The 72,089-nt window shown below is 44.8% G+C and overlaps 3 protein-coding genes across 3 annotated transcripts; 2 read left to right on the forward strand and 1 right to left on the reverse strand.

Annotated features, from left to right (window-relative positions):
• Nucleotides 1-3,227: 3,227 nt before the first annotated feature.
• LOC139833797 (uncharacterized) lies at nt 3,228-4,869 on the forward strand. Its single transcript, XM_071824145.1, has 6 exons — nt 3,228-3,385; nt 3,482-3,546; nt 3,862-3,944; nt 4,044-4,218; nt 4,519-4,636; nt 4,731-4,869. Exons 1-6 carry the CDS (start codon nt 3,228-3,230, stop codon nt 4,867-4,869), a joined length of 738 nt encoding a protein of 245 aa, XP_071680246.1.
• A 19,750-nt stretch (nt 4,870-24,619) lies between these two features.
• On the reverse strand, nt 24,620-39,467 carry LOC127314679 (uncharacterized). Its single transcript, XM_051345187.2, has 12 exons — nt 39,352-39,467; nt 39,201-39,266; nt 38,924-39,100; nt 37,345-37,479; nt 34,304-34,443; nt 33,886-33,972; nt 33,685-33,807; nt 32,518-32,661; nt 31,612-31,713; nt 25,514-25,684; nt 25,342-25,421; nt 24,620-24,960 (listed from the first exon to the last, which is right to left on the reverse strand). Exons 1-12 carry the CDS (start codon nt 39,371-39,373, stop codon nt 24,909-24,911), a joined length of 1,299 nt encoding a protein of 432 aa, XP_051201147.1. The 5' UTR covers nt 39,374-39,467; the 3' UTR covers nt 24,620-24,908.
• A 6,890-nt stretch (nt 39,468-46,357) lies between these two features.
• On the forward strand, nt 46,358-48,422 carry LOC127312506 (uncharacterized). Its single transcript, XM_051343021.2, has 5 exons — nt 46,358-46,668; nt 46,825-46,916; nt 47,026-47,132; nt 47,248-47,329; nt 47,921-48,422. The coding sequence occupies exons 1-5, from the start codon at nt 46,601-46,603 to the stop codon at nt 48,172-48,174; spliced, it is 603 nt and encodes a 200-aa protein (XP_051198981.1). The 5' UTR covers nt 46,358-46,600; the 3' UTR covers nt 48,175-48,422.
• The last annotated feature ends 23,667 nt before the right edge of the window (nt 48,423-72,089 follow it).

Below are 72,089 nucleotides of genomic sequence, written 5' to 3' on the forward strand. Positions count from 1 at the left end.
TTTACGAGTTTCCTACAGAGAGATCAACTCAAATTCGTGACAGCTAAAAATCTGTCACTGCGCAGAAATCCAAATCTAGCATCAACTTTCTATTAGAGACTTTACTTGGCACAACAATGCAATAAAATAAAGATACAAAGGCATTGCTACAGAAGTAAGAAGCACCTTGACTCAAAAATAAAAGAAAAATTGCAGGAATAAAATAATGGGTTGTCTCCCATAAGCGCTTTTCTTTAACGCCTTTCAGCTAGGCGCAGAAGATTTTAATGATGCTCACATGAAAATAGAAAATGAAGCAAAAGGAGCATCAAGAAGCAAATTCAAAACACATTTAAGCCTAACCCACTTCCTATGCATAGGAATCTTGTACACAAATAAATTCATGAAGAACAAAGTGACAAGCATAGGAAGATAAAACACAAGTAACTTCAAAATTTTCAGCATGTAGAGAGGTGTTTTAGTACCATGAAAATTTCTACAACCATATTTTCCTCTCTCATAATAATTTCCAGAAGCATCATGAACAAACTCAACAATATCACTATCACATACAGCATGCTTTTCATGATCTACAAACACATAATTTTTATCAAGCTCAAAAATAGTGGGATCAAAACTTTCAAACCCACTTTTTAATAATCTATAACAAGATGATTTATCATTCTCAAGAGATATGGGACTCCTAGATAGAGTCAAGACCTCTCCAATCCCATTTTCATTAGTAGTACAATTAATATTATCAAGTAACATAGGACCATCATCTAGAGCTTTATCATAAAACATTTGCTAAGCAAAACTCTTTAGTACCATGCATTTCGATATCAGGCACAAACAAAGCATTATCATAAAATTTATCAAAATAGCATGGATTATCATAGATAACAGTAGTATAATTATTCTCATAAGTTTTACTCATAGGGAATATTTCAAGAGAATCCACAGGAACATAACATTCATCCTCCTTTGGTAAGCATGGAGGACAATCAAATAGTGTAAGAGATAAAGAGTTACTCTCATTAGAAGGTTGGCATGGGTAGCTAATCCATTCTTCCTCCTTTTGTTCATCACTCTCCTCCTCTTTTTCATCCAATGAGCTTTCAGGTTCATCAATTTCTTCTTCCACAGGTTCCTGCAAATTGTGACTGCATTCTTGTGCATGAATGAGTCTTTCTTTATAATCAATGATATAAGGATCATTGCTGTAATGTTCTATGCAATAATCAAGGATAGAAGAGACATAATCTTTAAGATCATTACAAGCAACACAGGTTTCATAATTTTTAGCCATGAAGGATTCTATTTCAGAAGCTCCCATAAATAAAACAAATTGTTCTACTTCTTCGAACCCAAGATGAATATAGTTATTCCAATGATAGTTCGCAATTAAAACTTCTTTACTAAAGCCACATTGGAATTTAAGATGTTTAGTATCCTGTTTAGAGCAACAGTTTATATCATGGCGTTTAAGCAAGATTTTAGCAATTGTATTCAATTTTTCTAACACGGCACTCATGACTTTACCCTTTCTTGATTCTCTATAATTCATATATAATTCTATAAGCTCCATACAGGTTGTGGGTTCTTCCATAACAACAGTTTTTAATTTTTCGGTTTTTCAAATTTTTATGGATTTTCGGGTATATAAGAAAAATAAAACAAGACAAAAACAAACTAGACAAAAGTAACCTAAGCAAAACAATACTAGATAGAAATAAACTAAGCACAAATAAACTAGACAAAAGTAAACTAAGCAAAACAAAATAAAATAAAAACATAGAGAGAGAGGTAGAGTGTACTCCCCAGGTGAACTTATGAGTAGAGCTATGTGATGTCTACGGGTGCTTCTATTCTTGTAGACAGTGTTGGGCCTCCAAGAGCAGAGGTTTATAGAACATCATCAAGTTTCCCTTAAGTGGATCACCCAAGGTTTATCGAACTCAGGGAGGAAGAGGTCAAAGATATCCCTCTGAAGCAACCCTGCAATCATGATACAAGAAGTCTCTTGTGTCCCCAACAGGGACGGAGGCAGGGGCGAGCAGGGGTCAGACCCCCCCCCCCCAATGCTTCGCCCCCCCTATGAACGTAGTACTAGTAATATCCTACTATAAATCGTTCAAATTGGCCGGAAGTAATGATGTAATTAGCCCAGTAATATTTAATCGTCCGCTGCACACCCTGAAGGCTGAAGCCCATGTACAAAACAGCCCATAGTGTAGGCTATCGTGGTGGAGCATCCAGTCCTGGACGTGGTGTTTCTAGCGATCGATCGATTACCATTGATCTAATCACCATCTGCCCTGCCGCCTCTATCTCCCATCTCGCTGCGACGCTGCCGCCTAGGGCTCTTGCCGTTGCGGCGCTGCCGTCTGTCTCCGCGACTCCGCCCCTGCAACTCTGGCAGCGTACGGCCGGCCGAGCAAGATATACGTCTACAGTCCGCTGCACTCTGAAAGAACCTGACGGTTTGTGCTGAACTGTTGATAACTTGGGTTACTTTTTTGGTGAATTAGAAGTTCAAACAGTAGTCAAGTAGGCTGTAGGCAAATACTCACTTGGTACGGTTCACTAATTAGTATAATGTATACCAATACCATCATATTTTATTGGTTGGATTAGTTTATTAATTTTTGTTCTTCCTAATTTTGTAGTTTTACCGAAAGATGAAGAGAAAGGGACCATCAAAAATCAGGCGGGTAGATCATTTTTTCAAGCCAATTGCTTCCGGTTCAAACACCAACATTGCTAGCGCTGAAAATGCAAATCCATCCGACGAACAACAACCTGTAGTAGATGGCAGTTCCAGTCCAGTAGATATGGACAGTGATAATCAGAATATTATGGAGAGAGAAGAAATTTTAGAACAAGTTAGAATTGGAAGCACGCCATTTCAAAGGGATCTAGGTACGCGCCAGCAGATTTGGGAACTTCCTCTCGATAAGCAAGAAGAAGCACGACGATTCTATATTAGAGAGGGTCCTTATCAGCCATATATGCGAGAGTATCCATTTAATGGAACATCAAAAAATCGCCGTCGCTTCCAGTTTAGCTATTTCACAAATTTTCCTTGGCTCGAGTATTCACCTACCACCTATCGTGCATATTGTTTGCCTTGTTTTGTGTTTACGAAAAAACCAAGTGGCAAGTGCGGGTCAGATGCATTCACAGTTAAGGGGTTCATAAATTGGAAGAAGGTGAATGATGGAAAAGAGTGTGCTTTATTAACCCACATGGGCAAAGATTCCAACTCGGCTCATAATTTTTCAGTTCGTTGTTTTGACAACCTGAAAGATACTGTGACCCACATCGACACGGCGATAGTACGAGCATCTGAAAAAATGGTTATGGATGCCAGGCTAAGGCTTAAAGTTACTATTGATTCCATCAAGTAAGTAATATTGTTTTATCCTAGTAATTATAATATTACATACTGTACTAAGAAGGCTAGTAACAACTAACAACTTTTCCTTGTTGATTTCACCAGGTGGTTAACATTTCAAGCTTGTGCTTATAGAGGCCATGATGAATCAGCAGGATCCTTAAATCAAGGTAATTTTCTTGAGTTGGTAAAGTTGTTGGCTGCTTATAATAAGGAGGTGGATGCGGTTGTGTTGGATAACGCTCCACGGAATGCAAAGTACACCTCCCATCCCGTTCAGCAAGAAATTCTTCAGTTACTTTCTCGAAAAGTTTAGACGCAAATTAGAGAAGAAATTGGTACTAGCAAGTTTTGCATAATGGTGGATGAAGCTCGAGATGAATCTAAGAAAGAGCAAATGGCATTGGTCCTCCGGTTTGTGAACAGTGAAGGATTCATAAAGGAGCGTTTTCTTGATGTCATTCATGTGACTGACACTGTTGCAGTGACTCTCAAACAGGCAATTTGTACTGTACTTGCAGACAATAATTTGAGTGTCCAAGATATCAGAGGACAAGGCTATGATGGGGCAAGTAACATGAGAGGTGAATGGAATGGACTAAAGGCTTTGATTCTAAATGAGTGCCCTTATGCCTATTATGTACATTGTATGGCTCATCAATTGCAGTTGGCTCTTGTTGCATCATCAAGGGAGGTACATGAGGTGCACAACTTTTTTCAAAATGCGATTCAGATTATAAATGTTGTTAGTGCATCACCTAAGCGCAATGATCAGTTACTAGCAAAACAAGCTGAAGACATTGAACGTGAAATTGAGTTGGGCGAGCTTGATACAGGAAAAGGTGCTAATCAAATTGGCTCTTTACAGAGACCAGGGGATACTAGATGGAGTTCTCACTTCAAGTCGATTCAGAGCTTACATAAGATGTTTGGTGCTACAGTGGCAATCCTACAGAGTGTCTCTACTGACCGTTCAGTCAATCCATATTCCAGAGGAGATGCTGTAGGCGCTCTAACAAAAATTAAATCCTTTGATTTTGTGTTCATTATGCATCTAATGGAAAAAATTATGAAGATCACGGATGTCTTATGTCAAACACTCCAAAAGAAGTCCATTGACATTTTAAATGCATTGGATTCAGTTTCAAACACAAAAGTGTTGCTTGGTAAGCTAAGGGAAGATGGCTGGGAACCTCTTCTCAAGGAGGTTCAAGCTTTTTGTATGAAGCATGAGATTGAGGTGCCTGATTTGAGTCGCAGGTAATATCCGTCTCCTTGCATGTATGAAACATAATGTTATTTAACATATATAATTAATTCACTCTCATATTAATGTTTATTTCAAATTGTGTAGGTATGTTGATGTTAGAAAGTCCCGGAACAAGCATGATAACACAACAACATTACATCACTACAAGGCAGACGTGTTCTATGTTGCTATAGATCAACAGTTGGTTGAGCTGAATGACCGTTTTGGTGTTCAAAATACATAGCTCTTGAGACTCTGTGCATCTCTGGACCCAAGACATGACTCTTTTGATATGTCAAAAATATGCACGCTAGCGGAGAAATTTTATCCTGCAGATTTTTCTAGTCAAGAAAGGGTTCAACTGGAGTCTCAACTTCCGCATTTTCAGTTGGATGTTTGCAACAATCAAGAGCTAGTATGCTTGCCTTCACTTGCTGATCTGACTGTTGGACTAGCTAAAACAGGTAAAGCTTCTACATACTCAATGGTGGATAGACTACTGCGTTTAGTCATAACTCTTCCAGTATCTACTGCAACCACTGAGCGAGCTTTTTCGGCTATGAAACTAATCAAGACACGTCTTCGAAATAGAATGGGAGATGATTTTCTTCGGCACTATATGATTGTCTACATTGGAAAAGAAATAGCTGCCAAGATTAGTTGTGACGAAATTATCAACTTATTTGACACCGGTGGTCGGAGAGCACAGTTTAAGATAATAGACATGTAATTTTTCTTTTCATAGTGCTAAACATATATTTTCTGAGACTTAATATATCGTGAGATTTTTTCTCTTTTGTGTTCATTGAAATTTCGCCCCCCTCATCTTCAATTCCTGGCTCCGCCCCTGGTCCCCAACACACCTAATACACTTGTCAGATGTATAGGTGCACTAGTTCGGCGAAGAGATAGTGAAATACAATTAGTATGGATGTATATGAGTGGTAATAGCAATCTGAAATAAAGATGGCAGCGAGTAAACATGCAACAGAACAGTAAACAAACGAGATTCGATGTTTGGAAACAAGGCCTAGGGATCATACTTTCACTAGTGGACACTCTCAACATTGATCACATAATAAAACCACTCTACACTCTCTTGTTGGATGACAAACACCATTAATTGTGTAGGGCTACAAGAGCACCTCAATGCGGAGTTAACAAGCTCCACAACATTCGATGTTCATATTTAAATAACCTTAGAGTGCATAATAGATCATTGCAATTATACCAAGTACTAACATAGCATTCAAACTGTCACCATCACACTATGAAAGGAGGAATAGATCACATCAATACTATCATAGTAATAGTTAACTCCATAATCTACAAGAGATTACAATCATAACCTACGCCAAGAACTACATGATGCACACACTGTCACCATTACATCATGAAGGAGGAATAGAGTACTTTAATAACATCACTAGAGTAACACATAGATGAATAGTGATACAAAGCTCATATGAATCTCAATCATGTAAGGCAGCTCATGAGATCATTGTATTGAAGTACATAGGAGAGAGATTAACCACATAGCTACCGGTACAGCCCTTAGCCTCGAGGGAGAACTACTCCCTCCTCATGGGAGACAGCAGCGTTGATGAAGATGGCGGTGGTGTCGATGGAGAAGCCTTCCGGGGGCACTTCCCCGTCTCGGCGGCGTGCCGGAACAGAGACTCCTGTCCCCCAGATCTTGGCTTCGCAATGGCGGCGGCTCTGGAAGGTTTCTCGTACCGTGGCTTTTCCGTATCGATGTTTTAGGTCAGGGAGCTTTAAATAGGGGAAGAGGCGGAGTCGGAAGGGTTACGGGGCAGCCACACAACAGGGGGCGCGCCCCCCCTGGGCCGCGCCGGCCACCTGTGTGGGCCCCATGTGGCTCTCCTCTGGTCCCTCTCGGGTGTTCTGGAAGCTTCGTGGAATTATAAGATGCTGGGCGTTGATTTCGTCCAATTCTGAGAATATTTCCTTACTAGGATTTCTGAAACCAAAAACAGCAGAAAACAGGAACTGGCACTTCGGCATCTCGTTAATAGGTTAGTTCCGGAAAATGCATAAAATCATCATAAAGTGTGAACAAAACATGTAGGTAATGTCATAAAACTAGCATGGAACATAAGAAATTATAGATACGTTTGAGACGTATCAAGCATCCCCAAGCTTAGTTCCTACTCGCCCTCAAGTAGGTAAACGATAACAAAGATAATTTCTTAAGTGACATGCTATCATAATCTTGATCATACTATTGTAAGCATATGAGATGAATGAAGTGATTCAAAGCAATGGTAAAGACAATGAGTAAACAACTGAATCATATAGCAAAGACTTTTCATGAATAGTACTTTCAAGACAAGCATCAATAAGACTTGCATAACAGTTAACTCATAAGCAATAAGTTCTTAGTAGAAAGCTTTGAAACAACACAAAGGAAGATACAAGTTTCAGCGGTTGCTTTCAACTTTAACATGTTTATGAGTTTATCTCATGGATAATTGTCAACACAAAGTAATATAACAAGTGCAATAGGTAAACATGTAAGAATCAATGCACACAGTTGACACTAGTGTTTGCTTCTAAGATAGAAAGAAGTAGGCAAACTGACTCAACATAAAGTAGAAGAATGGCCCTTCGCGGAGGGAAGCAGCGATTAAATCATGTGCTAGAGCTTTTTAAGTTTTGAAATCATATAGAGAGCATAAAAGTAAAGTTTTGAGAGGTGTTTGTTGTTGTCAACGAATGGTAGCGGGTACTCTAACTACCTTATCAACCAGACTTTCAAGAGCGGCTCCCATGAAGGACGTTATCTCTACCAGCAAGGTAGATCATCCCTCTTCTCTTTTGTTTACACATGTACTTTAGTTTCATTATTTATGGATGACACTCCTCCCAACCTTTTGCTTACACAAGCCATGGCTAACCGAATCCTCGGGTGCCTTCCAACATTCACATACCATGGAGGAGTGTCTTATTTGCAAAATTAAGTTGCTTACTGATAGATCAGGGCAAAGCATGTGAAGAGAATTATTAATGCAAGTTAATTAATTGGGGCTGGGCACCCCATTGCCAGCTCTTTTTGCAAAATTATTGGATAAGCGGATATGCCACTAGTCCATTGGTGAAAGTCTGTCCGAAGTAAATGACAAGATCGAAAGATAAACACCACATACTTCCTCATGAGCTATAAAACATTGACACAAATAAGAGATAATAGCTTTTGAATTGTTTAAAGGTAGCACATGAAGTATTTGCTTGGAATGACAGAGAAATACCATGTAGTAGGTAGGTATGGTGGACACAAATGGCATAGTTTTTGGCTCAAGGATTTGGATGCACGAGAAGAATTCCTCTCAATACAAGGCTAGGCTAGCAAGGTTGTTTGAAGCAAACTCAAGTATAAAACGGTGCAGCAAGACTCACATATGAACATATTGTAAGCATTATAAGACTTTACATCGTCTTCCTTGTTGTTCAAACACCTTAACCAGAAAATATCTAGACTCTAGAGACCAATCATGCAAACCAAATTTTAACAAGCTCTATGTAGTTCTTCATTAATAGGTGCAAAGTACATGATGCAAGAGCTTAAACATGATCTATATGAGCACAACAATTGCCAAGTATCAAATTATTCAAGACATTATACCAATTACCACATGCAGCATTTTCTGTTTCCAACCATATAGCAATTAACGAAGCGGTTTTCAACTCCGCCATGAACATTAAAGATAGAACTAAGAACACCAGTGTTCATATGAAAAAGCGGAGCGTGTCTCTCTCCCACACAAGCATGAATTTATTCAGAGAATGAAAATAACAAAACAAAAATAAAAGCACACAGACGCTCCAAGTAAAGTACATAAGATGTGACCGAATAAAAATATAGTTTCAAGAGAAGAAACCTGATAAATTGTTGATGAAGAAGGGGATGCCTTGGGCATCCCCAAGCTTAGACGCTTGAGTCCTCTTGAAATATGCAGGGATGAACCACGGGGGCATCCCCAAGCTTAGACTTTTCACTCTTCTTGATCATAGTATATCATCCTCCTCTCTTGACCCTTGAAAACTTCCTCCACACCAAACTCGAAACAACTCATTAGAGGGTTAGTGCATAATCAAAATTTCACATGTTCAGAGGTGACACAATCATTCTTAACACTTCTGGACATTGCCCAAAGCTACTGGAAGTCAATGGAACAAAGAAATCCATCCAACACAGCAAAAGAGGCAATGCGAAATAAAAGGCAGAATCTGTCAAAACAGAACAGTCCGTAAAGACGAATTTTTAAGAGGCACTGGACTTGCTCAGATGAAAATGCTCAAATTGAATGAAAGTTGCGTACATATCTGAGGATCACGCACGTAAATTGGAAGATTTTTCTGAGTTACCTACAGAGAACCCTGCCCAAATTCGTGACAGACAAAAATCTGTTTCTGCGCAGTAATCCAAATCTAGTATCAACCTTGCTATCAAAGACTTTACTTGGCACAACAATGCAATAAAATAAGATAAGGAGAGGTTGCTACAGTAGTAAACAACTTCCAAGACACAAATATAAAACAAAATTGATGTAGTAAAATAAATACATGGGTTATCTCCCAAGAAGTGCTTTCTTTATAGCCATTAAGATGGGCTCAGTAATTTCAATGATGCACTCGCAAGAAATAGGAGTTGAAGCAAAAGAGAGCATCAAAATCAAGTATGAAACAAATTTTAAGCCTAACCCACTTCCTATGAAAAGGAATCTTGTAAATAAACAAGTTCATGAAGCATAATGCAACAAGCATAGAAAAACTAGACAAGCGCAACTTCAAGATTTTCAGCATATAGAGAGGTGTTTTAGTAACATGAAAACTTCTACAACCATATTTTCCTCTCTCATAATAACTTTCAGTAGCATCATGAACAAATTCAACAATATAACTATCACATAAAGCATTCTTATCATGAGTCTCATGCATAAAATTATTACTCTCCACATAAGCATAATCAATTTTATTAGTTGTAGTGGGAGCAAATTCAACAAAGTAGCTATCATTATTATTCTCATCAAGTGTAGGAGGCATAGTATAATCATAATAAAATTTACTCTCCATAGTAGGTGGCACCAAAAGACCACTATCATTATAATCATCATATATGGGAGGCATATCATAATCAACATAAACTTTCTCCTCAATACCCGGAGGACTAAAGAGATCATTTTCATCAAAACCGACCTCCCCAAGCTTAGAATTTTCTATATCATTATCAACAATTGTGTTCAAAGCATTCATACTAATATTACTACTAGCATGCAAATAAGGTTCCATAGGTTTTTTAATTTTCGCATTAAACCATTCATGTCTTGCCTCAGGAAATAGTTTAAAAAGCTCACAGATGTTTTCCATTATGCCTTACTAGTGTTTAACAAGAAACAAAAAGATGCAATTGCAGGATCTAAAGGAAATAGCTTCGAGCACACACACAACGGCAACAGAAAAGTACTTAGTTACCTGGGACCGGAGTATGAGTGCTTTTTACCTTTCCTCCCCGGCAACGGCGCCAGAAAAGTGCTTGCTGTCCACAACTGGCGCGTGGTTGATGTGGGAGGTTTGATGGCGGTTGACGGGCTTGATGGAGTGTCTTGATTCGTCCCCGGCAACGGCGCCCGAAAAGTGCTTGATGTCTACGGGTGCTTCTATTCTTGTAGACAGTGTTGGGCCTCCAAGAGCAGAGGTTTTTAGAACAGCAGCAAGTTTCCCTTAAGTGGATCACCATCGAACTCAGGGAGGAAGAGGTCAAAGATATCCCTCTCAAGCAACCCTGCAATCATGATACAAGAAGTCTCTTGTGTCCCCAACACACCTAATACACTTGTCAGATGTATAGGTGCACTAGTTCGGCGAAGAGATAGTGAAATACAAGTAGTATGGATGTATATGAGTGGTAATAGCAATCTGAAATAAAGATGGCAGCGAGTAAACATGCAACAGAACAGTAAACAAACGAGATTCGATGTTTGGAAACAAGGCCTAGGGATCATACTTTCACTAGTGGACACTCTCAACATTGATCACATAATAAAACCACTCTACACTCTCTTGTTGGATGACAAACACCATTAATTGTGTAGGGCTACAAGAGCACCTCAATGCCGGAGTTAACAAGCTCCACAACATTCGATGTTCATATTTAAATAACCTTAGAGTGCATAATAGATCATTGCAATTATACCAAGTATTAACACAGCATGCACACTGTCACCATCACACTATGAAAGGAGGAATAGATCACATCAATACTATCATAGTAATAGTTAACTCCATAATCTACAAGAGATTACAATCATAACCTACGCCAAGAACTACATGATGCACACACTGTCACCATTACATCATGAAGGAGGAATAGAGTACTTTAATAACATCACTAGAGCAACACATAGATGAATAGTGATACAAAGCTCATATGAATCTCAATCATGTAAGGCAGCTCATGAGATCATTGTATTGAAGTACATAGGAGAGAGATTAACCACATAGCTACCGGTACAGCCCTTAGCCTCGAGGGAGAACTACTCCCTCCTCATGGGAGACAGCAGCGTTGATGAAGATGGCGGTGGTGTCGATGGAGAAGCCTTCCGGGGGCACTTCCCCGTCCCGGCGGCGTGCCGGAACTGAGACTCCTGTCCCCCAGATCTTGGCTTCGCAATGGCGGCGGCTCTGGAAGGTTTCTCGTACCGTGGCTTTTCCGTATCGATGTTTTAGGTCAGGGAGCTTTAAATAGGGGAAGAGGCGGAGTCGGAAGGGTTACGGGGCAGCCACACAACAGGGGGCGCGCCCCCCCTGGGCCGCGCCGGCCACCTGTGTGGGCCCCCTGTGGCTCTCCTCTGGTCCCTCTCGGGTGTTCTGGAAGCTTCGTGGAATTATAAGATGCTGGGCGTTGATTTCTTCCAATTCCGAGAATATTTCCTTACTAGGATTTCTGAAACCAAAAACAGCAGAAAACAGGAACTTGCACTTCGGCATCTCGTTAATAGGTTAGTTGCGGAAAATGCATAAAATCATCATAAAGTGTGAACAAAACATGTAGGTAATTTCATAAAACTAGCATGGAACATAAGAAATTATAGGTACGTTTGAGACGTATCACTATGCTCCCCGGCAACGGCGCCAGAAAATAGTCTTGATAACCCACAAGTATAGGGGATCGCAACAGTCTTCGAGGGAAGTAAAACCCAAATTTATTGATTCGACACAAGGGGAGATAAATAATACTTATAAGCCTTAACAACCGAGTTGTCAATTCAGCTGCACCTAGAAAAGCACTAGTAACAGGGGTGATGTGAAAGCAACAGTAATATGAGAGCAATTGTAACAGTAACACAACAGCAGTAGCAGTAACACAGAGGCAATGGCACCAAAAAATAGTTGATACTACTTCTAATGGCATATAGGACCGAGTGAGTATTTGATGATGAAAGATGACAGATGACAGATGGACTGGGGTTCCCAGCTATCTACACTAGTGGTAACTCTCCAATAACAAGTGTTGGGTGAACAAATTACAGTTGGGCAATTGATAGGATTGAAATAGCATTAAGACAAAACATCCAGTCTATTAATTATACGTAGGCATCTTTTCCATATATAGTCATACGTGCTCGCAATGAGAAACTTGCACAACATCTTTTGTCCTACCAGCCGGTGGCAGCCGGGCCTCAAGGAATCTACTGGTAATTAAGGTACTCCTTTTAATAGAGCACCGGAGTAAAGCATTAACACTTGGTGAAAACATGTGATCCTCATATCTAAGCCTTCCCCTCTAGTTATCCCAGTTGTTGTCACTCTGGGGCCTCGGGTTCCAGACATAGACATGTGCAAACAACTTGTAGATACAATCTAAGCAATAATTAAAGAGCTTAAATCTAAGATCATGCCACTCGTGCACTAGTGACAAGCATTAAACACAACAAGGTTGCAGCAACAATAATTTCACAAACTTATATAGATAGACTGATCATAATGTAACAATTCATCGGATCCCAACAAACACAACACCGATTACATCAGATGGATCTCAATCATGTAAGGCAGCTCATGAGATCATTGTATTGAAGTACATGGGAGAGAGAGTATGTGATGACCTAGCGTACCACTGCATGATGTAGTACACAAGTCGTTGACATAACACAAGTGAAACACCGTTCCACTCATATTACATCCCTCAGAGTGGTACAACAGAAACATATGCGAGTCCAAGGTATGTCTATAGAAGGATACACAAGCTGTTTACAGAAGATCAACACAGCCTCCTACTTTACAGTGAGGTAAAAGTTCAAATAAAGCTCCAGCAGAACGACTCGTAATCTAACTTATTGCTAACTTAAGCTTCAGAGCTACTAGGCTTGCTATAGAAATCTAGCTACTTAGGTGCTAGGATTAGGGAAAGGCTCCCTTCTATTACTAGTCTAAGTTTCCACTCTAGTTGCTGCAGTAGTTGACTTTATTGACTTCTTTGCTTGGATTCTTCATCTTATTGCAGTTGACTCCTTTGTCTTCGGGTTCCACGGTAGTTTATCCTCTGGTGCCTCCAAAGCTAAGCAGGGGATTTAAGAGTGGGATGAGTACGAGCGTACTCAGCAAGTTCATATTTGGAAATAGGTGTATCATGCACTAGCTACAGCCACAGACCAGAAAGTCATAGGCGAATGCAAGTTTTCATAAACATTTCTTTAAAAGGTTTATTTTATTCTGAAAACTATGCCCGTCAGTCTTCACAGGTTGACTAGAACTTCATGGAGTTCCTTTCCTGCCGCGTTCGCAGTTCCCTTCCCGGAACAGGGAGTGACAGTCACAATTCAGTATCCTCTGCAGAGGTGCGTTACTTTTCCCATAAGAGAACTTATCCTTGTTGCCGGCCAGGAGTATATCCCCGTCCACACTTCCTTTGGTGTGAGGCCCAATATAAGAACCAAGTCAATCACTGCCTTCTCCGCGACCCTGCAAACCCACCCTTTTGTCCATCCGTACACCCCCGGTAGACATCTCCCGATCATACGGCTTTACCCCCGGTGTACTACGGACAATCCTTCATAGACGGTAGAGCCAGTCATCCACACAGATGGGGATTTAAAAGGCCATCCCAACCTACGGCAGTGTTCTCCCAACACCCCGCCAGGCTCTATCAAGTCCGTTGGCGTACAGGAGGGAAAAGATACAGCTGACTTCCCCAGAGCCATTATAGATCTTATGGTTAACGCGATTTGTACGATGCTAGAATCACTGGACGACATTGGTACTTAGTCCTAGATGAGTTGTACCCGTGCAATGGAACCTCCACCATATCAACACATACCATGGTTCCATTGCCCACCACATAGTCATATTCATAATTGTAAAATAATATTTGCTTTTCAATGCAAGAGTGATAAGTATAGTACTTTGCATATAATTTGATAAAAATAATCAAATGACATGAGCAAGCGATGAACTTGCCTTTCTTGACTGCAAGATTATGCAGGAAAAAGCTTCGATACGTGAGAACTCCAAATGGTGAAATACCATCATCGTCCGGTAAGGACAATGTTTAAAGAACTGGCAAAGATGCTATAATGCATAGTATGAGATGAAATCGTCCCGAGCGTAACCTAATCTTGATGATTTAGGATGTATGGGTTGTAAAGATTTCTTTAGGTGTGTTGCACTTTTAGGATGGTTCTCAAACAAGGTTGTTATTAGGGTTTGGTTATAAGACTAGCACATACAAGCGATATAATGCATCATAACAATCATACATACAAAAGAATGGTGATTGCATAACAAGCAAGAGTAGTTGTCAGTTTTAAGTTCTACAGGACATGGTTGATGATTACTTATTTTATACTTCAAAAGAATAACTTTTGAAGAACAGGTTAATTAAGAAATAATAAGTATAAATAAGAACTATGGTTTCTATGGTTGGATTGACATCTGTACTTGAAAAGAATAACTTTTGAAGAACATGTCAAATTAAGAATAAAAGCTATTATAATTAAGAGCTATGGCTTCTAGGGTTTGATTAGGATTTTACTTAAAAAAATAACTTTTGAAGAACATGTTAAATAATAATAAGAACTACTTTAAACAGGAACTAAGTGCTTCTAGGGTTTACTATTGGCTTCATATAATTTTCTAATAGGTACTAATTGGGTTCTTAAATAGAATTGATCTATATGTAGCAAGTATAATTAGGTTTATTACTATGGTTGATTATTGGTATCATATCAAAGAATGATGGTCAAGGTGTTGCTATGAGTTAGGGTTTACTATGGTTTCACGTTTGCTACACTAAGTAATTACTAATGGTTTCTAAGCTAAGTGGTTTATTACTTTCTAAGTAGGGTTTAGTGGGATAGGAGCATGTGATATGAATGGCTACACAAGGTTGATGTTAGGGTTCATCATTAGGATTCTACTAGGGTTTGATGTTTGAGGTTGAATTCCATGGTGTGATACTAAGTATGAGAATCAATGGTGCTAATATGTGAATAACCAATTAGGGTTTGCTCCTAAGTGGTACTAGGGAATCATATAGGTTTTAATTAAGAATAAGGACATGAAATGATAATCTCATGTGACTTGGTTTTATGCTAGTGGATCATAAGAATGCATTCAATTGTTGCTTATTAGGGTTCTATATGTCAAGTAAATCTCACATGATCACATGTGATATACAACAAGGGTTTTTAGGTTTAAAACAATTTGGAATGATTTCATAAAATAATGGGATCCATATTCTAACTTATAATAAAACTAGGGTTTCTAAATTGTGATACAACTCCTAAAATGTTAATTGGCAATATAGTTGTGGTCACTAATCACTTTGCAACAGAAATAATTATGGTATTAGCACTTTATTTATTTTTAAGGGATTTAATAATTAAGAGAAACACTACTTAGGGTTTAATCTAGAAATCAGGGTTTCCTAATTATTGTTAGGTTTTAAAATAATAACTTGCTAATTAAAAATGTTTGAGTTCACAATATTTAAGTTCCCAAATTAATATTGGCTGTTAATATTTTCTTGATTTATTATTATTTAAGAAAATAGAAAATAGTAATTTGCAAATTAGGGTTTATGAATTACCATTAATATTTTAAGTTAATGAAAAGATGATTAAGAAAAGTAATCTTAACATTTTATTTCCTTACTGAATAGCTAATATTTAATTTTGAAACTTAACTAATTATTGAATTCAATTTGGATTTAAAACAAATGAAAAGACATAATTAATAAAGATAAAAATAAGTGAATTTTTATTTTGACACACATTTTTATTTTATATTTTATTTGAATAGAGTTTATTTTTGTGAGCATTTTTATATATTATTCATATTTTCCTGAGCTAAAATGAATTTTATCTATTTCTGCAAAGTTTCAGCTATTTACTGGTTTTTAAAATTAAACCTAAATACTAAATGTACCGTTTCGAGTTACACACACAGACGCAGACAGGTGGGGTCTGCGCCATGTCACACGCCACGTTGGCGAAGACTAGTCAAAGACTACGCGGGGTCCTACAGGCCACGTCGGCTTCGCCGGTGACTTGACGCCGACGGTCAGCGCACGACGGCGCCGCCGTTTTATGGCCCCCCGGGAAGAACTACTGATGGGTTCCGACTCCTCTTGATCTGCTGAACACGATGGTGGCGTTGGTTTCTCGAATAGTTCACCGGAGCTTTGCTGGCAATCATGCCCACGGCAGAGCTACTCCGGCCAAACGGCTAACCCGAGCTAGAGATGATGCTAGGAAGCGAGAGTAGGCTCTACAGATGCGCAAACTCACCCTGAGTACGATGGCGTGGTCGGCGACGACGATGGATGATGGAGACGGCGAGGACTTCGCCATTCCCGGCGATCTGCTACAAGGGGAAAACCCAAAATTGGCGTCGCTCCGAGCTCCCCTTGATGCGTAGCTTTGCCAGTAGAACGGCGATGTCGAGGCGCATCTCCTCGACCAAACGGTGAGCTCCGGGGTGGCCTCAATCGACGGCTAGCCGGAGAAGGACTGCCGGTGAGTTTGGTTGATTGAGAGAGATAGAGATGGGCTGAGAGGAAATGAAGGGGCGGCGAGGTTCTAGGGTTTCCTGGAGAAGCTCCTGGAATATTTATAGAGCGAGGCGAGGTCTATTTCGGTATCTCACCAGCGGCAATGGCCGGGATGCAAACGACGACCATGGTCGTATCTAGGCGTGAATCTTGGCGAGAAGTGGATGAGACGGACGCGAGGACGATAGGGTGGAATTCTAGAACCTTCTGCGGCGTCCGGGGCATCCTTATCGGCTGTGAGGACGTGGTCATCGTTCTCCTGCGCGCTGTCGCCACCGGAGAAGAGAACGAAGGCGTTGGCCTCCTTTTTATTACCGAAAGGGTATGGACCGTTTCTTTGGTGGGCTGGGCCAAGTCTTGGGCTGCTGCTGGGTTAGCTTCGGGCTGCTGCGATCCAGGTAAGCCAGGTAAGTTTCCCTCTCTTTTCCTCTTCAAATTTCTGTTTTATATTTTCTGTTTTCTATTTTGTTGTTTGAATTCAAATTTGAATTTTGTTTTGTTTTGCAGGTTCTAAATTATTTGAATATCATAACAATTTGATAATGATACTCACTGGCTTGTTTTGTTTTTAAACAACCATTTATAATTGATTAATTTTGGTTCTTAAGAGGTACAAGTTAAGATTCCAATATATATTATTTTAGGGTGCATCTCAATTGCTTGTAAATTTAGAAATCAAATCTGTTTAAATGATTTTAAAATTTAGAACATGTGCATGGTGAACATATTTTATTTTTCTATTGCTTAACCATAGTGATTACTCACATATAGTTGAATTATGGCTAGAGTTTAACAAATGGAAAAGGGTATGGAATTGGTTCATGATTTTATGTGTATGATAGTTCTTAGGGTTTAAGAAGATGGTTTGGATCAATTTTATATTCACTAATCTTACTTAGCAAACTCTTGTTTGAAGTATTTAAAATAAATCCTAAGCTCATCAAATTCAATTCACTTACTAAGGTGATTCTATTTTATAAAATACTATTTCATTTGGTTCACAAAACAAGGTATTTGGAAGGCCAAATAGAATTGGATATTGGTTCACTCTACTCACCAAATGGCATCTAGTCCTTAAGCATATATGGCTTGGTTTATACTGGTGATCCATGGTACACAAGTTAGGCATAATATTTCATGTGGAGTGAATCCTATGTGAAAGGTTTAGGGTTTTGCATAAGCTTCAATAAATTGAAGAATAACTAGGCATGAGGTATGGCAGGGTTCTACTTATAATCCAAAGTGACACTTGGATTTGAATCCAAATATGGCCTAGGGTTTTAGTAGTGATCACCCAAGTGATACACAACTAGGATTAGGTATGAGCATAAGCTTTCTTATGTTTAATTGGCTAGGGTTACTCCTCCTCACTTAGGTAGAATTCTTGTATCAAGGCAATGCTAGGGTTGTCTCAAGTATTTGGATAAACAAGGTTTAGGTACAATGCCATTACTCCCTTACACAAGGCCTGAGTATTGGTTTGGTTACTTATTATCTCATGAGAACAATGAGATCTATTGGTCACATATATAGGTTTAACTTATCATCAAATGTTAGCTAGGTCAAGTAGGGTTTAGTACTTGACTTGTACTCCTTATGCATTAATTAGTATTAATGGTTTGCCTCACATAGATAGGGTTTGAATATTAAACTAGGTTCTACCCAATTGATAATATAAGCATATGAATGGTTCTCTCCTTTTTCTAAGGTTTAATGGCATGAGTTGGAAAACAAGGTTGGAATGGTCAAGGTTTAATAAAGAACTAGTAGGAATGTCCTTGACATGGATTCAAGTCTTGTAGTTGAAAAGATATACCATGCGACTCATGGTAGGAATATTTATTTAGTAGAAGACATGGAAAAGATAAGTAAAGAATAGTTTCTCAATTAATTGTGTTCTTTTGAGTTATAGTTGAATAATTATTCATGTGTTGTTGTAAGGAATGTCATGTTGAGATCCCTTATAAGATCTTGTAGTTGACCCTTACTTAAGATGTTGTTTGTTGTTAAAACTAATTCCATTTGATCTAGCCCATAGATCAAATAATCTCTACCCAAAACAGGATTTTAGCAAAGATCACAGTGAAGTTTATAGCGCTTGACTTGATGATCTACTTCAATTCCAGCAAGTCAAGTGAAACTTCAGTTACTGTGGTAAGTTTTATTTGAACGCGCGAAAATTCCCCGGATTTTCTATGCATGAATGCAATGCACACTTTGGTGTTCTCTCATTTTATTGCCTCTAAACCTGGGATATTACAGAGTACCAACTAGCTACTGCTAGAACCCGTAGTCCATGGGGGAACTACTCACGGAGCATGATGGAGGCGGTGGCGTCGATGGAGAAGGCTTCCGGGGGTCAATCCCCGTCCCGGCAGGGTGCCGAAAAAGGAACTTTTGACCCCCGAAACTACGTTTCGCGATGGCGGCGGCGCTCCGGGAGTCTTTCTGGAGTATTATCTGTTGATGTAGGGTTTTCGCGTCGCGAAAGAATATATAGGCGAAAGGGCGGCGCGAGGGGGTGCCCGGGGGGCCCACCCCATATGGCAGCGCACCCCCCTCCTTGGCCGTGCCCCCTATGGTCTGGAGGTCGTGGGCCTCCCCCTGGCTTGCCCTTCTGGCTCCGTGTGTCCCTCAGAGAAATAGGAGGTTTGACTTTTGTTTCATCGAATTCCGAGAATATTCCCGAACAGCTTTTCTGGAACCAAAAACAGCAGAAAACATGAACTGGCACCTCGGCATCTCGTTAATAGGTTAGTCCCGGAAAATGCATAAAAACATTATAAAGTGTGAGCAAAACATGTAGGTATTGTCATAAAACTAGCATGGAACATCAGAAATTATAGATACGTTGGAGACGTATCAATGATCATTGGACGACAGTAAGAATATCCTTGAGTACTTTAGAAGAACCAATGATATATATATATATATATATATAGTTTTCTATGGAGAAATGACAAACAAATTGATGTAAGGTGTTGCACTGATATTAGTTTTGTCACATATAAAAATAAAATTTCAATCTCAATTTAGGCTAAGTGTTGTTTAAAAGGTAGCACAATGAGCTAGAAGTTGTCTATGCTAGATTTAGATGAGTTCTAAATATTATGACGGATTCTACAAACGAAGGCAGAGTATGTCATTGTTTTGACAATGACTGAGGATGTTTAAGTCGAAGAGTTCTTTGAGAACTTGGTGTAGTTCCGATAGTGTCAGAACTTTGAAGCTATATTGTGTATAACAATATTAGTGACATATTTCAGACCGCGGAATTAAGGTTCCACCAGAAGACTGAACATATGTGATTAATGCCGACTCATTTGGAAAATGAGTGATGCGTTGAGACGCAAATGAATTGCAAAATACATACGTTTCTGAGCATGTCAGATCCGTTGACTAAAACCTCTCCCGTGAGCAAAACATGATAAAGCACCAGAAGGCCAAGGTGTTATATCTTTACAAATGTAAACTAGATTATTGACTCTAGTGCAAGTGGGAGACTGTTGGAGATATGCCCAAGAGGCAATAATAAAATGGTTATTATAATATATCTTTGTGTTTATGATAAATGTTTGCATGTCATGCTATAATTGTATTAACCGAAACATTGATACATGTGTGTTATGTAAACAACAAAGAGTCCCTAGTAAGCCTCTTGTATAACTAGCTTGTTGATTAATAGATGATCATGGTTTCGTGATCATGAACATTGGACGTTATTAATAACAAGGTTATGTCATTGATGAATGATGTAATGGACACACCCAATTAAGCGTAGCATAAGATCACGTCATTAAGTTCATTTGCTATAAGCTTTCAATACATAGTTACCTAGTCCTTCGACCATGAGATCATGTAAATCACTTATGCCGGAAGGGTACTTTGATTACATCAAACGCCACTGCGTAAATGAGTGGTTATAAAGGTGGGATTAAGTATTCGGAAAGTATGAGTTGAGGCATATGGATCAAGAGCGGGATTTGTCCATCCCGATGACGGATAGATATACTCTGGACCCTCTCGGTGGAATGTCGTCTGATTAGCTTGCAAGCATGTGAATGGTTCACAAGAGATGATATGCCACGGTACGAGTAAAGAGTACTTGTCGGAGACGAGGTTGAATAAGGTATCGTGATACCGATGATCGAACCTCGGACAAGTAAAATATCGCGTGACAAAAGGAATCGGTATCGTATGTAAATGGTTCAATCGATCACTAAGTTATCGTTGAATATGTGGGAGCCATTATGGATCTCCAGATCCCGCTATTGGTTATTGGTCGGAGAGAAGTCTCAACCATGTCTGCATAGTTCACGAACCGTAGGGTGACACACTTAAGGTTTGATGCCGTTTTAAGTAGATATGGAATATGAAATGGAGTTCGAAGTTTTGTTCGGAGTCTCGGATGAGATCCAGGACATCACGAGGAGGTCCAGAATGGTCCGGAGAATAAGATTCATATATAGGAAGTCACTTTCCAAGTTTGGAAATGATCCGGTGAATTTATGGAAGGTGGTTTCTAGAATTATCCGGAATAAATCACTATGGAAGGAGGAGTCCCGGAAGGACTCCACCAACCCTAACCAGCCAACCAAGTGGGAGGGTGGAGTCCATGGTGGACTCCACCTCCTTGGCCGGCCAAAGAAAAGGAGGAAGGGGAGATTCCCTGTCCCTCTAGGTTTCGTCCATATGGCAGTTTTTGAATTGGGGTCTTATTCGAAGACTTTGGGCAAACCCTATGGATTCCACCTGTATAATGAGGGACAAGGGGAGGGGGCCGGCCACTTCTTTCCACCAAGTTGGCCGCACCCCTCAAGGCTGCCCAAGCTGGCGCCCCCTCTCCCTAAACCCTAGCCGCCCTCCTCCTCCACCTCTCCCGCATACGCTTTGGCGAAGCCCTGCCGGAGATCTCCACCACCACTGCCACCACGCCGTCGTGCTGCCGGGATTCCGAGGAGGATCTACTACTTCCGCTGCCCGCTCGAACGGGGAGAAGGAGGTCATCATCAACACCGAACGTGTGACCGAGTACGAAGGTGCTGCCCGACTGTGGCACCGTCAAGATCTTCTACGCACTTTCGAAAGCGGAAAGTGATCGACTACAACAACAACGAGATCTAATCTCGTAGGCTTTCAAAATCTTCAAGGATTAGTCTCGTGATCTTCTCGTTGCTCCCATCTTTTAGATTGCATCTTGGCTTGGTTTTCGTTCTTGCGGTAGGAAATTTTTTGTTTTCTATGCTACGAATCCCATCACGAAGTCCTCCTCCCCGACAGAAGGCTTCCATTTCCCATGCGTGCTCAGGGAGAGTTGTCTACTTCCGGGCATGTGCGACACCCTCCGATCTGGGGAGAGAAAGCAGGGAGCTTTCTTTTAGAGGTGGAAATGGATGGCGATGGGATGTTTCTTGGTCTTTGGAGGTTGACGATGGTGGGAATCCCTTAATGGTGTTTTCTTCACCAACTTCGCTTCCTACACAATCGGACTACAAGGCTGGAAAATGGACACAAAGCTCAAGTTTCTCTTCATTTCCTTCCTTTTATGCTTGTTGTTATGATTTCTTGTTAGTTGGTTTCCAGCACTCTGCATCATAAGCACCATCAGACTCAGCGGTCTTGGCTACATCCTTAGTATCCTAGGAAGCATCAGGAACAAGGACATGTTGCATGGGCGGTGTAGGAGCCACATGAGCAACAGGGGCGCGACGAACATGGGACCTCACCAGTGAGAACACTCCAGAGGCAAAGATCACACATATGAATGTGTGTGAAGCCGGCAAACTCAACATAGTTGGTGCCATCAAAAGTCACCGGACAATGAGGAATGTTGACATAGCCCGTCAAGGAGGATGCCATAGTGGACTGTTTCCTTATAATATCTTTTAGTCAACTCTCAGGCCTCATAACAGATCGAGCATGGCAAACAGGTCCTGACTGAGACGAAGAGGATCCCACGGAGCATGCCCCCGCAAGAGCGGCAGCGGCCAGATCCGCCCAGCCACGGACAGAGTCGGCCACCAGCGGTGAGGGGCAACATCGGCTTGAGCAGGGCGGGCACGGCCAAATCGGGACGGCATCCTGCCAGGACAGGGCGGGCGCGGCCAAATCGGGCGACGGCCGGCCGAAACGAGGCGGGCACAACTAGATTGGGGCGACGGCCGGAGAAGGTCGACATGAGCGGTGGCTGAACCTGATGGGAACGAGGAAGGTGGCCCGCACAACTCGAGGACGAGGACAAGAAGCAGAGCTCGATCTAAAAGCGGAACGACAAGTAGCAACACACTGTCGAAAGAATTCAGCAACGGTGGTGGTAGGAAGAGCACGGAGTTGCAGCGTGTATGAGACCCTATCTTGGGCTCTGATATCATGTTGGTAATGAGCCACTATCATTCACATGAAGAACATCCCAATAAAGGATGACCATACTTGTTCAACTTAAGAAACCCCTTATAGAATGTGGACACACAAGAAAGAAGACTACATCTCTAACACTTAAACCCCAGCTTGTCACGACTCAGTAATCCAAGTTGACTCGATAAGGTTGATAAGTTTATGAAGAAACTGTACAACATAACCAAATCATGGCGGAGTAAGAGTACAAAAATGATGGTTCATCATCTATTCATCTTCATGTAGATTTTGGCAAAGTGCTCATTCATCTTTTACATACTAGTATTTTTTTTCTTTGGTGTTGACTAAAGGATATTAACGAGTTTACCAACGTACTTGCAACTCGACTCATTGAACTGGTTTTTTAACAGGCGAAAAGTTTCAACTCAGGTCAGCTCATTAGTGTCGGAGTTGGAGCTGAGTCATATAATGTAGGGTTTGCGCGTGTGATGCCCCAAATCTCGGGTACTGAAGTGATAAAACGTATTTAGCGGCCAAGCTTCCAGCGTTCCTTATCCTACATCCTTAGTATCCTAGGAAGCAAGACGGGTTTGGGGGGAGCTCGGCTTACTTGCTGTAATTGAGCATGCAATAATGGTTGACAGATCAGGATCGGTTGTCTTGGAACATATCCTTTGCTCTCCAACTTCTAAAGTATCTTGGCTTGAAAATGTTAAAACACATGAACTGCTGGCGGTTGGTTGTTGGTACATCTGGTGGCAACGCAGGGAATTAGTTAAAGATGAGAATGTCAGCCCTCCAAAGAGTTCAGCTTTTGCTATTAACGCCTTGGCAGCAAACTTTGGTGCTGTGAAACATACAGCTGTTGAGAGAGAGGTAAAATGGTCAAAACCGCCAAGGGGTCATCAAAAATTAAATGTAGATGCTTCTTACCATGCGAATGGTTCGGGTTCTGCTGGTATTGTTTTGCGAAATGATAAGGGTGAGGCCATAGCTGGTAAAATTTGCTTGTTGAATAATCTCATGTGTTCGGCTCAGGCAGAAGCAATGGCGCTGTTAAGAGGGTTACAGTTTCTTGAGCAGATTGGGTGTTCTTCGGCGCATATTGAATCGGATTCTCTGGAATTAATTCAAGCATGCAATGGAGATACCGAAGTGTTTAGTCCCTATACGGCAGTGCTAGCTGATTGTTTCCAAATTGCCAGTAGGATGGACTTGGTGGTCTTCCAACATTGTCATCGGGAAGCAAATATGGTGGCTCATAATTTAGCAAAGCATGGATATGAAACTAGTACTAGTTTAGTTTGGGATGATAGGCCTCCTAATTTTATCAGAGCTGATGTTATTCATGATGTAACTCTGTTGGAGATTGTACCGAATATTTGAACCCAAAGCAGCAAGTTTCTTACGCACTCTTTTCCTTAACAGGGTACCGAAGGGGACTGGAAGGTTTTTAATGAGGCGGCTTGCTTGCTTAATATATTGATGTTTATTTCAAAAAAGAAAAGAAATGGCAGTCGGTCTAAGAGTAAATTGGAAGAAAAAACAGGATCATGGGTTTAAAACTAAATAGAGATTGAAGCCATGATCCACGGTTTCTAAATAATCATGTATGCAAGCAATGTTCTTTAGCTACACACAAGTGGGAGTGAGCACTTAGCAATCAATCAAATCATATCTCCGACACAAGTACGTGGATGGACACACTAGTAAAAGTACATTACGCCATATATGCCTGTGAGAGCAAGAAGTCCTGCACAGGCCAGAAGCTAAGACCCATTTTTCATCTCGAGGATGAGCTCGTGAACAGAATAAAATGTCACAACTGAATATGTCAGTCATAAAAAAGGAGGAACTCTTCAGTGGTCTTTCTTGGCACCGTCAGATATCTTCAAGGACTGTAAAGCCTCCCTGCATAACCAGATTTGGATATAATTACTGCATATACAAAGAGCATATAGTCACTGTAGAATGCATTGTGCACGCCTAATAATGCTCTTCCGGATCCAACCACTATTTGGTAAGTACGTAGGAATATCATAGTAAACGGTTCAGCTCTGTATCAGTTCTGAAATATCCACATTCCAAATGACTGGAATTAAAATCATCTACAGACTATGGGCTAGATGTTTACTTTGGCTGATTTAGTTCACCAGGTGAGTCAATGCATGTGTTTCTATCATGAAAGCTATAGATAAGATGTGTTTGTCCGTTGAATTATTGTGTGCACCAGATCTAGTGAAGTTTCTCCTTCCAAACTAAGACTTGAGCATACAGAGAAAAGTAGGCTACCTTAAGGCATCCTCAATCTCAGCGTTCCCTGGGTCTATCTTGAGGCCATCAACAAATGCATCACATGCCTTTTCATAGTCCTGAAGACAGAAGGACCAACGCATCATCAAGAAAAGGATTTTCCTGCAGAAAATACAGTCAAAGAAGGCAAATCATACAAAAAGAATTTTACCTTTAATAGCATACGAGCAGCCCCTTCCCGGAAGCAGGCCTTTGGCCAATCACGGTGCAGTGCTCTGGAAACTTGAGCATCCCGCAAAGCTTTGTCTCCTTCGCCCATCTTAAGCCAGCAAAGGCTCCTATTTGAAATCAATGTTTTATCCTCTGGAAAGTAACTCAATGCCTACACCGACAAACCAAACCAGCAATGATCAAATTAGCTAATTGACAAACTTAAACAAGAATTTGTTAGGAGCAGCTGTATGAGTAGAAGTGTAGAACTTGACTGGCAAAACCTTTAAGAAAAGGTTAAAGTGGCAACCTGGGCATGAACTATCTGATAAACCCAATTACCAATTGGACAGGATGCAGATTTTACTAGATGAAGACTTAAGACATCCAAATTACAGTATTTTTAATCATTCAGAACTAAAAATTCCAGTCCGATATATGACATGGCACTGCATAACTTGTAGGAAAGCAGGGAGAAACATCCCTGGGGCCTTATGAGGGTTCAGGGTACCTGAATAATTCACGTTCATCAAGTTCCCCCCATTCTAAAGATCGTACAAAGACACAACAACGGCTGCTAATTTTCCCTTCTTTTAAACATAAGGCTCGAGAGCCTAGCTTTAAATTAATAAAGCCATCAACCGGCTAGGATACAATGGTGCTGATTACACAAACTTGAACAAGGTAAAAGAAAGAGGCAAAGCCCTAGAGGAACTACAGAGAATTCCACTCGGCCGCGCCACCAAAGAGCCCACAAGTACAAGCTACGGAGAACTGCCGCGGACGGAAAGAGACGTGCCAAGCGAAGAGGAGAAGCACCAGCGTCAAAGAGATGAAGAGCCGGCTCCGAGACCGCCTCGCCTTGCTGCCGCCGAAGGAGGGACCCTTCCCATCTCATCGGCCAACACAGAACATAGAGGTGGTTGAGCGCCCAAAAAAGCCTTGAACTTGCTGACTGCCGCCATAGGCCTCACCAAAGACACACCCAAACCGCACCACCGTCATTGTCACCACACCGATAGCCCTCTGTCCCCTCAACCCAAAGCGGCGCCTCCAAGGAGGAGAACGACGCATTGCGCCATCGTCGCCCGGCCGTAGCCTGAGTTTTCACCCGGGAAGAAGAGGAATAGGGGAGGGTTACCTCACCAGCCCTTCAAGAAGGAGAACGGCGATAGAATCGTCGCTGCCGATGTGGCTGGCACCGAGCCAGCCAAGAGTTTCCCCCGGCAGCTCCCCACCAAACTCGCACGGACGCAGAACGGGCAGTCCGGGGACCAACCATGCCGTATCTGGCGCAGAGAGACCGGAAAGTGGAGACGCCAACGAACAGACGAAGAACGCGCCGGAGCACGACCACGCCGCACCCAGCCACCCACCGACTCCTCACCGTCCACACGGCCAAGGAGATCGGCCAGCACCCGCGAACGCCACCCGCCTTCCGGTCGACGTCGCCACCCACCGTCCAGGGCCGCCGCCCCGGCGTCCAAACTCCGCCCGCCGCAGATCCGAGGGAGCCCGGAGGACCACATAGCAAGGGATCCGCCTCCATGAGCGCTCGTCGGCCAGCAGCACCACCACGGACCTGGAAGTGGCCAGAGCAGCACCTGCAGCCCCATGGCTGCCTGTGGCACTAGATCTGGGGACTTGGTGGGTTCGGCCGGGCCCGGGGCCCCTGCCCCGGCCCGCGCGCGAGGCGGCCGCCCTGGCCGCGCTGCCCGTCCGGCTCCACTCACAGGTCGTAGCGCCGCCGCCGACCGCCAAAGCGTCGTGGACGCCCACTCTCGCGCCGCGCCGCCCGCCTCCATCAGACCGCATCGGGCCAAGCTCGCGCCGCCCGCCGTGGCGAAGCTTCCGCGGAAGCCGCCGCCGCCCGAGCACGCACAACCTGCAGAGCCGCCGCGCCGCCGTTGAACAGCCGCGCCGCCACGCCCCGCCCAGCGCCGCGCCTCCCTCACCGATGCCGCCCGCGCCGCCATCACCGCGAGGAGGAGAGAAGGCGCCCCGCCGCCGCCGACGCCGACCGAGCTTCGCCCGGTGGCGCCTCCTGGCGGCGGCGAGGCGGGGGAGAGGAGGACGGGGCTGGCGGCGGCGGCGGACTAGGGTTTCGCCCTGGGACTCGCGGGAGCCCAGGACGAAACGGTCATGAGTTCATATGCCCCGCCTCTCCCATTTTCCCTTCTTTTAAGCAAAGACAAGAGAAGGTAGAAGAAAGATGGAACGAAACCGGAGGTAGAGGCCTCTGTTTTTTCGAGAAAACGCAAAGGACCTTTGCGTTTCATTTCATTGAAAAGATAGAGTTATTTACATCCTCCTAGGAGGCAGAGTAAGGTAAAAAAACATGAACATCAGTGCACATCCCAGGTTGGTGGCAGCACGACTCGTAGGCCCTGAGCCCCTGCTCTAGCCCAAGTCCTAAGCTCATCCTTGATGTTTTGCAGCAAGAGTTGCAAGGAAGGTTGGGCTCCATCAAAGACGCAAGAGTTTCTGTGTTTCCATGTCATCCATGGGATCAGGAGAGTGGCGGATGCAAGCCCTTTGCGAAGAGGTGCAGGCGTGTCCTGTTTGGCGTGGTGCCACCAGTCCATGAGGCTGGGCTCGCCGTCAGGTGGTCTCGCCGTCATCCGCAGCCAGGCCAGGACCTCATGCCACGTCTGTCAGGTGAAGGGACACTCCAGCATCAGGTGGTGCATCGACTCCGTCGCCTGGTCGCAGAGGAGGCAACGTTGGTGGTGAGGGAGGCCATGTCGGGCCAGGCGCTCCGCTGTCCAACATCTGTCCATGTTTGCCAGCCAATGGAAGAATTTGACTTTGGGTGGCGCCCATGTCTTTCAAACCAATTTCCAGGAGCAGCAAGTCGTCGATCCGTGGAAGGTGGCTAGGTAGCATGAGTTGGCTGTGTAGATGCCGGAGGCCGTCCACTTCCAGACCAGCTGGTCAGGTTGGTCATTGAGCGCGGTGTCTTGGATCATGCGCCATAGCATGAGGTACTGTCCAATCTCGTGGATTCCAAGCAGCCCCTGTATGTCTCGAGCCCAGGCATTGCCGAGTAGACCGTCTGCGACTGATCTGGCCTTGCGACGCCTTTTTGGGACGCAATTGTACAATTGCGGCATGAGCTCTTTGATAGCCCTGCCATGGATCCACCTGTCCTCCCAGAAAAGTGCTCGTTGGCCACTCCCAATGCGCATGGTGGTCGAGGCGAAGAAGAGCGCATGCTCGTCAGCAGAGAACTGCATGTCGAGGCCACTCCATGCCCGACTGTCGTCAGTGCGGGAGAGCCATAGCCAGCGCAGTCTGAGAGCGAGGCCGGCGCGCTCGATGTCCTGGACACCAAGGCCGTCGAGGGAGATGGGGCGACAGACACGCTTCCAGTTAACGTGACAGTGTCCTCCGTTGGCGGCGGCGCGACCAGCCCAGAGAAACCCGCGTTTAATCTTCTCGGCCATCTTAAGGGCTTTCTTTGGTGGGGCGTAAGCAAGCAATTGGTGGATGGGGATGGCGCATAGGACAGATTTCACCATTGCCAGACGCCCGGGTTTGCTCATGAGACCGGCTTTCCAGGTTGGTAGGCGCCCGACGATTTTGTCGATGACGGGCTGGAGCTGTGCTGCAGTGGGCCTTCGTAGTGTTAGAGGGATGCCAAGGTAGGTGATCGGAAGGTCCACTACAGGGCAGCCAAGCTGTGTGAGCAGCGGCGTGGCCATCTCCTAGCTGCAGCGAAGAAGACTTGCAGAGCTCTTGGAGAAGTTGACGTTGAGGCCGGAAGCGCGACCAAAGAGGTGTAGGATTTCCCTGACGGCATCAAGGTCGTTGGCCGTGGGGTGACAGAAGAGGACGACGTCGTCGGCGTATAGGGATATGGGCGGTATGTCCTTTCTCGGGTGGAGCCGTTGTAGGATGCCCAGCTGGACGGCGTGCTTGAAGAGCCTGCCTAACACATCGACGGCAAGGACAAAGAGCTGAGGCGACAAGGGGTCGCCCTGCCTTAGCCCTCGCTGATGCCAGATGGGGGGGGGCGGGCTCGCCGTTAAGAAGGATGCGCGTGCTCGCAGATGACAGCAAAATCGACAGCCACTCGAGGAACCTGTTCCCGAAGCCATAACATCGCAGGGCCTCGAAGAGGAATGACCAAGAGAGCGAGTCGAAAGCCTTTGCTAGATCGAGCTTGAGCAGGACTCGCGGTTCGCCCAGTTGGTGCAGGAGCTTTGCTGACTGTCTTACTAACACGAAGTTGTCGTGGAGGCTCCGACCCGTGATGAAGGCATTCTGGTTGTTGCTGACTAGGGTGCCAAGGCGTGGGGCCAATCTGAGCGACAAAACCTTGGCAAAGATTTTCGCGACTAGGTGTATGAGACTTATAGGTCTGTAGTCCGACAAGTGGCTAGCGTCAGGTCGCTTAGCAAGGAGAGTCAGGAGCGCCTGGTTGAGCTTGCTGAAACCCCGGCCTCGTTGATCGAAGAGCTGCTGAAAGACAGCGACAAAATCCTCCCTGACCGTGGGCCAGCAAGCTCGGACGAACTCGGCTGTGAAGCCGTCCGGGCCGGGGGCTTTTCTGGCCGGCAGTCTTTTAATCGCGTTCCAGATTTCGTCCGTGCCAAAGGGCGCTTCAAGCTCCTGCAGATCATGGGCCTCGATAAGCTGGGAGAGGTCCAGGGTGTGTTCCCTAGCGACTGTGGTACCAAGGAGGGCGTCAAAGTGCTGGAACGCGGCCTCGGCCATGTCGGTGTGGTCGGTAAGGACTCGGCCGTCCGTGGCGATGCTGAAGATCCTGTTTTTCTGCTCTTAAAAAAGGGTAGTCAAAGGGGCTACTGTTCTATACCCCGTTAGGACAACCCACACTTTACCTGACAGTAGTGGCTAAGACTACTCATAGTGCAAGTAACTTCGGTAGTAACTTCGTGTCCAACTCAGCAAATTTGCTTATGTGGCAGTGAGTTAATGAGGAGAGAGTAAGATTGAGTAACATAGCTAGTTACTGTAACATCACACTTCCCGAGATACAATGTGTCTACAAGCTAATTAATGAAGCCATCTATGATACTCCCTCCGACCCAAGGCTTAGACTAGCCACAATGGGAGTATCATAGGTAGTATCATGCATGCCATGTTGGCAAAAATCTGATGTGGCACACCATTTAATGAGGTGAGAGATGAGAGTAGTATCATAATATGATACCGTATCATAGCACGTAAAACTAGAAAACTTAATGGCAAACACATCTTGTACACATATTTGCATTGAGATTCTACAAAACATTAAATATAATGATACTATGATACTATTTTATGATACTATGCATTGTGGGGGTAGTATCATAAACTAGTATCATGTGCATGATACTAGTGTATGATACTTCCCATTGTGACTAGTCTTAGGGCGCAAATTGTTTTGCACGGCAATTAAGAAGGGATAAGCAGCCAGAAAGTTTCCAAACTTGCCCCTAATAAAAATGGTTTGCCACTAATTCCTCACCATAAAGTTGTTACGCATGGCTCCTGGTTTCTCGCGACTGACGCATGCACACCATGAATAACCAATTGCAGCCCCGCATTAAGTGCTACTCTCCCAATTTTCAGCTTTTTTCCCTGCATGCGCCGACACAGCCAATGGCAGTCCCCATTTTTTAGGAGAATTTAAATCGTTGTCAGGGGCAATTTTGGGACAAATGGGTTAAACAACACCACGCGCCTTAAGCTATGGTGAAATTTTGAAAAAATATTTACGCCCTATTCCGTGGGATGGAGGGAGTACTACTTTGATGTTACTAATCACTATGAAGGTAGTAACATTGAGTAGTAACATATACATGTTACTACTATATGTCACTTCCCACTATGACTAGTCTAAAGCAACAAGGCCTGGAACACAAGACAGTGGTCCTACCAGTGAACACATTTTCCACTCACCACAATGACAATGGCTTTCAATAACAAACCAATCAATGGGCTGCCATTATTATTTTCTGACACATGGCGTGAATACACATGTAAGCCATACAATTGCGACACATCAAAGTAATACTTTTTCTGAAACTACATAACTTTTGTAAGACACAGTTATAAACTAGGAGTAATAAGAGAACATCATGGACAGAATACCGTGTTGTAGAGCCTTGCTGCGGCAATATAATCTTTTCTCCTGTATGCTTTGTTTGCTTCTAACTTCATATTAGCTGGATTCATGTTCAGAATAGGATCATCCTGTATCATTGGAATATATCAGATACATCTGGATTGGAAGGTAGCAGATATAATCAGCCAACTTGATATTAGTTGGACCTATGTGAAGTAAGTGTTTATTTTTACATATCCTCCAGCGACCCACCCCCACCCAAACTGCCAAACCAATGAAAGGAACTAAGTTACCCCAATGCTGATACTCCACCCAGGAGCCATATCAGAAACTTTTGACAATTTATGTTGGATAACTGTTGATGAATCTATTATATGACCTGTTGGGCTGTCTTGTCCTATGTTGTGGTTCAACTGGCCCAGCCCAGTTCTTGACCTATATAAAGTGCTTCTATCTCAGAGTTCAGTAACCCTAACAAGAGAGAGTTCCTCCCAACAGCTACCATCTATCCCTACCTCAGGTTAGGCCCTCACCTCTGTCCACAATTTATAATTAAAACGTGGTACACTGCTAGAAAGCAAAAGTCAAATCATTACTTTGTTAGTATTTTCTATCCCTGCTACTAGACCCTTAAGTGTCGACGAATTTATAAATTTAATAATCCATAGTTCACAGCAAACAAACTTCATTCATTCCTTCCAGAAAGATGATTTGGCCTTCACATGCATATCAGCTTTTCAATTCAGGGGCATGCATTGAAGAATTAATAGGATAGGAAACGCTTTGGTGCAAGAAATACTTGCTTTCATCAGGGCACACATTGAAGATCCTCTAGTATAAGAAATGCTCTACTGCTGGAACTTGTCAATGTTAAATTGTCAAGACCAAACAATAAAATAATCTGAAATATAGAAAGTTGCTCTAGTTCATACCTCCTCTCTTGATTTTACGTGAGCAATTATCCCATCAATGCTCCAATCACGCACAGATGGAATACAAGAAGTCAGCGGAAATAGGATCTTAACGTCTGCTCGGCTATTGTGAGACGCAGCAACTTCGATTGGCAGACATCCAAACTGTTAAGAATAAATAGACATATTTTACTTGCAAGGGAAAGACATAGAAACATAAGTAAGGTACAGATGAACACAAGGTATTCCAGTTCAAACGGCGAAAGCACCAACGAAAGTTAGGACACTATCACAGAGACATCTTAACATAGCAGCTATAAGTGGCATAAAACATCTGGTTAGAACTGAACCATATTCGCAAAAAAAAAAAAAAAAAAAGAAAGAACTGAACCATGGCAATAACGAAAATTTCACCTATACATTATTTCTAAATTACTCCCTCCATCCAAACTATAGGTCAGGAGGGGATCCATGCAGTGAACCTTGAGTCTAGCGTGCATCCTTCTCCTAGGATAAGGGTACTAATAGGATCTAGTAAAGGATCTGCTCCTTCTATATTCCCCTCATGCACTGCCCCCCGCCTGCGTCTAGCCATTCCTGCCCTCCCAGATTGTAGCCTAAGCATTCCCATCAGAACACAACGGGGAATAGGTATTACAGCGGCCAAATCAACTACGTCGTGCTCAAAGGTCTCCAGGCTATCACACAAGGCCACCAAGGATTGAGCACAGCCGACTTTACCCGAGCGTATGACAGGGTTCAGAAGGAAGGTCTCCAAGACACTGAAACATCAGGATGTTCCAGCACTCCAGGATCTCTATCCTACCTTCTAGTTCTCGGACAATCTGTATAGCAAGGGAGGTAGAGATGTTTTCTAGTGTGTATAATACCAGTGCTGCCCTGGGCATGAGGCTATCAGGACTTCCCAGGAAGGCATGCAGAAGGAAGACAACAATTCATTGGAGTCTGAGTCTAAAATTCGAAATCTTGTAACGGCCTTAGCGCCTTGAGTAGTATGGCTAGTTACAAGGGAATTACCATTATAAATTCCCGCCCTTCCAGATGCTAGCCAAATACGTTCCCATCGGAACATCTTCAAGAAATCTTAATATAATAATTGGTTGTCCAGTTCAATTTCCGTTTGTGAAGAACATGCACTACCAACAGAGTTAAAAGGCCAAAACTTACATCATCGAGGACGTTAGGATCAGCACCAGCCTTTATCAAGCACCTGAGACACTCAGTTAAGCCCTCAGTTATAGCAACAATTATGGGAGCAGCACTACCAACACCCTTCAGATCAGCACCAGCCTACAAAGAAAATGTTGCAGATACCTCTAAATAAGAGTTTCATTATTTTCAGCTGGTCGCAAGAACAACGCACAATACCTTAATCAAAAGCTTCACACATTTCTGCCTGTGAGCTCGGAGAGCAACAATGAGAGGTGTGTCGGCAATGCAAACTGATTTGTTACACTGACAAGGAAGACTAAGAAAATTAGCACTTGTGCATGCTAAAGTTGGTAGATGTGGAGAACAAAAAATGAAGAGGTATACACAAAATATGAACAAGTAGAACCATATTGGCAGAACATGGTTACAAATATGTGGTCACATACATTAAAAGAACAGCAACCTTATATGATTGACGTTAGCAGGCATGCAGCAAGATGCGGTATCAACAGAAACACAAATACAACTATATCGCCAGAACATGGTTACAAATATGTAATCTCATAATTAGTGCAAAAATATAACATTTACCATGTTTTTTAAGGAGCAAACAAGGTAAAATAGTGACACTTACATCTGCATTGTGGTCTAACAAAATCTTCATAGCATCATCAAACCCATATGCAGCAGCAATATGCAGTGGCGTTCCCCAGTGGCAATAAAAATTGACATCAGCGCCTTTTGAGAGCAAGACCTTTACTATTTCACAGTTTCCTGAATTAGAAATAAAGACCATGCAATAGGTCAATATTGTTACTATTTCACAGTTTTCACTATTATAGACAAGTATAACAAGTATAATGAGAAAACTTGAATGGAGCAGGTGCGCCTGCACTTTTTGCCACTTTGTCTTTTTTGTATCTTCCAAATTATGTAATATTTCAATTTGATTTTTTTGCAAGTTGCTCAAAAATAACAAATAGAATGCAGGAAAAATAGTTTGGAATTTTTTGTGCAAATTTAAAATTTAAATTATTTAAAATTCAATATAAATTTTTGAAATACATATATAGATAATGACATAAAAAATCTAAAATATTTTTCCACCTTTCAATTGTTATGTTTAAGTGTGATCTGCAAATTTTTGAGTTCAAACAATGTGTGGTGTAATAGATACAAAAATGAGAAATTGTTTGAGAGGGGAAAAAAGAACTAGCATGGATCTTGATGCAGTATAGATGGTCTGAGATACGAGTGCTCACCAAGCACCTGCTCTGAAAGTCCACTCTCCAAGTATAATAATATAGCATATCCAGAACATAAAGTTTATTATCTTTCCTCTTTATGTATAGGCAGTTCTCCAGCCCAAAAAAACTCGCATATATCTCATCACTCATGTCCGTGAAAGGAACGAAAGACCTTCTGGTCATCCGAATGCGCTGTGCACCATCTCAAATGTTAAGAGGCACGTACTAACATCTAATGTGGAAAATGTAGTTTCATTTGCTATTACCTTTGGTATTAACTGCAACACTAATGAGGACTAACAAATCCAGAGAGAACCTCAGTCAATGGAAGTATACGACAACAACATAAGCAGTAGACAACAATTCTAGATTTTTTTAGTCTTAAGTAGGAATGGATGAGGATAGTTAGATGTAGCCCAACCTAGATGGACTTGCTAACCCTCCCGTCCTCCTCCCGAGCAGCCCCCGCGTGGCGGCCGGGGGAACCTCTACCCGCCGTCGCCACCTCCCCCCTCTCCCCCTCCCCTCCCTCGCCAGGGGGCGCGGTCTGGCAAAGGCCGGCCGGCGCCGGCGCCGGCGGGGATTCTTCGTCATCTCGCGCGAGGAGGTCGGGCGTGGGTCGTCTTCCTCGGGCCGGAGTGCGGCCCTTTCATTGGGGACCTCGATGGCGGCGCTTGGCCTTGGCTTAGTGATGCCATGGGGGACGACAAGGTGGTGGAGCGCCCTGCCGGCGACGGAGGGAGGGGTGGGGGCGGGCTGCAAGGGGAAACCCTAGGTCCCCTTCTCCTCGTCTCTCGGCGGCCGGCGGTGGAGGGCTGGCTTTCAGCTGCGGCGGTGCCCAGGTGTGTGCAGTGTCTTCGGACTACCCGATCTGCTTGGTGTCTCTGGTGGCAACCATGGCCAGCCTGGGGTGGTCGCCGGCGTGGGGGCCTGACCTGAATAAAGGCGTCGGTCCTAGGGTCTCTCTTGGGCGAAGATGAAGACCTGCCGAAGGCCTGCCCTTCATGATCTGGCCGGAGTGTTGAGTTCCGGAAGGCGCCGCCGGCGAGTGTAACAGTGCTTCTATTGCCTGGAGTTTGCTGGATCTGTGGTATTCGGTCGTGCGCGCCCATGCTTTTATTCCGACAATTTGGTTTTGGAGGGTGCTGCGCGAAGCTCTTTTCTGTGTTGGCACCAAGTGACAGCTGATCCATGGTGAAGTCAGAAGAAGAGAATATCATGAAGGCCGGATTTGGAGGACTAGTTGATGGAGGTTCAAGTCTTTGCGCTGTTGAGGGGCTTGCTTGGTGTTCCGGACTTCGCAACAGTGGTATGAAAGTGAGGGCGGCAGCACATGTGATGTTCGGAGTTTTACCTTTCAGGGTGAAAACCCAAGATCTGGCCTTAACTGGTTGTGCCTGACAATGTCCTTGTTGAAGGCATTGTTTTGAGAGCGGAGACTATCTTCAGGGTGAAAACCTAAAATCTTTGATCGGACGACGACGGCGCTTGTGCACTGTTCCCTTCTTGGAAGCGTTGCTTTTGAAGAGCCTGAATTTCAGGTGTTGTCTTGGTGGTGGATGTATATTGTTGCTAGGGCTGGGATACTGTAGCGGGGCTTTTATTTCTTAGTTTTCTTTTTCCCTTTTTTGGCTGTGTGCATCCGTAATGTTATTAGGACATTGCGTTGTTGCAGAGGCTGGGTGTAATTGGTATCTTCTGATATTAATGTATTCCCTTTATCGAAAAAGTAGGAATGGATCGTTGTCCATACATCTCAATTTCTGGTCATATTCAGTTCGCATAAGCATGAGTTTTGAAACTACCTAGCGAGGATTTAGAAAGGGGTTACAAAAAATTCTGTACAATGAATAGCAAATTTTCCTGGCTGATATCAGTAGTAAATAGTTTCCTGCTGTGCGGTTTCATTTGAACATTTAAACACAAAATTTAATTGAACTGAAAACAGTCTGATTACAGAGGTTTGACCATTTCCTGGCGAGAAAAAGTTCTCATATTTAAAATTAAAAGAAAGACAAAAGTAGCTTAATTACAATTTATATAGAGAAGTCTTGACACTACAGAGTGATCAGTTGGTGACTCTTTGAAGTTTGAAATCCACTGCTTCGGTCAATGAACAACCAGATGTTATCTAGTCAGTTTATAATGAAACATGTCATTTACTTGCACAAACATGAAAAGAATTAATTTAAATCAGTCCAACCAACTCATTCAGCATGGAGAAATCTCTAGATACAAGTAGAGCACTAGCATAAGTAGATAACTATGTGAACCTTGTCCTAAAAAAATGCACAATCTTACTATTACACGGCTCATTCTCTATCTTATAAGATGTAATGGTTACCCCACAATTATTTGCTCTCATCAAAAATAAATAAACAAATAATTATAAAAAGTTGCTTGCAGAAAAACAAAATAGATGACTGACCTTGTGTAACTGCCATATGGAGGGCCGTACACCTCAGATCACCAATAGGCTCATCTGGATTGGCACCGTGATCAAGAAGATACCGCACAGTGTTCACAACTCCATTAACAACTGCATAACTCAGAGGTGTCTCTCCTATCATAGTCATCAAAAGAATGAGCTTAGCAAAACTGTGATTCTTACAGCGAAGAGTGCTTGTTTTACATTAAAAGTAACTTGTTTATCAACGCATGGCATAAACATACTTCATTTTGATGTGGCTTTGTAAATGAGTGTATAGTGCTGATTTCAAACGGATAAGCACTAAAAGGATGCAATTGAAATTTAACACGGAACAAGGATAGATATGTCAATACGCACAAATAATCTTGGTATGATTCAGCTTTGATGAATTGGCATGTCAGTATGAGGCGGCATTATGTTTGTATGTTGCACATAAGAATGTCACGCAATAAGAAACTACCTACTTAATACCCAGATTGACTCAATCAAGCATATATAAAGAAGTAATTGTGAACTTCAAAGATGATTTGTCATAACCCTAAAGTTTCTTACTGAACTGAAGTAAAATATGCTATGCACAAAGAAGAGGATCAAGTTAATAAACATTGTTTTTTCCTTCGAAAGCAAGTGGATGCATAGCAGTGGACAACAAGTGGGTAGAGGTTTTTGGAACGATAAGTAGATGATGTTGAAATTTGCGGTCATCGATCTTCGTGGTGAAATAGGTCTATGTTATGTCGAAACAACACATGCGATGCTGGTACATAACAATATCATAAGTTTCGTTTTGCTGTAATTTCTTTTATGCTTCCGAGTCAAGCCTATTTCCCCTTAGTTAAGCTAAAGCCAGTGGCGAACACTTTTTTCATGACACAGACAACAAATGACATAATGAAATCAAACTCCCTCCCTATAGGCTGACTTACACATGTAGCCATTATGTTTAATCCAATAAGCTAAAACCGAGGAAGCAACCTATGGAATTGTTGTAGTACACGATATGAGGCCTTCAGAGTCCAGAGACATGATAACATAGGGAAATGGTTCTTCAAAATCATGCAACATGTAAATCAGATTAAACGAGCAATTTCATTTATGCAGGGAACCCTTGCCTTGATTAGAAGCATGAACCAGTCAATCGATCGTTCGCATATTACAGTAAGAAAAACACCAACTCTAAAGAAACTACAAGTACACCAAAATTACTTTTGAGGTCAATCCATCACATATTACAGTAATACGATATAAAACCAAATCTAAAACAACTACGAGTTAACCAAAACTGCCATTGAGATATGACGTCAGCAAACTCAACATTGGAAGCCAATTAATTCTCATATTTAATTCCCCTGCACAAACTTGGCTAGGTGATGCCACTGATGCGGTAAGCCAAATCAAACAATCAGAAAAGGCATCTTTCGAACGGCATATACTACAAGTTCCATCAAACTCATGAAATTCCGCTGTGCAGCTGGAGATAGCTGCTCAGTCACCCACATTTGCCAACGTGACTCGGCATTCATTTTCTGAACCCCTACGGTTTTGCTTTAACAGGAGATGGAAGAGTAGAGACAACCTGACTCGTCGGTGGTGTCGACATTGAACTGGAGGTCCTCGACCAGGTAGGCGCACACAGGTATCCTCCCGTGAACGGCGGCGACGTGCAAAGGCCCGGCGCCGCAGTTAGCGGCGATCGCTGCCTCCACCGCCTCCCTCAGGCGACCCTTCCCGCCGTCCAGCGCCCTGGCCGTCTCTACCACACGGAACGAAAAACACCCCCAAATGAGCGTCGGGGCGAGTCTGAAAGCGCGAGCAGGAGGAGAATAGGAGAGAGGAGCGTAGAGCGCGCGTACTCTTGAAGAGGCGGAGGTCGCCGCCTTCGGCCGCCTGGAGGAGCTGCACGCGCAGAGCGGCGGTGGCTGCACACGTACGGAGGAGATGAGTTGTGGTTAGGGTTAGCCCTCGATTGGGTAGCACTGGGATTAGGGTTTGGGGGTAGCTTACCGTAGTCCAGCGGCGGCGCCATGGCGATGGATGGGTGAGAATTGGGGTTCGGGTTTCGAATTTTGAAACAGGGGAGTGGGCTGTGTAGGCGGGAGGGGGGAATGGAAAATTGGACGACAGGGTGGACTGGACTGAAGTGGGTAGACTATGGATTCTGGAGGGCTTTTGGGCTTGGGGTTGAACTGTGGAAGCCTGTGTGATCGATTGTATAGAGCTGTGGAAGAGAAAAACATTTCAATTCTCCGATTCTGATAAGACAAATATCTAGTGATGCACACTAGACATTTCATTAGCTAAGTATAAGTTTTTTCATGAACGTCAAACACCCTACTTTAGCAGACACCGCAAATTGGTCAAACTTGTAAATTTGCAGGCCGGTTTGAGAGTTTGGGGTATTTTTTTTTATCCAGCACGGGAAATTTGCAAATTGGTGAAACTTGCAAATTTCATGGCGGGGAATCGCTGGTAGCGGATGGGGACGGTGTCGGTGACCATCTGTACGCGGAGGGCTGGGGCGGCAATCCTCGGTCATGCGGTTGCAACGGTGGCCCCTAGTCATGGTGCCCGCGTGGTGGAGCGGTCTCACGGCATTCGGGCGGTCCCTGCTCGCGGTGGCAGCGGCTACCCTTGGGCCGACCATGGGGTGACGTGGTGGCTGTAGGACTATGCTCCTGTCTAGATCCTCCATCAGTGTGGCTGTCAGTCGCCCGGAGGTGCGTGCAGAGGCGGCGCGGTGCACGCTGTTGCCTCGTTGTGGCGTCATGCTAGGCATCCTGCTCGGAATAGAGACCATCGGGCTGGCGCGAGCGCATGGTTCCTACGTTGGCTTGCTTCTTCTTCCACCGGAAGGGGCCAGCCGTCGGCGTGGGGGCCGCTTGCTCGGCCTGAATAAAGGGGCAGTCCTAGGGGTTCCTCTCGCACCAAGACAAAGATCTTCTTGATGCTTGTCTTCATTGATCCGGCCAAGGTGTCGAGTTCTGGAGGGCTTCGCTGGCGAACTGCACTAGGCGATTCATGCATGAAGATTTCCGGGCTGAGTGGGATTTGATCGTGTGTAACCATGTTTTTCTGACCGTTTGGTTTCTGAGGGAGCGAGGGAAGCTCTGCTGTCTATTGCCATCGTGGGACACGTCTTTAGTTCCATGGTGAAGTCAGTGGCGGAGAATGGCATAAAAGCCAAGATCTGAGGGCTATTCATGGTGGTTCAAGTCCTGGTGGCGATGGGGTGGTTTGGTGATTCGTGACTTGGAGTAGTGGCATCGACAAGTGGGGGCGACAACACATGACAAGTTCAGAGTCTAACTTCAGGATGAAAGCCCAAGGTCTGATCTTAAGTGGTTGTGTGTGGTAATGTCCTTGTAGATGACATTGTTTTTGTGGGAGTGAACTTTCTCCAGGGTTAGTACATATGATCTATGATAAGGGCGACGGTTGTGCTTGTGCATTGTTTCCTTTTGCGTTGTTTTTGAAGAAGATGGATTTCTGGTGTTGTTTTGGTGGTGTTTGGTCTGCTGGCTACAATGAATAGATCAATGTAGAGGAACTTTTCTTTTTATAATTCTTTTTTTTAGTTGTGTGCAGAGGTTAAACGTAATTGATATATTGGCGATATTAATATATTCTCTTTATTAAAAAATACAAGAAAAATACTTTAGAGAAAAAATACTTCAAAAGGGTTATATATATAGTTTTTGGAAAACTCTATCTTACAACCAGCAGCGGGCCAACGCCCAACTCCTGCGCGCAGAGTGCTCTCTCACCTCACTCTATTTTTATTGTGCCGCTGCACCCGCCTTGCGCCGCCTGCTCTGCATCGGCCGAGAGCGTTGTTGCTCGCGCGCGCATCCGTCTCTCTCCAGCTACACCCCCACCATCGCGTGTTGTTTTTTTTTTTTTTTTTTTTTGGAACAGGGAAAGGCCCCTCTAGGCCTAGTTACTGCATTTATAGCAAAGCGGTGGGAAACAAATTACAGTGAGAACCTCAGGGGAAACAGAAAATACAACATGGTCCTCACTGTTTTCAGGATAGACCCTAATCCAAAGAGTAAGATTGCAATCAGGTCTTCCGCCATCGATCTTCGATTTGGGCATCCAGGCCGTCCGCTTCATCGCCGGGGAGATGACCACTTGGGATGAAGCAGCCGTGGAACGCCGCACTGGATCGAGAGAGCCTCCATGAAGGCACGCCGGCCTGGAGGTTGAAATCCTGATGCCTTCCAAGTAGGTGTAGCACCGTAGGCATCGAGGCATGGAGCAGTCGCCTTTCGACTATCATGGTCGGCAGCAAGACAGCATGAAGCCATCGAAGGGCTACCGAGAATAAGCTCCAAAGAAGAACTAGCACACCTGCAGCAACGAAGATTCCCCACTGCAGTTCAGATCTGCAGTCAAAATTGGCATCAATCTCCTCCTTTCCCCCGCCACCTCGACGGCATGGAAGAAGAGCAACGCCCTCCTTGACCCCAACTGAACTGCAACCGCGCTTATTGGGAGAGGTCCCGCCAGATCCAGCCCCCACGCTGGGCTCCCACCTCGGAAGCTCTCGGGGAGGAGGTTCCGGCGACCATCCAGCGCTGCGCGACGGCAGCAGGACGGGAAGACCCCGCGGCATCTCGCCAAACGCCATTGAGGCAAATCAAAGCACAACCTGGACGAAAAACTAAACCTAGTCTACTACTACACCTAGACTACTTGCTGTATAGGGAGGGACCCTCACCTTCTCAACGCCGGCCGCAACCGGAGAGGAGAGGGGAGGGGCCGACCGGCCCTGGAATTGGAAGAAACAGAGCACCATCGCGTGTTGTATTGTACCCAATCCACCTCCGCCTCCTTGTATTCATCCCCGCCTACGCGTAGTCGAGCGCTAGCGCCTCGACTAGCACGTGTAGCCCTCCAAGCCCCTCCTGCGGCGGCTTCCGCTTCTCCTGCCTCGCGTCACTCTCCCGCGAGCTGAGCGTCTGCCACCTGTTTTCTTGCAGGACGCCATGGTGGAGCTTGGCACCCCCATACGCCACCGGACTTGTACATGACCACGCCTTGTGAGGGATTGATTAAGCTTTGTTCGATTTTGCTTCGCCTCACCTCCTGCGTGGTGGATCGGTGGCCGGTGAGCTTGAATTGGCCATGGCACTGCCTCCATGGTCATCGGGGAAGGTCAACTTTTGGAGATTTTTGTTGATTTTACGTACAACGTTGTGATTTTCTACATGTGTGTATAGTTTTTTGTTATGTAAGTATGGGCAAAATGGTACAATAATTTTTCTATGATACGATAGATTGCACCAATATTACATATGTATTCTTGTAACAAGTTAGACAAAAATATTGGATGTTTTGCAGAGAAATGTTGCAAAACGATGTCATGGTTTTGAAAAGCTACATACATAAAAAAAAATGTTACATTTAGGAAAATTTTCAGCATTGACGAAATTTTTTATTGGCTATAGCTACAGCCTGCTGATGGCTAGCGCTTGTTTGGCTATGTCTTTTACAAATTAGTGGTTAGGGCATCTTCAATGGGGCAACGCAAATGGACCGCGCGGATGAAAAATGCGTTTGGGACCCGGCCCAGCGGTCCGACGCATAGTGTTCGGGTTGTCCACGGAGACGCAAATCTAGCCCAAATATGCGTCTAGTTTACGTCTCGGCGGACGCTGCGCGAACGCGCCGAGTGACCACCGAAACTCACGTAGGACCCGCGCGTCAATGTCAGGGATGCTGATAACATTCCCGCTAGTGGCCATTCCCAGCGTGAAAAATCAAAGTAGACCGGCGCCAACAGTCCAGGCCATAGCGATGGACGTCCTCGTCGCCACGTCCACCATGGATTCCGAGGGAACCCTCGCAGCTGCCACCCCGGACTCCCCCATAGCCCCAATGGAGGCCACATCTCCGGCCGAATCAAAGCCCCGCCACCGGTGGCCGGGAAGCTAAGCCGAAAGCGGCAAAGATGGTGTTGTCCAAGGAGGAGAAAAGCATCGAGGCCACGAAGTGTCGCAGCCGGTGCAAGAATCTTAAGGAGAAGAATGCAGCGGCCACCGCCGCCCAACATGTGGAGGTCGCCCAGCACATCGCGTGGCAGATGCAGCTGAAAGGCGGCGCGCAAGTAGGCCTCCATCCCAGCCTAGCGGAGGCCATGCTCCGCGTCAAGCAAGAGAGGATCGTCGGCGCCGCTCCCCCGACCTCGTCGTGAGCTCGGTAAGTTCCCAACTGCGTCCTGGAACGCCTGCACCCTTGCAGATCCACATGGCATCGCAGTTCGCCTCCGGCGCTGCGCCGGTGCACTTCAGCGGGGCGCCGGTTCCCGACCTGAACCGGACCTCGAGGACTGGTGACTCGTGCCCGGGCGCGGCACAAAAGACACATCAGAAGCTTCTCGACGTTGCCGTCGAGATGGGGTTGAGCCAGGGAACATTATTGCATGAGATGCCGCCACCACCATCTGAGTGTCGCCCCTACAAACAGAAACCCTAAAGACGGGTAACGAAGCTCCCAAAACTGGGAAACGGAGCCCTCCCGCTGACGAGAGCCGCGATCCGCCGCACCTCCATGGCCCGAAGGCCACAGAGGCAGCCAGATCGGAGGCGGCCGTCAACGGGAGGCAGAGGAACCCTAATGGACGTAATCTCAATTTTTCTATTTGACCGATCGAAATCTCAATCTTGCCACTGCTCCCTTAGAGTCTTCTCATTTTGGCCATTCCGTCAACTCTCTACCTTTGTTATATAAAGAGATTAGGATCCTAAGGGCTGATCAGGAAAAATCATTATCTCAAACTCGAACAAAATGTTTGATAATGTTGTTTCTATAGAGCCACAAATCCATAAATATTCATCATCTTAAAATAAATAGGTTCTTTACTCTAACAGTTAGTAATTCCAAATATTGAATTATCAGCACCTTTGACATACTAAATGCGGGGTTCCTAACTGCTTGCACCCTCCAAATGGCAATATTGATTACATACTAACGGTGGAGAGTTGACAGAATAACAAAACTGAGAAGTGCTCAAACAGAGTAGTGACGAGATTGAGATTTTGATCGATCAAATGGTGAAACTGAGATTAGGGCCGGTCATAGTGACAGAAATGATCAAAGTCCTAACGTAAATGACAGTGCATAACGGATCAGTTTGGCTAGAAAATGTTACGTGGGTTTTCGAGATCTGGGAGCATCCAGACAACACGGTTCTTGACTGATTCACAAGCCTGTTCCTCAACGTGGCTGCATCGATCTCGCATAATGTAATCCACCTGTTGGGATTATTAGCTGTGTCTGTCAGACAACAGCCCGTGTACAGGGAAGAATGAGTGGCCCAGAACTTCAGAACAATGCACCTATACCCTGACAGTTAGATTGCGGCTGAATATGTTTCTGGGGACACCATCAATTTTTACCTTTGTTGAATATCATGTGAGTTGCTATGCATGTTCGTCTTGTCTGAAGTAAGGGCGATTTTCATGATCAAATGGTTTGTGTATGCATATTGTTAGAGAAGAACATTGGGCCGCTAACTAAAGCCATGAATGGGTTCGCCTACATTGAGCGGGAACCGTTTCGTCCTGTCGCTCCCGCGAGCGTAGGGCGAAACCCTAGCCTTCCCCAACTCCAGCCCCTCCTCCCCCCGCCCCTCCCTCGCCGCCGCCAGAGGGCGTCGCCGTGCAAAGCCCCGGGGCGCCGGCGGCGGCGGGGCTTCTCTCTCCCCTGCGTGGCTGTGGTGGCGCGGGCCGGCGCGGTCGGCGGGGCGCCGTGCTTCTCGTCGGCGCGGCGGCGCGGTGGCTCCGACCACGGCGCGGTGAAGGCGCTTCTCCGGCGGGGTGGCGGCGCAGCTTCGGCTTCGGCCGGCGGGCGCGGCCCTGCGACGGCGCGCCGTGGCCATGGGTGGCGGCGGCGGGCCCAGATCTGGGCTAGCGGGCCTAGGTCTGGGCCTCATCAGGGCTGCCTCGGGTGGGTGGCCTCGATGCGTCAGGTCGGCGAGCAGCGAGGGCGCTGGTTCGTCTCCCCCGATGTCCTGCGGCGGGCATCGTGGTGGGTGCCTCGGTCCGGCGTCCTCGACTCCTCGGGATGTGAGGCGGCGGCGGGCGGCGTCTGCGGCGTGGAGCTACGGTTCACGTCGGTTCTGAGGTAGTAGCTGCTGTCCTGGGCTCCTGCTCATCCTCCCCCCACCTCCCGGACGAAAGTCCAAAATCTTGTTGATTGGGCGGCGGCGACGTGCTGCTGCGCCGTGACCTTCTTGGAGGCGCCGCCTGGGGAGGTTTCGGTAGGTTGGCGGAGCTGAAGGTTGCAGCTTTGGGCAATGTCGGTCCTTGAGCAGCTGCGGTGATCTCTAGCCCGTATGCGTGCGTCGACGATAGTCCGCCCCGTCCTCTGCAGGTGCTCCCGGCGGATTTCTCGTCGTTGGTGGATGTCCAAGTGCTCGGCAGTGCGGCCGGTATGGTGTGATCCTTGTCAAGGTAGTCTCTCCAGGGTGGCGTCGGGGCCGGAGCCCAACACCTCTGCGGCTCTCGGGTGAGCCTCTCTCATGTCCGATGGTTCGACGCCTTCGAACCAGGCGAGAGGGCAGGGGCCCTCTTCGGCATGAGAACAGGTTGGTGCTTCTGGTGCTCGGAGTTCTGGCTGTTCTCCTCGGAATCAAGACTACAATTCTGCTCCGGGCAGTGCCTCGCCGTGCCTCCGGTCGGTGTCCTTGGTGTCGAACAGCGGCGGTCTGCACTCCTGCAAGCTTATCCTCGCTCGTAGTGCAGTGTTGTAATTCGTTCTGTATGTACCCGTGTATCTGTCCTGCCGTGGTGTGCGTGTGTGGTGTGGTGTCCTGTTGTAACTCCTAGCCGGTTGATGGCTTTGTTAATTCAAAGCTGGGCTTTCGAGCCTTCTGTTTAAAACTAAAGCCATGAATCATGGTGGAAGTTTCAGTTTGGACACAAATCCTCAATCTGTATTCACTTGGCGTTTATTTATTACTTCAAATTTTATCCCAGACAATTACTGACAACTCAAAGTACTACTATTGCCTGAAGACAAGAGATTATGATCGATAGATATTATCATTAGTTTTATGCAAGCATTTAGCATTAGCATAATCATATAATTAGACAGCTCCTTTCTTTATTCCTTTCCTGATGCCAGTACTGCTTTATGTGCTGGCAACTTTCTACAAGTCCTAGCAAATAAAGTCTTCCTGTGGATGATGTCTGTAATGCCATTGCCGAAGATAAAGGATGGGAGGTAATGCAAATGCTGCCTACTCCTAATGTCCAAATTGAACAAGCAAGAAGAGGCAGGGGTATCAACATCTTCATCTTCACCTTCTATCTTGAGGTTCGCACAACTCTTTTTACCCATCTACCATTTCTTCTTTTGTGTACTATGCAAATCGATCTAACTTTGGATCGTAAGATCCAGCTGCTGATGTAAGTTCTTTCAGCAAGAACAGCCCATTGCTCACCTTGGTTACTTGTGTTTTTGTTTCCAAAGGGCTTCAGTACGTTGCTGTGAACAACATCTACCCATGGCTTACAAGATGAAAGGGGTCTTCAAGGGCCTCAGGGTCATCTCTCAGATCTTCGGTACGCGATATTCTTTTTGTCTTGATTCTGAAGATCATAGTTCAGTTGCATACTTCCTTTTCCCTATATCGCTCCATTCACCCTTCTCCTGTGAACACCATGATTGCAGTGGTGAAGGAGCAAGAGATGGACATTGGATATCCAACAGACGTGAAGCATGTCGCGCATATCGGTTGGGATAGCCCAACGGGGAGTGCTGCTTCTTCTCCTAGCTGGGTACATACCTGACAGAATTCAGAACTGTTCAAACTCTTGCGACGTCCCACTGCCTGGTTGATGAGTCATGGCTTAGTAGGAACCTGACATAGTCCCAATTGTCCTCAATTTACAGATGAACGACATGAAGGGTTCACCGGATTTTTCCACGTTGAACAACTTCTCACCATCTACAGGAACCTCCTGGACTTCTCAAGGTATTTTCAGATCTTCAGTTCGTGCAAGTGGCGCACATGTTTTGGTCTCATTTGCTTCTGTTTCCATCATAGGATGAAGATTCTGTCCTGTTCTTATTTAGTAAGATCATGCCTTGTTTATTATAGTGGCATGTGTAAATGGGGAAGGGAATTTGCCGTTGGTTGTCCTAGGGACGTGCTCTCATGTTGCTATATATGCTTAGCAATCTTCCGTTGGTTCATGAATTAATCATGACGTGGTATCAGAGATTCAGAGTTGCAGGAACACACGATGCTATTAAACAACTGGGCTGGTGGACCAGGCAGACTAATGGGTGCATCATGGACTAAATTAGTAGTAGTATAAGATTTTAACTTCATAATAATACCTACAATGTTTTTTATGTAGCTATTTGTATTATGGTAACTCTGACATGAACGTTACATGCCCACCTAACTAAACGCATGACTATATTTCTGGCACCATTACAGCTCAATCACAAAGAATGAATTTTATCATGGACATGTAATTTCCAAAATTTGCCAACACTTTGGAGATCCACCGGCTACCATCGTATATTTGTCCTCTGATTTTTTGGAGTTCTTTGGCAGATTTTGACCAGCCTCGAGACATATCGCCATACGGCATACTTCCTGAAAATAGCGGCCAGGAGGCAACCCCGTACCCTGACATACCAAAGCCACCCAGGAAGACCAGAAGGAAGAAATCTTCCAAAAACGGCTCGCCAACAGCATCAGCGAGATCATCAAGGTCATCAAGATCAAGATCTAAGGACTCATTTTCATCCACTACTCCTGACACCATTGGTGCACACGACATACAACGTGAAATCCGGATTGTGTAGGCCATACTGTTCTGTATCCCCTTTCTCAGGATTATGCAATTATTACTTAAGGAACATCTTTGAATAGGAATACACAAATGATCATTTTAATTTTCGATTGATTTGAAGTTTAGCTGAAGCACAAAAAAAAAATACAAAGGTAGGAAGGATTTCAAGCACGGTTCTGAAACTATGATATGTGATGTCTAGCTGTGACTCTGTGAGATTAATTGTTGTGAGGCTGAGTAGTTTTCCAGGAAATTAATTAGTTCTTATTCTTAGGGATTCTTGTGTTGGCTATTCTTAACAGTTAAGACAAAATCAACATTACCACAGTCTAGCTTTCTGTTTTGATGAATCAATCAGCCCTTATGACTTAGACATAACACAACCATTCTCTGTGAGGAGTACAAGATGCTAAGAGCATGTCTAACAGACCCCTTAAAAGGGCCAAATTCGTATAATAACCGCCGGAATACGGGTTTCGGTTCTACCCGGCCGTCTAGCAGGCCCCGTAAAAATGGTCCCCGCTCCGATTTTTGCTGTTTTCGATTACGGGGTGGGTCTTCGCCCCCTACTTGTGAGGGGTGGGAGCGGGGATAGAGGGCCAAACCAGTATCGCATTTCCGAAACCGCGCGTGGACATTTCAGTTCCCCCCACCCGTTTTCCCCCGCGTGCCGCCGCAGCCACCCGCGCGCCGCCGCCGGAATCCGTCAGATCCGCACCCCTCCGCCGCCCGCCGAGCCGCGCCGAGCTGCGTTGACGCCCGCCGCACCTCCGCCGCACCCCCGCCGAAGATCTGCGTCCCTCCGCGCGCGCTGCCGCACCCCCGCCGCGGTCTTCTCCGCTGTTTTCGCCGGTGAGTATTCCGCCACGTTCTTCTTCGTTCTCGCCGGTAAAATGGACGTGTTTGGGGCTGATGTATGCTTCACCGTGGTAGATGGCTTCGGAGGATGTGCACATGGTGGATTTGGACGATTCGTCGACCGATTGGTCCTCGTCGGATTCCGACGATTCGGACCTCGAGGAGGTGCTCAACGACGACGAGACGGAGATGATGCTGCTCCTGTTCGGCATGAAGCACATGGAGGACCGCGCCAAGCTGCTGGATCAGAGGAAAGGATCCGTGATGGGGCGTATGTGCATTCCGCGGAACCGCGCACTCGGCCACGAACAACTGATGCAAGATTATTTTGCCGAGGTACCGACCTATCCTCCCTGCCTCTTCCGTAGAAGGTACCGAATGCGTAGGACTTTGTTCGAGAGAATAGTCAGAGATCGCGAGGCTAATTGCGATTATTTCAAGCAAAGAAGAAACGCTGCCCAAGTCATGGGATTTAGCCCATATCAGAAAATATCTGCCGCAATGAGGGTGATTGCATACGGTATACCGGCAGATTATACCGATGAGTACCTTCGCATTGGTGTACAAACAACCATAGATTGCGTGCGTATGTTTGCCAAGATGGTGATCAAGTTGTATGGAGAGACGTATCTCCGAGCTCCAAATGAGGAAGATACGAAAAGGCTCATGGAGATCAATGAAAAGAGGGGGTGGCCGGGGATGCTTGGTAGTTTGGATTGCATGCATTGGACATGGAAAAATTGTCCAAAAGCATGACATGGAATGTATTGTGGCAAAAGCCGTGATGCTACCATTGTTCTTGAAGCTGTGGCCTCTCAAGACTTATGGATTTGGCATGCTTTTTTTGGACTGCCGGGGACACTCAACTACATCAACATCTTGAAAAGATCCCCTTTGTTTGCAAGACTAGTTAAGGGTGAAGCACCAACTTGTAACTACAAAGTTATGAATAATGAGTACACCATGGGGTACTATCTCACAGATGGTATTTACCCTAACTATGCAACTCTTGTCAAGTCCATAAAAGAGAAAAAGGACAAGGCTTTGACAAGAAAGGAAGTTTGCTTCACCAAAAATCAAGAGGCATGCCGCAAGGATATTGAGAGAGCTTTTGGTGTCTTGCAAGCAAAATTTGCAATTGTCCGAGGTCCTGCAAGGTTTTGGGACAAGGAAACTCTTGTTGATATCATGACATGTTGTGTGATTCTTCACAACATGATCATTGAAGATGAAAGAGGTTTGCACTTGTCATGTTTCTATGACAATGTTGGCACCCGAGTGCAGCCCGAGAGGAACCCCTGATCGGATTGAAGCTTTTCTTGCAGCTCATCGAGGCATTGAAAATACCGAGACTCATCACCAGCTCATCCAAGATCTGATTGATCACCACTGGTAGTTGCATGGCCAATGAGTTATTACATTCATTTCCTATTGTTGTATGTGTGAAACATTCATTTCCTATTGTTGTATGTGTGAAAGATTTGTTATTTGTTTAATTCTTCCATTAGAACATTTGTTGACATTTCCGAAAAACATTATTGCAATAATTATGACGATTATTGTGTGATGTAAAACATTTATTTTATGTGAATGTTGTGTTGGTTCTAATATCCAATTTGTTAAAAACCCTGTTTTGAGGGGTTGAAAACTCGTCCGAGCTAGCAGACCCCGTATCCTCACCCCGTAAAGCTGAAATATTCTGTTTTACGGGGTGGGGATACGGGGTCTGCTAGCTCGGACGAGTTTTCGGCCGGCGAAAAGTGAATACAGGACCCTCTACTCGCGTTTTAAGGAGCGAAAAAATACGGGGCCTGTTAGACATGCTCTAATAAGTAAGATAGTTTGTCCGTGGCCGCTCAACTGGCTCACCCAAGCCTGGGGCATGCAACACCTACCAAAGAGCCAAGCCGGTATGGAGCGTGGGGGCAATGTCGGGGTTGGTGATGACGGATGGCACTGGCTGCACCGGGGCACCTCTTGCCATCCCTTACTTGCCCCACGATGTGTTGCCAGAGGCAAAGAAAGTCATACCCAACCAAGCTTTCGACTCTGCCAAGGATATGCGAGAAGTCCAAGTTCACCCCACCAACCCTAATAAAACGACCTTCGTTGCAGTCAACCTTAGGGCCGCATAGGAAAGTGGCACTCGTCGAGTTCCTCCGTGAGCGCTGGAAAATCTTCGTCTGGTGTCCAGTAGATGTGCCAGGTATTCCCAGGAAACTCATCGAGCACGCACTCAACATAAATCCTGGTGCAAGACCGGTCAAGCAGTCACTTCGCTTTTTCGTAGAGCCGAAATGTAAAGCTCTAACCAAGGAATTCCATCGGCTCCTCGAAGCCAAATTCATTAGAGAAATCAATCAGTCGACATGGGTGGCCAACTCAGTGCCGGTACCAAACAAAAAATAAAAACACACTCTGCATGTGTGTTGACTTCACCACGCTCAACATGCATTGTCCAAAGGATCACTTCCCGCTCCCGCAAATTGACCAGATCGTCGACTCAACCGGAGACTATGAATGTCTTTCCTTCATGGATGCTTATTCTAGTTACAACTAGATCAGGTTGAAGGTTGAAGACCAGTACAAAACAGCCTTCATCACACCCTACGGCGTGTTCTGCTACGAAACAATGTCTTTCTGGCTAAAAAAACAAGCGGGTGCCACGTACCAACAGATGATGCGTAACTGCCTCGGAGATCAAATCGGCAGGAACATCCACGTCTACATTGACGATGTGGTGATCATAACGAAGCACGAGGCACCGTTCATTGGCGACCTACGCGAAACATTTGACAACCTCGATAGGTATGACATCAAACTTAACCCGACAAAGTGTTTCTTTGGTGTCCCCACAGCGAAGCTGATGCATGTAAACTACATACATGAACTTTGTACTTTATTGACACATATTCCCACATATTTGCAACATATATCATGTTATATCCATGTTTTATATTAAATTCTGGGGATTTACCAATGATCACCTTTATTTGGGTCATCACTCTGCAAAACATGAAAAACTTGTTTTGTGTATTTTCACTTTCAGGGACCTATACGGAGTAAAATTTGAGCTAGGATTTCGGGGACATCAATATTTCACCACGAGAAGCATCTGGAGCGCTTGGACCACGGGATGGAGGGCCTGAGGCCCAAAAGAGCAGTGGTGGCGCTCCCAGTAAGGGTGGGCGCGCCATCCACCCTCTTTTCTCCATCGACGGTCCGCTTCACCTGATTCTTTCGTCACAGGCTCTGTTTGACCTAAAAACCCCTATATGTATGACCCCCTAGAGTTTCCTTGAGGAGAGAGCCGCCGAAAGACAGAATCACCAAAACAAAGGCTACATCATCGAAGATTGGAGGGGGAAACTCAGCCAGAACCGCCACCGGAGGGATCTCCACCTTCTCCAACGTCTTCCACATCAACACCATGATGAAGGGGGAGTAGTCCACCTCTTGACTATGATTTTGTGGTAGTAGCTTGATCTATTTCTATCTTGTTCTTCATAGATCTTAGTACCATATGAGCCGCCCAACATGATTATGGTCATATATGCAATTCCAATGTGCTGGATCTTTATTCTATGATATTGTGATATGAGATTGGAATCTATTATGTGTAAGATGTATTAATCTATGCATATTATGTACCCCTTTCTTAAGTGCTTGTTCTGGTCCAACTTGTATGTAAGAACATGTGTGGGGAGATGTGTGTATTGGATGGAGTAGCATAGTTTTAGTGACATCAAATTCATGATCTAGTATGGTTTTACGTTTTCCTTTTTTTAAGCAAAACAGTGGGAAAGGCTCCCACTGCAATTTTTATATATTAAAAAACAAGTTGTACACACATTTTTACAAAGAAAGAAAAAAGAAAGCTAGAACTAAAGTTGAGCACCAAGCCAGGTATCAAAACAAGTCTTATGTTTTTTCTTCATTCTAAACTCTAGCAGTGTTAGCTCCTCCAAATAAATAGCTTTCCAGCCTTGAAAACTTGGCCTCTGATTTCTGAAGATCTTGTTGTTTCTGGACATCCACAACGCCCAAGAAGCCAAGATAATTATTTCCATTGAGAAAGGCAGCTTCATTTTGTCTTTTAAGTCTTGAAAAGCCTCATGTACTGAAAGATTCCTTTGTCTCATAGGGCATATAAAATCCCAACATCTTTCTGCAAAGGGGCAAGTCCAGAAAAGGTGATGAAGAGTTTCTTCTCTATCACAGTCCAATGTAGCACAATTATAAGTTTGCTACACCATTCTTTTTCTCCCAACAAGAAGGTTTTTTGTGTTTAGCATGTCAGTGAGCAGCAGCTAGAAGAAGAATTTATGTTTTGATTGACAAGATGACCTCCAAAGCCAAAAAAGTGGGGTATTGCTGGTTGTGATCCAATCAAAGCTTTATAAGCCTTGTGTGAAGAGTAATCTGAATTTCCCCAAATATAAGACCAGTTATCCTTTTGCCCCAAGAGAATTTTCTCAGTATTATTCTGACAAATGATTTCCAATTCATTGAATTCCTCATAGGCTTGTTGAGACAATGGGAGATTAAATAAGTCCTCAGTGTATTCAGTCAAAATTTACGTTTTCCTTTGCTACCTCATTAGGGATAAATTGAAAGCATGTACTATGATTATCATGTGACAAAAGTGATAATCTTGTTTGCTCAAGGTAGCATACTAGATATTCAAACATCATGTCAAAGTACTTATTGATATACTCTATTAATTCTTAATACAAGATTGCTTGGAGTTTTTCCTTTCTAGTGGAGTGTAAGAGAGATGTGTTGCATCATATCTATGTTAGGACGTGATGCCCATATGAATGCTTTTCAAACACATATTGAAGTTCCACCAATATTATCTCATTGATGAATTGCTATTATCCACTACAACTTAAAAAGAGAGTAGAAAAGTGAAACCATGAACCCCGGTCCAATTTTAATCATAAGAAACATCTTTCCATTGCATTTATCTGACTTTTTTATTCGCAGCACTATTTTCATCCGAAAATACAAAAATACTTTGTTTACTTAATCACACACAAAACCCAAAAACAACTATCTCTTTGCCAGTTTTATTTAGTTTATATAGTTTATTTACTTTAGTTTTATTACTTGTTGATACGTCTCCAACGTATCTATAATTTCTTATGTTTCATGCTAGTTTTATGACAATACCTACATGTTTTATTCATACTTTATATTGTTTTGATGCATTTTCTGGAACTAACCTATTAACAAGATACCGAAGTGCCAGTTCCTGTTTTCTGCTGTTTTTGGTTCCAGAAAGGCTGTTCGGGCAATATTCTCGGAATTCGACGAAACAAAAGCCAAATATCTTATTTCACCGAGACGGACCAGAACACCGAAGGGGAGCCGGAGAGGAGGCCCAGGGGCCCCACACCATATGGCGGCGCGGGTGGCCCCCTGGCCGCGCCAGCCTATGTGGTGGGCCCCCCAGGAACCCCCTTGCGCCGCCTCTTCGCCTATATAATCTCTCGTGACGTGAAAACCCTAAAACACCCGACGATATTCCACGAAGAGTTCCGTAGCAGCCTCCATCGCGAAGACAAGTTTAGGGGGACAGAAGTCTCTGTTCCGGCACGCCGCCGAGACGGGGAATTGCCCCCGGAAGCCATCTCCATCGACACCACCACCATCTTCATCGCCGCTGCTGTCTCCCATGATGAGGAGGGAGTAGTTCTCCCCCGAGGCTAAGGGCTTTACCGGTAGCTATGTGGTTAATCTCTCTCCCATGTACTTCAATACAATGATCTCATGAGCTTCCTTACATGATTGAGATCCATATCATGAGCTTTGTAATCTAGATGTCGTTATGCTATTCAAGTGGATTTTACTTATGTGATCTCCGGAGACTCCTTGTCCCACGTGTGTAAAGGTGACAGTGTGTGCACCGTGTGGGTCTCTTAGGCTATATTTCACAGAATACTTGTTCACTGGGTTATGATTTGAGTTGGATGTCTCTATGAAATTGTGGTGTGTTAGTACCTCCTATGAATGCTCACAGTGACAGCGTGGGGTGTTTATTAGTACTTGGGAATACATCTTTAAGGTTTGCTGTTGCAGCCCTACACGGTGAATTAGTGTTCGTTATCCCGCCAGAGAGTAATTCAGAATAGCATGATGAAGTGCTTATTTATATTCAATTATGATTGCAATGTTGAGAGTGTCCACTAGTGAAAGTAGGATCCCTAGGCCTTGTTTCTAAGCATTGAAACACCGTTTTCAACAAGTTCTGCTACATGTTTACTTGCTGCCATATTTATTTCAGATTGTTATTACCACTCATATTCATCCATATCACTTGTATTTCACTATCTCTTCGCCGAACTAGTGCACCTATACATCTGACAAGTGTATTAGGTGTGTTGGGGACACAAGAGACTTCTTGTATCTTAATTGTAGGATTGCTTGAGAGGAATATCTCTGACCTCTACCTCCCTGAGTTCGATAAACCTTGGGTGATCCACTTAAGGGAAACTTGCTGCTGTTCTACAAACCTCTGCTCTTGGAGGCCCAACACTGTCTACAGGAATAGAAGCGTGCGTAGACATCAAGCTATTTTCTGGCGCCGTTGCCGGGGAGGTAAGGTAAAAAAGTATTCACATCCTCCGACTACTAAGCTATTTCCTAGCACTGTTGCCGGTGTGTGAGTGCTCGAAGGTATCTCCTTTAGATTCTGCAATTTTATCTTTTTGTCTCTTGTTTTTATTTTCACTAGTTAGGCTTAATGGAAAACAACAAAAATATTAGAGATCTTTATAGTATTTATCTTGAGTTAATGGCAATGTTATTAGTATGAATGCTTTGAACACCATTGTTGCTAATGCTATGGAAAATTCTAAGCTTGGGGAAGCTGGTTTTGAGGAGCATGATATTTTTAGTCCCCCAAGCATTGAGGAGAAAATTTACTTTGATGATACTTTACCTCCTATATATGATGATTACAATGATGACTATCATATTTTCAGTCCACCTACTATTGAGGAAAAAATTAATTATGATTACAATATGCCTCCTATATATGATGATTATGGTGATAAGAATAATAATGATAGCTATCTTATTGAATTTGATCGCACTACAATTAATAGTAATGACTATGCTTATGTGGAGAGTAATAATTTTATGCATGTAGCTCATGATAAGAATGTTTCATGTGATAGTTATATTGTTGAGTTTGTTCATGATGCTACTGAAAATCTTTATGAGAGAGGACAATATGGTTGTAGGGATTTTCATGTTACTAAAACGCCTCTTTTTCCTATGCTTATTGCATTATGCTTACATGACTTGTTTATTTACAAGATTTCTTTTCATAGGAAATGGGTTAGACTTAAAAGTGTTTCTTATTTGCTTTTGATGCTCTCTTTTGCTTCAACTCTTATTTCTTGCGCGAGCATCATTAAAATCACTGAGCCCATCTTAATGGCTATAAAGAAAGCACTTCTTGGGAGATAACCCATGTTTTTTTATTTTGCTACTGTTTTGTTGCGTCTTGGAAGTTGTTACTACTGTAGCAACCTCTCCTTATCTTTATTTTATTGTATTGTTGTGCCAAGTAAAGTCTCTAATCGTAAAGTTGATACTAGATTTGGATTTTTGCGCAGAAACAGATTTCTACCTGTCACGAATTTAAGTAGATCTCTCTGTAGGAAACTCGTAAAATGCTGCAAATTTTCATGTGTGATCCTCAGATATGTACGCAACTTTCATTAGTTTTGAGTTTTTTTCATCTGAGCCTGTTAAGTGCCTCTAAAAAATTCGTCTTTACGGACTGTTCTGTTTTGACAGATTCTGCCTTTTATTTCGCATTGCCTCTTTTAGTGTGTTGAGTGGATTTCTTTGTTCCATTAACTTTCAGTTGCTTTGGGTAATGTCCAGAAGTGTTAAGAATGATTGTGTCCTTGCTGAACATGTGAATATTTGATTATGCACTAACCCTCTAATGAAGTTTATGAGAAGTTTGGTGTGGCGGAAGTTTTCAAGGGTCAAGAGAGAAGGGTGATATAATGTGATCAAGAAGAGTGAAGAGTCTAATCTTGGGGATGCCCCCATGGTTCATCCCTGCATATTTCAAGAAGACTCAAGCATCTAAGCTTGGGGATGCCCAAGGCATCCCCTTCTTCATCGACAACTTATCAGGTCACCTCTAGTGAAACTATATTTTTATTCCGTCACATCTTATGTATTTACTTGAAGCGTCTGTGTGCTTTTATTTTCATTTTGTTATCTTAGTTCTCTGAATAAATTGGATCATACCTTGTGTGGGAGAGAGACACGCTCCGCTTTTTCATATGAACACTAGTGTTCTTCGCTTTTACTTTTAATGTTCATGGCGGAGTTGAAAACCGCTTCGTTGATTGCTATTTGGTTGGAAACAGGAAATGCTTCATGTGGTAATTGGTATATTGTCTTGAATAATTTGATACTTGGCAATTGTTGTGCTCAAATAGATCATGTTTAAGCTCTTGCATCATGTATTTTGCACCTATTAATGAAGAACTACCATAGAGCTTGTTTGAATTTGGTTTGCATGATTGGTATCTCTAAGGTCTAGATATTTTCTGGTGAAGTGTTTGAACAACAAGGAAGACAGTGTAGAGTCTTATAATGCTTGCAATATGTTCTTATGTAAGTTTTGTTGTACCGGTTCATACTTGTGTTTGCTTCAAACAACCTTGCTAGCCAAAGCCTTGTACTGAGAGGGAATTCTTCTCGTGCATCCAAAACCTTGAGCCAAAACCTATGCCATTTGTGTCCACCATACCTACCTACTATGTGGTATTTCTCTGCCATTCCAAAGTAAATTGCTTGAGTGCTATCTTTAAAATTTCATTCCTTGTCTTTGCAATACATAGCTCATGGGAAAATAGCCTTAAAAACTATTGTGGTATTGAATATGTTGCTATGTATCTTATTTCTTATAAGTTGCTTGTTGAGCGGTAACCATGTTTCTGGGGACGCCATCAACTATTACACCTTTGTTGAATATCATGTGAGTTGCTATGCATGTTCGTCTTGTCTGAAGTAAGGGCGATTTATCATGATCAAATGGTTTGAGTATGCATATTGTTAGAGAAGAACATTGGGCCGCTAACTAAAGCCATGAATCATGGTGGAAGTTTCAGTGTGGACACTAATCCTCAATCTCTTATGAGAATATTATCTGTTGTTGAATGCTTATGCATTAAAGAGGAGTCCATTATCTGTTTTCTATGTTGTCCCGGTATGGATGTCCTTAGTTGAGATCTATCAAAAATGAGAAATCAAATGCGATCTATCTCCTTGGACCTTTGTACAGGCGGCATAGAGGTACCCCTTTGTGACACTTGGTTGAAACATATGTTATGCAATGATAATCCATGTAAATCCAAGCTAATTAGGACAAGGTGCGAGCACTATTGGTATTCTATGCATGAGGCTTGCAACTTATAGGATGTCTTATGCATAACACATATGAATTATTACTACCGTTGACAAGATTGTTTCTATGTTTTCAAAATAAAAGCTCTGGCACAAAAATAGTAATCCATGCTTCCCTCTGCGAAGGGCCATTCTTTTACTTTATGTTGAGTCAGTTTACCTACTTCTTTCTATCTTAGAAGCAAACACTTGTGTCAACTGTGTGCATTGATTCTTACATGTTTACTTATTGCACTTGTTATATTACTTTGCGTTGACAATTATCCATGAGATATGCATGTTCAAAGTTGAAAGCAATTGCTGAAACTTAATCATCCTTTGTGTTGCTTCAAAACCTTCTATTAAGAATCCATTCTTTATGAGTTAACTCTTATGCAAGACTTATTGATGCTTGTCTTGAAAGTACTATTCATGAAAAGTCTTTGCTATATGATTCAGTTGTTTAGTCATTATCTTTACCATTGCTTTGAATCACTTCATTCATCTCATATGCTTTACAATAGTATTGATCAAGATCATGCTGGTAGCATGTCACTTAAGAAATTATCCTTGTCATCGTTTACCTACTCGAGGGCGAGTAGGAACTAAGCTTGGGGATGCTTGATACGTCTCCAACGTATCTATAATTTCTTATGTTCCATGCTAGTTTTATGACAATACCTACATGTTTTATTCATACTTTATATCGTTTTGATGCATTTTCCGGAACTAACTGATGTCTACGGGTGCTTCTATTCTTGTAGACAGTGTTGGGCCTCCAAGAGCAGAGGTTTGTAGAACAGCAGCAAGTTTCCCTTAAGTGGATCACCCAAGGTTTATCGAACTCAGGGAGGAAGAGGTCAAAGATATCACATAAATAAATAAGTTCTCTTCCTTTGTGCTACATATACTCTTGTTTGATAATGAACACCATTCGTTGTGTAGGGCTACAAGAGCTCCCTCAAGCCGGAGTTAACAAGCGCCACAACATTCGACATTCATATTTAAGTAACCTTTAGAGCATAATAGATCTTTGCAATTTAAACCGAGTACTAACATAGCATACACACTGTCACCTTTACACTATGAAGGGGGAATAAATCACATCAATACTATCATAGTAATAATTAACTCCATAACCTACAAGAGATTATGATCATAACCTACGCCAAGTACTACACGATGCACACACTGTCACCATTACACCGTGAAGGAGGAATAGACTACTTTAATAACATCACAAGAGTAGCACATAGACTAATAGTGATACAAAGCTCATATGAATCTCAATCATGTAAGGCAGCTCATGAGATCATTGTATTGAAGTACACAGGAGAGAGATTAACCACATAGCTACTGGTACAGCCCTTAGCCTCGAGGGAGAACTACTCCCTCCTCATGGGAGACAGCAGCGTTGATGAAGATGGCGGTGGTGTCGATGGAGAAGCCTTCCGGGGGCAATTCCCCGTCCCGGCGGCGTGCCGGAACAGAGACTCATGTCCCCCAGATCTTGGCTTCGCGATGGCGGCGGCTCTGGAAGGTTTCTCGTACCGTGGCTTTTCCGTATCGAAGATTTAGGTCAGGGACCTTTAAATAGGCGAAGAGGCGGAGTCGGAAGGCTGACGAGGCAGCCACACAATAGGGGGGCGCGGCCCCCCTCTTGGCCGCGCCGGCCTGGCGTCTGGTGGCCCTGTGGCCCCCCTCTGGTTCCTCTCGGGTGTTCTGGAAGCTTCGTGGAATTCTAAGATGCTGGGCGTTGATTTCGTCCAATTCCAAGAATATTTCCTTACTAGAATTTCTGAAACCAAAAACAGCAGAAAACAGGAACTGGCACTTCGGCATCTCGTCAATAGGTTAGTTCCGGAAAATGCATAAATATGACATATAATGTGTATAAAACATGTGTGTATCATCATAAAAGTAGCATAGAACATAAGAAATTATAGATACGTTTGGGACGTATCAAGAATCCCCAAGCTTAGTTCCTACTCGCCCTCGAGTAGGTAAACGATAACAAGAATAATTTCTTAAGTGACATGCTACCAACATAATCTTGATCAACATTATTGTAAAGCATATGAGATGAATGCAGCGATTCAAAGCAATGATGGAGACAATGAGTAAACAAATGAATCATATAGCAAAGACTTTTCATGAATAGTACTTTCAAGACAAGCATCAATAAGACTTGCATAACAGTTAACTCATAAGCAATAAATTCTTAGTAAAGGCATTGAATCAACACAAAGGAAGATATAAGTTTCAGCGGTTGCTTTCAACTTCAACATATATATCTCATGGATAATTGTCAACACAAAGTAATATAACAAGTGCAATAACCCTTCAAAAAAAAATATAACAAGTGCAATAGGTAAACATGTAAGAATCAATGCACACAGTTTACACAAGTGTTTGCTTCTAAGATAGAAACAAGTAGGTAAACTGACTCAACAATAAAGTAGAAGATAGGCCCTTCGCAGAGGGAAGCAGGGATTAAATCATGTGCTAGAGCTTTTTAAGTTTTGAAATCATATAGAGAGCATACAAATGAAGTTTTGAGAGGTGTTTGTTGTTGTCAACGAATGGTAGTGGGCACTCTAACTACCTCATCAACCAGACTTTCAAGAGCGGCTCCCATGAAGGACGTTATCTCTACCAGCAAGGTAGATCATCCCTCTTCTCTTTTGTTTACACATGTATTTTAGTTTCATTATTTATGGATGACACTCCTTGTCGAGGGTGCTCCTCGGCAATGCCCTCCGATAGGGGCTTAGAGTTGATGGAATCCTGCAAGCTGACACGAGACATCGGTTCACAGACAAGCGGGGAGAGCGATTTACCCAGGTTCGGGGCACTTGATGAGGTAAAACCCTTACGTCCTGCCTGTCTGTTCTTGATTATGATGAAAACAGGTTACAATGGGGTGCCGAATAGTTCGGCTGAGATCTCGTCGAGATAGCTAACTGCTAGGGTAACCTAGTTCTAGGCTTCTGTTGGCTAAGATTGCTAAGATTGATTGTGTCCCTCGATAGCCCCTCTCCTGGCCTTTATATAGGTGGCCAGGTCTCGAGAAGTCTATTCGAGTACGAGTAGGTTTACAGTAGATCTATCTCCAATCTTTCCTTGTCCAGCTTCTTCCATGTCTTGTACTTCAAGTAATCTTCCGCCGCACCGTCCCAGTGGCCCATCTTGCCATCGGGTACCTTCATGGGCCTCTAATTGGACCGTGTAGGGTAGAGCAATATTGGTTACCCGAAGGGTAATGCCCACGTCAGTAGCCCCCGAGTGTTTAGCCGAACGTAGTTCGGGTAGAGACTAAAGCATGTCTTCTTCCGAAGTTCTTCTCCTCGATCATTCTTGCCTTTCTTCTATCTTCTATCGGGTGCGCGTCAGCGCTCCCGATGGGAGTAGCCCCCGAGTCTAGGTACGGATGCTTGCAATTCATGCGTAGACTCAAGTTGTACCACTCGAGCATCTTCTTCTGCCGAAGCTTTTTCCTGCAAGTCTTCGTAGACCATCCGATACATTTTCTGTATGCAAGGGATAACGAATAACGTGCCCAACTTTTGTTGGTTAACTGCCGATGGCAAAACAACGTTACCCTACACAGAATCAAGTCCCCGGGCATGATCCTGGAGTGCGAAAAAAGTTTTATCGGGTGCGCGTTCCGCGCTCCCGATGGGAGTAGCCCCCGAGTCTGGGCACGGGCGCTTACGCCCGGGTGCAGACTCGAGTCAAGTTTTTCCTTCGAGTCTTTATCGGGTGCGCGTCCGCGCTCCCGATGGGAGTAGCCCCCGAGCCTAGGTGCGGATGCTCGCAATCCGTGCGTAGGATCAAGTTGATCACCCGACACTTTCTTATCTCTTTGTATATAATCAATAGTGCCCATGACGTCACTGATGACACGCCGCTGTTGTGACCTGATTGACAAGACTTGACCCCCCGGGCCCACCCTAGTTCTGCGCAGGCAGTTTTTAGGTTTTGACTAGTGCACGCGCAGTGACCGAGGCGTTTCCTCGATTTTTGCGCGACGTGGGAATAATGGGCCGCCGGTTCCATCCTGTTTTTTAGCGCCACGTGTACAGCTGGATTCGCTCCACCTCCCACGACGCCCACGGAGTTATGGCCACGATCTCATGTTAATCCTTAAGGTATAAATAGAGGACTTCCTCATTTTTACTTTTTTACACCTCCTACTGCTCATCTCCTTCGCGCATCCTCTCCTTCTTCCTGCATCCTTCCCTCAGAAGCTTCAAGCGCCATGGGTAAAAAGAAGGGTGCTAGTGCCTCGGAGGCGGCCAAAGTTAGCCGTGATTGGAGTGCCTCCGCCATTTCCAACCGCGACATCAACAGACTGCGAACCCTCGGATTCATCTCCGCATCTGAGGACGATATTCGCCTTCCTGGTGCAGTTTCTCGCCCAAAGCCCCCAAAGGGCTTCACCGTCATGTTCTCTGCTTTTTTGTTCCGCGGCCTTTCTCTTCCAGCGCACGAATTCCTCCGTTCTCTTCTTTTCTTCTATGGGATTCAGCTCTGGCAGCTGACCCCAAACTCCATCCTCCACCTTTCTATCTTCATTACTGTCTGCGAAGCCTTCCTTGGCATTGATCCTCACTGGGGTCTCTGGAGGAAGATCTTCTACGTGAAGCGCCACAATGACAGCAACGGCCCCCCCCCGTCGTCGGTGGCGTTGGCTTTGTTGTTAGGAAAGAAGTCGACTACTTCGATTATCCAATGAAGGAGTCCGTCCAAGGCTGGCGCAACAAGTGGTTTTACCTGCGAGACCCGTTGGTGCCTGGGCGACGCCTAAACCTTCCTCCCTTCGAAGATAGGCTGATAGCTAAGCCGAAAAAATCTTGGCGAAACACTCTTTCTCCCGAAGAGAGATTGACAGCCGACAGGCTGTTCGACCAAATAGTCATTCTGAAGAACACGGGAGGCTTGACAATGTGCGGTACTGAGGTTGTCTCGGTGTTCCTTCAACGTCGAGTGCAACTGTTGATGTCTCGCTCCCACCAGCTGTGGCTTTACACGGGCAAGGAGGATGAGTCCAGAGTTAGCTCTGCCGAACTTTCGGCTGAAGAACTCCGGGATGAAGTCCGCCGCTTAACGTGCCTTAGTATGAGGGACAACATCGTCCTGACATCGGCTCGTCCTCCTTATGATTCTGATCACCCTCCGACTGAGGTAATCTTTTGTCTTGTTTCTTTTCTTCTGCTATTATTATTCCTTTATCCGTTGCATCTCTCAAACTTCTTTTCCTTCGGCAGGCGCTTGCTGCTGCCCGATGCTATCCTCCTACACCCGAAAGCGGTATGGTACTAGAGGATGACGACGAGGATTCTGACGGAACCGAGGAGGCCTCGCACGCCCTTGAGGATAGCGATGTCCAAGAGGAAGAAGCTACTGAAGACGACACCTTCATCAGGAGTAGGCGTCGGAAGCAGGTACACGATGACCTTATCACTTCGGCTGAATCAAGTCCTCGCGGAGGAGATAATGATGCCGACAAAGCTGCCGCGCCTCCTCCTGTCAAGAAGAGCTCAACAAGCTTCTTCGCAGGCGAAGATGACCTTGACCTGTGAGTGTCTCTTACTTCTCCCTTGATTTATTTCCCATTATCTCACATGCTGAGTGTGCACTATTTTTAAGCAGCTCTGATGATGATGATGAAGTCCCTCTTGCGAAGAGGGCCAAATTTGTCTCTGGGAGAGCTGCATCGGCCAAGGAATCCAATCCTTCTCCCGTGAAATCGACGCCTCCCTCGCGAATGGTTGTAGAAAAGGTTCCAGTGTCGACGGTTATTCCTCCTGGCGACGTTCCCACTTCATCGACTGGTCGTGACCATGTAAGTATTCAACCTGCTCCACTTTGCTGAGTTTCTTTTTATCGACTGGATCCTTATGATCCTATCTTGCCGCAGCCAATCTATGCCACAGTCGATGCTGTGGTGGAGTTCGCCGAAGAGTTCACCCGATTGGAGACCGAAAACTCCCAACTTCGAAAGACTATCAGATCTTCGGCTGCTCAGGTGCTTGAGGCCAACAGGCTTGCCACCGATGCCAAGAACAAGAACGTCTTGCTGAAGGAGGAGGTGAAGAAATTGAAGCAGCAGCTGAAGGATGAGCAAGATGCCAGGCTCGCAGCGGCGGCTGCAATCGATAAAAAGGAAGGCGTTCTCCGCGAATCCATCAAGGATTTATTAGGTAAAATCCGTAGTTCGCCATTTTTCATCTTGGTGTTTGGTTACTGATCTGTCTTCTTTTCAGATGCTGCCGACTTAACCGTCACCCGTCGTCATCAGCTTCGAGAGGACTCTATAGCTGACGCCTTGTCGCTTGCGGCCGAGTCTAATGTCCAAGTGCTTAGTCTTTTGAAAAAGGCCAAAGGGGCGCTGTCGAGGTTATACTCGATGATCTTCCCGAAGATGAAGGAGGACAAGACTCTCGACGAGATGGCGACTTCTTTCCTTGTTGACCCTTCCGAGCCTGTGGAGGTATTGAAACGTCGTAGCCGTTTATTTGGGGCGGTTCTTACTTTCCAATTGCTCATGGGCCATGGGATGGGGTCAGACTTGGAGGAGTTGTCCAAGGCGTTGCCTGTCGATGACGACAATCATTTAGTCGACCTTGAACCTTACAAGCGATCGGAAGTTACTTGTGCCAACCGACTTCTGAAGCTGGTGGATGAAGCTCAAACCAAGCCTGCTCCCGAATCTGCCCCTGGCTCGTCATTAGCGAATCCTTGAACTTTTCATTCGACTTGTTGTAAATAAGATCAGTCATAACTTTGTCGTAGTCCAATTTTATTTGGGCTCTGTTGCCAATTTGAACACGCTTTTGAATGTATCACATATGCCCAGCGCTCCCGATGGGAGTTTTACTTTGATACTGGTCTGAATTAAGGATTGCACTGCAGATTCCTCCGTCTTCTTCTCGCGCTGAGCTTTTTCCGAATCCTTCAAGTAATGATGAATCAAGCCTCGTTCGCCGCTTTCGTGACCAAGTGTCTAGTTTAGACAGAGATATCACTTCCCTTCGTGCGATGGCGGCCTTGGTGAAGAAAAAGGGGGAGATAGCGACAGCTATCGAACAGTACGCTCTTGATGGTCTCCATATTGCTACCGAAAGTTTGGGCTGTAAGTATTAATCCATGCTCTGCTTTCTGCAATAGTTCTGAATATTCCCTTAACTGGTTCTTTATTCCTTTCCAGTCGTAGCTTCCGATGTGACTGAGGAGAACAGGAAAATCCATGAAGAGGTTGAGGCAATGACTAACGTTGCGCACCCGAATCATGGTTTGTGGCTGCATCGTCCGAAGGCTGTTGTCATGGCGAAGTTTAAGTATCGGGTGGGGAAGGCGCATTATTACTTTGATAAGTTCCACGCTCATCTCACGATGGTTTGGAACACCTTGTTTCCTCTGGACCAAGCACCCGAAACCTTATCTGCCTTGTTCACCCGATTCAAGTCTCCCGAAAGGATTCAGCAGCTGGTGCGGAAGGAACTCCTGGCTGGTGCGGAGCTTGCTTTTGCTTCAATATTGGCATGTCATCCATCTCTAGATTTGGGAGCCGTAGCAAACACCGAGAGGAGCTTAGGCCAGTATTATGATGCCGCTAGAGGTCCTGCATACACCATTGTTTCCCGGATGGAGTCGTGCCTTGAGAAGGATCTGAAGGCCCATTGGGACCGGGGAGCTCGACTATGAATGTAATAGTCTTATTTCCTGCATAAGATTATTTTGTATCAATTTATTGCGTACGTTGCACGCTATGTTAATTCGATTGATATTTTATTTGTCGGGGGCGGCTGAGTGATCAGTTCAACCTGCTCTCCCGACGACTTCGTTGGATTATGCAATGTTATTGCGAAGCCTTTGTGTAAGTTTTGTAAAAGCGAGACCCGTCGACTTAGTCGAGGGAATTAGACGCTTGGCATCATCACGCGGTGCACCGGTTTGAGCCTTATTTTGCGATAATGTAACCATCGACTGCAGCACTCGCATATTTTCTCGAGGCTTGGATTGGTTGTTTTCTTTTTGTGTGTCATTAATCTTAGCTCCCGTTGAGAGTATTTAATTAATGACACTGCGTGTTTTCTGGGCCAACGCTCCCGATGGGAGTAAGAGCCGAAGGTAGGGGGCGCAGTCGACCTGTTCAGGCGGTGGAGCCGAAATTGAAGAAAGAAGGCAGAAAACCTGATTAAAACTTTATTCATAAGGAAAAGCAACCTTAAGGGATACTTAAATAATAAAAAACGATCGCGCCCTATGTATAGAACCGTCGCAGGTGTGCGATGTTCCATGGATTTCCGACATCTTTTCCCGAAGTTGGATTTTTGAGCCTGTACGCTCCTCCTGGTATGACTTCGGTGACGATGTAAGGTCCCTCCAATGGAGATTCGAGTTTCGAGGGCCTTTTTTGCTTCAGCCGAAGTACCATATCTCCAACACTAAAGCACCGGTTGCGTATTCGTCGACTGTGGTAGTTCCTCAGTGCCTGCTGGTATACCGTGGTTCTGGCTAAAGCAATGTCTCGGGCTTCATCTAGTAGGTCTACAGCATCTTGCAGTGCGATGTTGGAAGAGGGTTCTGTGTATGCCGTCACTCGAGGTGCTTCGAATCGAACATCAGCTGGCAGGACTGCTTCGGCTCCATGTACCAGAAAGAATGGGGTGTACTGTATTGACCTGTTAAGCGTGGTACGCAAACTCCAAAGTACTGATGGTAACTCTTCGACCCAAGCTCCCTCTGCGCCTGTAAGGCGTTTCTTGAGACCGTCCCCTATTAGACCGTTGATCCTTTCCACCTGACCGTTCGTTTGCGGGTGAGCCACTGATGCGAATTTCAGTTTTATTCCCCTGTCATCACAAAATTCTCGGAATTCTTTGGAGTCAAAGTTAGTCCCGTTATCTGTGACGATACTGTGAGGCACGCCGAATCGACATGTTATTTCCTTGAAGAATTGGACTGCTGTTTTTGCCTTCTGGTTTCGTACTGGTACTGCCTCAATCCACTTTGTGAATTTATCGACTGCGACAAATAGGTACGTGTGTCCTCCAGGCGATGATCTCGGCAGTGGCCCAACTTGATCGAGTCCCCATTGGGCGAACGACCACGCCAAGGGTATCGTCATTAGGTCTGTTGCCGGGGCGTGCGGTTTTGGGGAAAATCGTTGGCAAGGATCACACTTCATGACTAGATCTCGAGCATCCGACGCCGCTGTTGGCCAATAAAATCCTGCCCTGAAGGCTTTTGCTACGAGAGCCCTACTCCCCGCATGATGCCCGCAAGTTCCCTCGTGTATCTCACGCAGCAGTGCTCTTCCGTCGTTGATGGCAATGCACCTTTGGAAGATACCGGAAATGCTACGTTTGTAGAGTTCACCGTTTACTATGGTGAAAGCTTTCGATCGCCTAACGATTTGTTTTGCTTCTACTGGATCCGCCGGCAGTTCCTGCTTTGTTAGGTACGCCCGGAACGGTTTAGTCCATAATGGCTCAAGGAGGAGGACTTGTTCGGCCTGGAGAGTTGGAGCTTCGTCAGTGACTTGCTGCGTATCTGCTTCTGCTTCCCCAGTCGATGATTTTAAAGGTGTCGGCGCCTTCTCTTTTATTGACCGCTGGGTGATCACCTCGTAAAATACTCCATCTGGGATGGGAGAGCACATGGAGCCGATGTTTGCTAAGGTGTCGGCTTCCTCGTTGCTGGCTCTGCCGATATGTCTGAGCTCACACCCCTCGAATTTGGCTTCCATATTTTGATACAGCTGCTGATAGGCGATCATGTTGTCGCTAACTGCGTCGCACAGATTCATCGACTGTTGTACTACCAAGTTTGAGTCCCCATAGATTTCCAGGCGAGTCGCCCCACACGCCTTTGCCATCTTCATTCCGTGCAGCAGTGCTTCGTATTCTGCTTCATTGTTTGTCGGCAGAGAGAAGTTCATACGTAGTATATACTTCATCTTATCTCCTTATGGTGATATCAGCACCACTCCTGCTGTTGCGCCTGTGCTTCGTTTCGACCCGTCGAAATACATTATCCATGACCCTGACATGTCGGGTGCCGCCGGTGTCTGGGATTGAATCCAGTCCGCCACAAAGTCTGGGAGGATTTGGGATTTTATAGCTGTCCGGTTAACGTAAGTTATGTCGTGAGGTGCTATCTCGATAGCCCATTGAGACACTCGACCTGTGGCCTCTGGATTGGTCATTATATTTTTCAACGGCGCTTCGCTCACGACGACAATCGGATGCTCTGTGAAGTAGTGCCGTAGCTTGCGGGCTGACCTCCATACTGCATATGCCAGCTTCTGATGATGAGGGTACCTCTGTCTTGCGGGTGTAAGTACTTCGCTGAGATAGTAAACGGGTCTCTGTACACCATGAACTCTTCCTGCTTCTTCTCGTTCGACGACCAAGACGCTGCTGAAGACTTGGGCAGTCGCAGCTATGTACATGAGTAGTGTTTCCTTCTCGCGGGGGGTCACGAGGACTGGAGATGTCAACAAGATTTTCTTGAGGTTATCGAAGGATTCCTGCGCCTCCTTTGTCCACTCGAACTTTTCCGATTTTTTCATCAAATTATAGAAAGGCAAAGCTTTTTCTCCTAGCTTGGCGATGAACCTGCTGAGTGCTGCTAAACGTCCTGCCAACTGCTGCACTTGATGCAGATTCTTTGGCGGCTCCATGTCGAGAATGGCTTTGATTTTCAAAGGGTTGGCTTCGATCCCCCTGGCCGAGATGAAGTATCCTAGCACTTGCCCCCCTGGTATTCCGAAGAAGCATTTTTTGGGGTTTAACTTGATCTTATACCTGTCTAGGTTGTCGAAGGTCTCCCGCAAATCGTCGACGAGGGTGGCAGTGTGCTTCGTTTTTACCACGATATCGTCAATATAGACTTCGATGTTTCGCCCGATCTGCTCTCCAAGGCAAGCTTGCATGCAACGTTGGTAAGTTGCTCCCGCATTTTTCAACCCGAAGGTCATGACGTTGTAGCAGAAAACGCCGTGTGGTGTGATGAACGCGGTTAGCTCCTGATCTTCCTTCTTCAATTTGATCTGGTTATACCCAGAGTAGGCATCGAGAAAGGAGAGGCGGTCGCATCCGGCTGTGGAATCGACTATCTGGTTAATTCTAGGCAGGGGGAAGTGGTCTTTCGGACAGTGTTTGTTGAGGCCGGTGTAATCGATACACATACGCAGAGCGGTGGTGTCCTTCTTGGGTACCATGACAGGGTTAGCCACCCACTCTGATTCCTTGAGTTCTCGGATAAATCCTGCTTTACGAAGTCGATTAATTTCCTCACCAATTGCTCTCCTCTTGGGTTCAGAGAATCGACGCATCGACTGCTGCACTGGTTTGGCTGTCGGGTCGACGTTAAGGGCGTGCTCAGCGAGTTCCCTGGGGATACCTGGCATGTCGGATGGTTCCCATGCAAATATCTCCCAGCGCTCACGGAGGAACTCGATGAGCGCGCTTTCCTATGCGATCGTAAGGTCAGCCGATATATTGACCGTTTTCTTCGGGTCTGTGGGGTGCACCTGCAGCTTCTTGGCTTCCTTTGTAGCGTCAAACTCGTCGGATCTTACGTTTCGGTTGTCGGCTGGTGGCTGCGTATGGTCCACGGCTGCGTCGATCGCATTGAGTTCCTCCTTAGCGCCGAATTTCGAAGCGATCTTCTGGAACTCCCTGTCACAGGTGTCTGATCGAGCAAAACTTCCGTGAACGGTTATTGGGGTTCCGTTGTTGCCTGGCATCTTCAGTTTTAGGTACGCATAATGAGGCACGGCCATAAACTTGGCAAACGCCGGCCTGCCGAGGATGGCATGATACTGAGACTCCCAGTCGACAACTTCGAACTCAATCTTTTCTCTCCTGAAATTGGTGGGCGTGTCGAAGACCACATCCAATGACGTTTTTCCGAGAGAGTAATCGGGTCGAGTCGGTATAATGCCATGGAATCCTGTGTCGGATTCCCTCAGCATATCGACTGTTAAGCCCATTGCTCTCATTGTGTTGGCGAATAGTAGGTTTAAGCCGCTTCCTCCGTCCATGAATACTTTGCTCATGTTGTACCCTCCGATCTGCGCCTCGAGGACTAGAGCCGCATGGCCTGGTCTAGGGACAGCTTTCGGGTGATCTGTCCTGTCGAAGGAGATACTTTGTTCTGACCAGTCGATGAATTCGGGTGTGTCGACCATAGCGACTTCTGCGTACTTCACTTCTCGCGAGAATTTCTTGGTTTCCCTTTTTGAAAAGCTGGTTTTATGGATCATGCTGACCTGCTGATGACCCACAAGTATAGGGGGGTGTATCGTAGTATCTTCGATAAGTAAGAATGTCGATCCCAACGAGGAGCAGAAGGTGTTGACAAGCAGTTTCGATGAAGGATTCACTGTAAATGCTCACAGACAAGTATTCAGGGGGTTTTGATGTAACAGTTGAATAAAGTACGAGTAAGTAAAGTGCGAGAGTAACAATTGCAGCGAGTGGCCCAATCCTTTTTAGCACAAAGGACAAGCCGGTTTGTTTACTTATAATGACCAAACGTTCTCGAGGACACACGGGATTTTAGTCTAGTGCTTTCGCTACATACGGCTAAATAATCTTCATTGTTATGATAAGTGTTGTGTGGGTGAACCTATGCTAATGTACCGCCCTTCCTAGGACTAATACATACTTGTGATTATACCCCTTGCAAGCATCCGCAACTACAAGAAAGTAATTAAGAATAAATCTAACCACAGCCTTAAACTCTGAGATCCTGCGATCCCTCCTGCATCGATCTACGGGGGTTTAGGTTTCTGTCACTCCGGCAACCCCGCAATTGGCAAACGAGTACAAGATGCATTCCCCTAGGCCCATAAATGGTGAAGTGTCATGTAGTCGACGTTCACATGACACCACTAGAAGAATAACACCACAACTTAAATATCACACCATTGAATATTACTCAACCATAGTTCACTACTAACATTTAGACTTCACCCATGTCCTCAAGAACTAAACGAACTACTCACGAGACATCATATGGAACATGATCAGAGGTGGTATGATGATGAATAACAATCTGAACATAAACTTGGTTCAATGGTTTCACTCAATAGCATCAACAACAAGTAGAGATCGATACCGGGAGAGTTTCCCCTATCAAACAATCAAGATCAAACCCAAATTGCTACGGCGGTGACGGTGTCCAGCGGTGGAGACGGCGGTGATGATGGTGGAGATGATGATGATGGTGATGGCGATGATGTCCAGCTCGATGACGGTGACGATGGCGTCGATTTCCCCCTCCCGGAGGGAATTTCCCCGGCGGATTCCTGCCCGCCGGAGAGCTCTTTTTCTCTCTGGTGTTCTCCGCCCCGCAGAGGCGGCTGTAACTCTCCGTGAGGAACCCTGTGTGGCTTAGGTCTTCGGGACGAAGGGTTTCGCGAAGAAAAGGAGGCCAAAGGGGTCGTGGGCCCCCCAAACCACATGGCGGCGCGGCCAGGGCTTGGGCCGCGCCGCCCTAGGGTGTGGGCCCACCCTGGGTCCTCCTGGCTCCTCCTTCTGGCTTCCTTCGTCATCTTGAAAAATAGGATTTTTGGTATAATTTCCTTCCACAGTTGATCTTCCGAAATATTGCGTTCTGACGGTGCTT

The sequence above is a fragment of the Lolium perenne genome, chromosome 7, assembly GCF_019359855.2.
Source record: "Lolium perenne isolate Kyuss_39 chromosome 7, Kyuss_2.0, whole genome shotgun sequence".
Lineage (NCBI taxonomy): Eukaryota > Viridiplantae > Streptophyta > Magnoliopsida > Poales > Poaceae > Lolium > Lolium perenne.

Bases quoted from the DNA above. Each gene is read 5' to 3' on its own strand.
- LOC127312506 (XM_051343021.2), top strand. From the start codon at position 46,601: ATGTCCAAATTGAACAAGCAAGAAGAGGCAGGGGTATCAACATCTTCA. The intron at 46,917-47,025 runs GTACGCGATATT...CCATGATTGCAG, and splicing joins GGTCATCTCTCAGATCTTCG to TGGTGAAGGAGCAAGAGATG. The intron at 47,133-47,247 runs GTACATACCTGA...CTCAATTTACAG, and splicing joins CTGCTTCTTCTCCTAGCTGG to ATGAACGACATGAAGGGTTC.
- LOC139833797 (XM_071824145.1), top strand. From the start codon at position 3,228: ATGGGCAAAGATTCCAACTCGGCTCATAATTTTTCAGTTCGTTGTTTT. The intron at 3,386-3,481 runs GTAAGTAATATT...TGATTTCACCAG, and splicing joins GTTACTATTGATTCCATCAA to GTGGTTAACATTTCAAGCTT. The intron at 3,547-3,861 runs GTAATTTTCTTG...ACACTGTTGCAG, and splicing joins AGCAGGATCCTTAAATCAAG to TGACTCTCAAACAGGCAATT.
- LOC127314679 (XM_051345187.2), bottom strand. From the start codon at position 39,373: ATGGCGCCGCCGCTGGACTACG. The intron at 39,267-39,351 runs GTAAGCTACCCC...GTACGTGTGCAG, and splicing joins GGCGCCGCCGCTGGACTACG to CCACCGCCGCTCTGCGCGTG. The intron at 33,808-33,885 runs GTATTGTGCGTT...TTTTCTTTGTAG, and splicing joins GTGTGAAGCTTTTGATTAAG to GCTGGTGCTGATCTGAAGGG.